The sequence below is a fragment of the Malaclemys terrapin genome, chromosome 21 (genome assembly GCF_027887155.1).
Source record: "Malaclemys terrapin pileata isolate rMalTer1 chromosome 21, rMalTer1.hap1, whole genome shotgun sequence".
In the NCBI taxonomy this organism is placed as follows: domain Eukaryota; kingdom Metazoa; phylum Chordata; order Testudines; family Emydidae; genus Malaclemys; species Malaclemys terrapin.
Window position 1 is genome coordinate 2,438,027 of NC_071525.1, and position 72,089 is coordinate 2,510,115.

At 43.6% G+C, this 72,089-nt stretch overlaps 2 protein-coding genes across 2 annotated transcripts; one reads left to right on the forward strand and one right to left on the reverse strand.

Annotated features, from left to right (window-relative positions):
- Nucleotides 1-25,893: 25,893 nt before the first annotated feature.
- LOC128827431 (scale keratin-like) lies at nt 25,894-26,436 on the reverse strand. Its single transcript, XM_054011293.1, has one exon. It carries the CDS (start codon nt 26,434-26,436, stop codon nt 25,894-25,896), a length of 543 nt encoding a protein of 180 aa, XP_053867268.1.
- An 8,437-nt stretch (nt 26,437-34,873) lies between these two features.
- LOC128827432 (scale keratin-like) lies at nt 34,874-36,059 on the forward strand. Its single transcript, XM_054011295.1, has 2 exons — nt 34,874-34,887; nt 35,533-36,059. The coding sequence occupies exon 2, from the start codon at nt 35,553-35,555 to the stop codon at nt 36,057-36,059; it is 507 nt and encodes a 168-aa protein (XP_053867270.1). The 5' UTR covers nt 34,874-34,887; nt 35,533-35,552.
- Nucleotides 36,060-72,089: the final 36,030 nt, after the last annotated feature.

A 72,089-nucleotide genomic window follows, 5' to 3' on the forward strand; every position in this document is an offset into this window, starting at 1 on the left:
ATAGTGCCTATGGCTGCCTCCATAGCAGGAACATTAAGGTTGGATGGACATGTGGTGGGCGAGAACGCCTTAGCTCCTTAATTCCTAGGTATTCGCTGGATCTGTTTAGCCGCCCTGTGCGTTCTGGGAAGATATGCGGCAGTGCTAAGCAACTGGAACTGTGTTAATGAAGATTTTTGGTACCGAGTCTCCCCTTACTTGTAGTAACTTGGGTCTTGATCTTGTAAAGATTTATACAGGTGTTTAACTTTAATCGAGGGAGCGGCCTCATGGAGTTCAAATGCCCAAACTCCTATGTTTAGGGTAAGTCTTTGCAGGAATATCTAGAGATTACAGAGATCCAGGAGACTAGAGTCAGGATAAATGCAAGACTGTCTTTATTATCACTTCACACAGACTCTTACCTTTTTGCTCTGTCCCCCCTAGTGGCCAGTCCAAATAGTAGCTATAAATGGTCACACCTAATACCATGGAATTCTTTGTTGTGGGGATCAAAGAAGACAAATGTTTATAGTGTATTAATAAGGTATCAGTCAGAGGACAGTCACAATTCAATTTAAAAATAATAGATTTTTTTTCTAAGAGTAGCATTTAAACACCATTAAAGGTTAGCTAAAAGAGATAAAAGATTCTGTAAATACACCTCTCCAGGAAGAAGAACTGCTAATCAATAATGTTAACACTGAAACATGCATTGAAAGGGTGAAGGTACTGCAGAGTACAGGGAAAACCTTTCCAGGATTTCAATAAAGGCTCCAATCACCGTCCACTCTAAGGAGATGCTTTTCACATACAAGGTTCTTCTTCCTCTGTTGCAACTGTAGAAGTTGACAATCAAGTCAGGTTTTTAACCCTTTTAAGTTACTTGTTTTACCGGATAAATGTCAATGAGGACAAAGTTGACTATAAGGACAGGACTAACCTAGGAAGCAACCGAATCTAATTTAAAGAGTATGAGAAAGGCACATATAAGCTTGATTTGTAGAGGTGCTGAGCACATACTCAGTTCAGGTGGAGTTTTGGGCACTCAGCATTTCTAAAGCCCGTGGCCTATAAAGTCCTCCATGAATCTGTATCTTGCTTTTCATTTCCTGGTAGTTCTGAATTCTGTGGGTATTTCTGCTGGTTTTAAGAGGAGAGGGATCTATTGGACCACCCGGAAGTGAAAGAGCACCCTCTGCCTGAGGCTGACAAAGTGTAACTGTCTGAGCTCCCAGAACTGTATGAACCCAAGGAACTGAATGAACCTCCACGGCTACATGAGCTGCTGACTGCAGAGGTAACTAAGGATTCCGCTTTACTTTCCCGAGGGAAAGAGGTTTCGGTTGGTCCCGGGAATGTCATGGCAACCAGGGATGGGAAGAACACTCGCCTCAAATTGGGGCACTGCCTTAAAACCTAAATGAAAATTTAATTTCAGGTCAAACTAAACAGTTCGTTAGACCAGACTCTTTTTTTTTTAATTTGCCAAAAAGTTGAAACAATTTCATTTTTGGTTCGACCGCCAACATTTTTATTTTATCTTTTGGATTTTTCAGAATTTCCGGCAAACTAAAAAAATCCATTCTTTGCCCAGCTCCAATCCAGACATGATCCTGGCTTGGCCCCAACAGTAAATGAAGCACAATGGTTAATCAGCAGCACCAGGACATACATTCAGCAGGAATGGAACGTTTCTGCCACCTAGTGTCAGCAACAGAAAAAGCTCCAGGTTCAATTTTCATGGGGTTCCTTCTGAAAACCTAAATAACACTGGCTCATGCCCCCCAATCAGAAACCTGGGAGACTGTATATACCAGCCTGGGCAGTGGGCAACCTAGATAGGCAGTACTTCCCCACTCTGAGTCCAGGGGATTGAAACAAAAAAAAATATTTGGGGGAGGGGGCGCCAACAGAATAACCTTGGGAAAGCCAGCAATTAATAAATTAACAGCTATTAGGTGAGACACTCTCCCCCAGCAGGGTGTCTTAGCAATAGGCTCAACGTCAGTCCTTCACTTACAGCTGTGAGCGGGTAATGCTTTCTAGCCGCTTCCCTCCTCCCCAATTTTTGTTGTCCAAGGTCAGAGGAGTCCAAGAATTCTGGTCTCCAGCCCCCAAGGGAAGTGATGCCTAAACTGCTCTGGGGGCTCCACCTGACCCAGCTGAATTGATTTCAGCTTTGCTTGCTCCGCATGGCAGCCTGCACTGAAGTCCCTCAGGTATGTTGCTTCTCTCTGCACCTTCAGTCCAAGCCCACCTCAGTGCTGTCATCTGCCTCATGTTAGCTCTGTTCACCCCCTTCTATCCTTCCATTGTCTTGAAGCTGGCTCTGTACAGAATCTTCCGAAAGGAATCGGTTGCATAGAGGACTCTTAACAGAATCCTTACTATGACTGAGGCGTTCTCAGTAGAATATAGGGACATCCTTCCACTGCCTCTTTTACACACTTACATTTTTTCCAGGCACCACTAGTGCTACCCAACCAGGCCAAAGTACGGTTGCAGTCAGGGTGACCCCTCACTTCAGGCACATTCGATGCAGTTTTCTTGCCCAGTCATTTCCCAACAAGAATAAGAACATTTTACTATCCCCAAACTCAAAATGTAACCATATTTTAACCCAAATGCCCCAGACTTGTCACACAACTGAAATGCAAATGAGGCCTGGCCCATTCAGTCATTTCTCCTGGCTCACCATCAGATGGCAGCAGAGAGCTCCCTACATGTATATTCCAACACAATCTCCCAAGCATAAGCTCCAACTGCTAGCTGTAAACCCAGCCCTCCAGAGCATGAAGTAGGTGGGCGGGAAAACTTTGTTGGAACAGGAGGAGAGACTGAATTTGTTCATCCCTCCATGCAGGCTAAGGGGGATGGAGGTGTGCATGGCCCGATGGGCTGTGATTGGTCAGGAGGTTCAAAGAAGTTCTGACAGCCATTCAGGGAAAACCTAAGCAAACCCAGCTCAGTTGGTCACTGCCCTTCTCCCCATGAGTCTGTGTTTTGGTTTAGGGCAGTAGTGGGAAACCTGCGGGCCGCACGCCGCCCATCAGGGTGATCCGCTGGCGGGCTGCGAGACAGTTTGTTTACATTGACCATCTGCAGGCATGGCTGCCCGCTGCTCCCAGGGGCCACAGTTCGCTGTTCCTGGCCAATGGGAGCTGTGGGAAGTGGCAGCCAGCACGTCTTGTCTAAAGGGCGGCGGGAGATGACTGAAGGTCAAGGGAATTTTAAGTAGGCAACAGGCAGCCTGCTAAGTAAATTTGTTCACATTCCATACAAGAGAGAGACCATCCTTTTACAACACAGGAAATCAAGCCAATGATACAGTCGCAATGTCCCAGAGAGATAGAGATGGCTAGATCCTCAACGGATGGAAATCAGCCTACTGTCATTGCAGTCGATGGAGCCGTGCCAATTTCCACCACCTCAGGATATGACCCATCAATTTTAAAAATGAAGCTTTATGAAAGCAAAGGTGAAACCACATTTAATGAACTTCAAATTGTCCCAAATTGCAATTATGACCTGTTTAGGGGAAGAGCATGAGTGTGCTGGACACACCTATTTTAAATTGACACCCTTACTCAATATTGGGATGTCTAACGCCAGTAACATAGTATTACAATTAAACACAACGCTTTGTAGGTGTAACACGTTAATGAGTGTTTCTGAAGTGCTTTGAAAGTCTTCATTCTGGAAAGCCTTAGAACTTCCCAGACGAGTATTATAGCCCGGGGAATCCCTGAAATGTCCCACCGTCATCTAGATGTAATTATTGACACAATGGCAGCAACTCCATTAAATTAACGAACAAGAAAGTAAACATATTAAGGAGGGAACACGTTGCAGGAGAGGGTTCTGAAGCCCATTCAGTCTGAGCATAAGACACCCTTGGTCCTGACTACGATCAAGGTCAAAATGACTTCCTGACCAGAGATACCATCCAGCCTGCATTATCGTGGTTACATGGTTGAAACTCTGAAATTGATCTTCATGAACCTGAAATTACCTGATCGGACTTGACCTCAGCTAGTGTCTGGCTCCCATTTCCATATCCAGGAAGGGAGGGATAGCTCAGTGGTTTGAGCATTGGCCTGCTAAACCCAGGGTTGTGAGTTCAATCCTTGAGGGGGCCACTTAGGGATCTGGGGCAAAATCAGTACTTGGTCCTGCTAGTGAAGGCAGGGGGCTGGACTTGATGACCTTTCAAGGTCCCTTCCAGTTCTAGGAGATGGGATATCTCCATTAATTTATATAAAAAAAAATGTATTTCAACAATTATTAGAGGGCTTGTCCGGCTCAGTGAGTTGGCATGTATTTGCTGAGCAAGGCAGAAAATGTGATATGTCTATGAACTGGGAGACAGGTGTACCTGGTGTCTTGTTCACTGTAATATGGTGACCAAGTGTGCAGAAAAGCACATCTAATATCACAGCCATTTGGTGGCTTAACGTGAAAGGCTCTATAGCTTGAACCAAAATACACTCAAGAACGAGGAATTCATGTCCTGTCCTTGGCAGATTTCCAAGTGTCTCTGGTGTGCACCTTTCTATTGTCTGCCAAATTCCATTTGCACTGATGTGATGCAAACAAGCTCCTTTCTGAGGTTTGCCGGTGAGTGTAGCCAGTAGTGTCTAGCACAGGCCTTTCCCCAGCCAGAGTTATGGTTCAGTTTTAGCCTGTATTAGTCACCTGGGCAGGTGCACACAAATATTCCAGGAGAAAGTGTATTATGGAGCAGTGATGGTGATTTGCAAAGTTTGGTTGAGTAGAACTTTCTCTTCAGGGCCAGATTTTTCAGAGAGCTCTACATTCCACAGGCATACTTAGGTTGTCTTAAAAATCGATACATAGGACAAGAGCTATTGAATCAAATTTGGAGTTGTTTGGTGTAAGGGTTCCCTTCCTTTACCTACCAGTGTGAAACCCTGAGGGTCACTGGAGACATCAAAGGAAGCTTAATCGGGGGACAAGCAGCTTGCTAAATACATTTTTAGACTTGTAAGAGACAGAATGAAGGATAACAGGTCATTGATAGAACTGGTATGGCCTAGAAACATATGATGTGAAATGTAGGGCCAGAGTCTCAGTTGGTGTAAATCACTGTAGCATACAGATCAAGATGAATCCTTGATAATTTGCTCCAGTGAAGGGTCTATCTCAGTGGTGGGCAACCTTCGGCATGCAGGCTGCACGCAGCCCATCAGTGTAATCCGCTGGCAGGCCGCGAGACAGTTTGTTTACATTGACCATCTGCAGCTCCCAGTGGCTGTGGTTTGCCATTCCCAGCCAATGGGAGCTGTGGGAAGTGGCACGGGCCACAGGGATGTGCTGGCCGCCGCTTCCCGCAGCTCCCATTGGCTGGAAACGGCGAACCGTGGCCACTGGGAGCCGCGGGCAGCAAAATGTCTTGCAGTCCGACAGCGGATTACCCTGACGGGCCGTAGGTTGCCCACCTCTGGTCTATCTCCTAAACTTTAAAAATTGTGAAAACAAAAGCAAAGCTACTTTGTAACGAACATCACATAACCCCAAATTCCAACCCCATGATTCATGACCTATTTAGGGGAACAAGATAAGCGGCCTGGACATGCCTATTTTAAAGTGACACCATTACTCAATATTGGGCCATCCAATTCCAGTAACACAGTATTACAATTCTATTAACACAGCACTTTCCACAGGTGACGTGTTAGCGACTGTTCGTGAAGCATTTGGAAATCCCTAGTTTCGAGGAAGAGCTTGCCAGTGGAGTGCCAGCGCCCTGGGGTGCCTCCCAATGACGCCTCATAATCTAGAGATGATTACGGACACAAAGGCAGCAACTTTATTTAATTAACAGACAGCAATAAGGGCAATAAATGAAGCCAGGAAATAAACTTCGCCTTTGCTGTGAAAGGTTCTGCAGCTGCTCACCCTGAGTGTGAGTTGCCTTTTGCCGGTGCTCACAGACGCCAAAGTCAAAACGGCTTCCCGGCCAGAGCCCTCATTCAGACCACCCGTGGGGCCAGATCTACAAAGGATGCCGAACATCCTCGTTAGGTACAGAGGTCTGCACACTGCTATTGACCCTGTTAAGAAGCGAGCCTGATTGTCCTCTGCTTCGGCTCTTGAGAGGGGCTTGTGTCATGTGCTGGGCCCGGGATCCCTGCCCAGGGCTTTATTTCACCCTAAGTGATTTGTACATAAAGTACGCAGGAGAAAGGGAAACCAGAAGGCTAATGCGAGGATGCAGATTGCTGACTTATTGGAGACAAAACAACTAGCACCAGCTGGCAATCTGACCGGGTTATTTCCATCGAACGAGGAGAATCCCCTTTCACCTATACCTACTGAAGTGTCACTTTAAGGCTGTTTTCAACTTTGTGTTTTCCTCAGTTTTCAGAGCTCAGGTAACTTCTACCTGGGGAGTAGTAGGAAGAAACTGTCCATATAGGCATTTTATGCAACATAAAATACAGCAGGGGGTGCCCAACCTGCGGCTCTTCAGAAGTTAATATGCGGCTCCTTGTCTAGGCACCGACTCCGGGGTTGGAGCTACAGGCGCCAACTTTCCAATGTGCTGGGGGGTGCTCACCGCTCAACCCCTGGCTCTGCCACAGGGCCTGCCCCCACTCCATCCCTTCCCGCCCCCTCCCCTGAGCCTGCCGTGCCCTCGCTCCCTCCCCCCCCCAGCTGCATGCCACGAAACAGCTGATCGGGAGGTGCGGGGAGGGAGGGGGAGGCGCTGATAAGCGGGCTGCCGGTGGGCGGGAGACACTGGGAGCGGTGGAGGAGCTGATGGGGGGCTGCTGACGTATTACTGTGGCTCTTTGGCAATGTACATTGGTAAATTCTGGCTCCTTCTCCGGCTCAGGTTGGCCACCCTCGAAAAACACCAATAATGTTCAGGGTGATTTTACTTTCCTCTAAAGTGCTGGTGCTGGACACTCTAAGAGCCAGGATACTGTAATGATCTGATGCAGGATGTTAATTTGTATATTTTTATGCATGCAGTCAGCCATTTTAGAACCAGATCATCAATTTGGGTAAACTGGCATCGCTCCATCGAAGTAAAGGGACCTGTGACGATAGACATCATCCGAGCATCTCACCCTTTTGACGTAAGAAAATAATCTGTTTATTCATTAACGTGTATTACTGCCTCAGAAATTTGAGTAACCAAAGTGCTGCACTTTGATGCTAGATTAGATTTAATTTTTAATGAGATCCTAATTCTTAATAAGATGAAATTTTAATGAGGGGACTGGTGTAATGAAAATGGTCTCCACCCTATTCTGTGCTGCAATTGTCTAAAGTGGTTTGAAAATGCCGCTGTATCAGTCTTGAAGACATTTGTTACCATGTTTACTTGTTACATTCACTGTTTTTAACCCATCCTTCACCATGAACCTTCGTTCTTCTGTTGGCTTTTTCAGTAGGATTGTAGGGAACTGCAGGACAGAGAGTGGAAAAGAGAATAACAGACCGTACAAGGTCGCATAGTGAATTGACTAAGGGAAAGGGCCCCTGGAGAGGATGAATAGATTTGTGGTTGAAGCACTGGATTGAGACTCAGAAATTCTGCATTCAATTTCTGGCTCTGCCTCAGATTTCATGTGTGATCATGGGCAAGTCATCTCAGGCCAGATTTTCAAAAGAGCGCAGCCACGGCCAATATGCTTCGCTGTCTGGAAAAGCTGGCCCGGACTCCTCTACGCCTCCATTCCCAGATGGAAAAGGACAGCAATCCTTCTACCCACTTGTCTGTTCGTTTGTCTGGACAGCGGCCACCACAATGGGGCCCCAATCTCAGCTGCGGCATCTGAAATTCAAATGAGATGATCAACAATTAGGCGTGTCTGAGTTCTAGTCCCAGCGTGTCCGTTGACTCACCCAAGTGTTCCTCCGAAAATAAGTTCACCTCTGTGGCTCAGTTGTCTGTTCTATAAACTAGGGATTATAATTTCCTACTTCGCCTGGTTGTTTCAAGGGTTTATGATTGCACATTTCAGTGGAAAAGGAAGTAACCATGTAAATGCTAGGCAACATTTTGTCCTATATCTGAAGCTGTAAAAAAAGAAGGAGTAATAGTTACAGGAGAGCAGACTCAAAACATTGGGGAAGGAGGACAAGGGAAATGAAGGAATGGGAAATATGAAAAGTGCAAGGCAGTGGAAATCTACAAAAGGACCTCAGTGAAGACTCTACAGATGAGAAACTTTTCATGGGTGGGAAACAAAGCAAAGGTGAAATTCCTCGGTGTCTGAAAGAGGAGGACAAAAAGAATGAGAGGAGTTGAGAAGTTAAGAGGGAGAAGACAAGGAGAAGGAAATGGGAGCAGAGATGTAGTCGGGCATTAGACACTGAACTGAAGCCAGTGGGAGTCACAAGTGCTGAGCCCTCATGAAAATCAGGTGCAAACACATTTTTCTTGTGTTACATGTTACCTTAGATGTGTCGCTAGTTCCTCAAATAGTTTCAGAGCTTAGACCTCTGCTTACATTGTGCTTTGCCCTATTTGACCCTAACCCTAACCCTAACCCTACCCTAACCCTAACCCTCTATAGCTGCATCACGGGGAGGGTGGGGGAGAACTTCTTGTGTGGCACGCATCAGTTAGGAGCAGGTAATTTGGTTGTAGTCAGTGACATTCTGGCAATATGTTCTTTATCATCTGAATTATTTCATTCTGCCATTGCACACTCCAGTTCTCATGTGCATTAAAAATTATCCTGCATCATGATAGCATTCTTCTAGTTCTCTGGGTGAAATTCAGTCTTGTGCAGAGGGCGAGTGCTAGGCCTATACACTACTTAAGTCCCACTGAACACCTGAAATTGACAGAGAATGAGGCCCCTTACATGGTCAATAGCATTGTTCAGGCCCTTTGTACAGCAGTGAATTTCACCCTTGTTGCACCTGTTTGGTGACTCACGGTATTGAGTAGCAATTCTCCTCCCAGAGAGGCGTAGTTACACCATCTTCTAGCTACAAAGTAATAAAAATATAGGAATCAAAGAAGTAAATGTCATTCGACTTGAAAATGTATCTCTTCTCCAAATAATATTTTCTTGGGGCTCAGAAAGAATTAGCCTCCAGTAATCACTGCATATTTATTTTGCCTTTTTTTAAAAAGAAAATAAGCTCTGCGTGTGTGTGAGTGCTTCTTTCCTTTAGAAAAATATTCAATTGTGAATTTTTTTCGGATCTACCCACTTTCCATGAATAGGTTTTAAGCTCTTGGCTTGTTTAATTACTCACATGAAAAGGAATTCTAAGGCTCCGTTTCTACAAAGACTTTTGAGCATGCTTAATATAAGCATGTGAGTTGCCTCTTTGAACTCAGTGAGGCCGTGACTGGAGTTAATCATCGGTGTAACTTCACAAGCTCGAGATGCAGGTTTGACAAAATAAAAGCAAGCTCACTGCAAAAAAAGGAAAAAACTTAATTACTGTAGAGTTAAGGTTGCCTAGTGCTTCGGCATGACCTCCTACAATGTGCAGAGTGACTAAACATAGACTTCTATTAACCCCAAAATGCAGCGTGCCCACACAACCTTAACTCTGCCCCATGGCCATGGCGATATGCACCGTGAATATGGAAGAGCTCTCTTTGCTCAGCATATCTCCATGTCATCAATCCAATCACACTGTCACACTGTACCTTGGTACGTTATATCTGAGAGTATTGATCTGGGGAGAACTTGCAGGTGGTTAGCACAGGTCTCTATCACCTGCAGAGCCTGCCATTCCACTAAGGAGAAAAGGGAATACAAGAATATTTGACAGCATCCTAACCAACCCCTGGCATATTCCCAGTACCCGCCAACACTATACATCTCCACTGGTATCCACACACTGCCATGCACCATCCCTGTCACATATGTTGTTCTAACTTTTCTGGGAAAGTCCTAGCAGTGCTTAGGCACACATTGCGGTGTGTCACCTGGCTCAGTCTGAATGTACCCTGAATGTAACAGAGATTCCTTAGGGCCCAGGTAAAAGGGTGAGAGTCTTTGGAGGGTTATTGTCACTAGGAAACGTGGTTGAGTTTAGGGCAGTCTTAGCTCACTTCCTCTGAATCAAAGCAAGGCCTTCAATTTTGCTCCACACTTCCCATCTTCATTCTGCATGCCGTACTCGACCTGCTCGGGAAGGATGAAGTCCTATGAACTCAAATTGCTCATATGGGGCAGAGTTCTGGTTATATGGGAGGGAGTGTGTGAATTTTAGCAGCTTCTGTGTGTGTGTTCTAGTTTTTCTTGCTCCAAGTTGCTTGCATCCTGTTTTATAGATCCAGACAGAACATTTAATACCCTTTGAATTTTTAGGTTTGGAAGGTGGATCTTGGTGGCATACTGTAGATATGCTGATTTATATCGATACTGCCCATAGATCTTTGCCTAGCTATGGTCCAAAACATGTTAAAAGAACATGCACATTTGAAATGTGATCACTTAGAGGGATGGAGCTGTATCTTGGGAACCCCTAAACCAAATGAATGCAGACTGGATTATTAACTGTACTCTGACCTCCCAACTGGTGTAGTTATTTTCAAGGCCATTTGACGATGTATGTGGAATCTAGAGCGGTGCGCTACATCAGCTGAGGGTCTGGCTTCACAATGCACACAAGTTATTTTTAAATGAAAATCAAAACCCTTCAAACTCTGAGAATATAAATGACCTAGTCTGGGGAATGTCGTGTGTGACAAGCATTTTTTAAAATTGACGCAATTACTGCAGAGTGGGCATCTAACTATGCTGTTAATATAATAATAACGCAGCAATTTCCATGTGTAATGAGTAATCAGGAATGAGTGTTTGTGAAATCCTTTGATCTGTGGAAGCCTCTGGACATCTCTAATGACTGATTCCTACAATGGCACCTCCCCTCCCGGGATAATGGATGTCAGAAAGGCTACAACTTAATTAAACAGACAGCCCACAAGAATATCAACAAATTAAGGAGGGGAATGAATGTCATCTTTGTGGTAAAAGGTTGTCAGAAACAGCGGAACCACCCTTTGTCCTGAATGGCAAAGGCCAAGGACATACTGGCTACCCAGCCAGACACACCCAGATCCGGATAAGTGGCTTGTACCAAACCACGCCCCATTCCCATAGTGAGAGCTAGTGTCATTCCTGGGACAGATTCCAGGCTGTCTCTTCTGATGAGTGTCAGTCCAGCGACGTATGAATCCCTCCCTATTCATCCTCCCACATCAAACCACGAATGAATGTACCTGCCTGCAAAGATTAAGGGTACCTCTGCAATGCACCAGGGCGTGTGAATGGCTGCTCAGATAGACATATGAGTAGCTGTACTCATGATAGCTGTACTCTAGCTAGTTCAACAAAAATAGAAGTCAGGCGGCAATGGTGTCAGCTTCATACCGGCTGCCCCAGCCCGCCCGACCACCCCGGGGACATACTCACTTCTGCACCTGGCACTGAAGCCCATGCCACAGTGTGCTCCCTTCTCTTTTTAGCGAGTCCGAGCACAGCTACCATGGGTTAGGATGACCAGATGTCCCGATATTTGGGGCTTTTTCTTACTTAGGCACCGATTACCCCCCACACCCTGTCCCGATTTTTCACACTTGCTATCTGGTCACCCTACCATGAGTACATCTCCCCGGGCTGCCATTCTGACCCCCAGCTGTCATCCACCCCACTCCCACCCCCATCACTGTCCTAGAGGCACGACAGCTGCAGCATTGCAGCGTTTCGGGTGTAGATCTACCCTGAGTTTAAGCTGATGCATTCACTAATTTGGGGTCGAGTTATAGTACACAGTCAGCTTCGCCCCATCTGACGTCCCTGTGGAAAGCCGTACTTCAGATGCGACTGTTGAAAGACAAACGAATGGTCAGCTCTCGTTTGTCAGTAACAAGACAACTCTGTTCCGCCTGAGGGAGAATCTCGGGAGCAATAGAGTTAAAGCTTTCTTGGTCAAGGAGGGATGACTCTGGACCTTGCTATGCAGATCTTGGAACCTAGGAAGTGCCAGTTTGATTTAGTGTTATATCCTGTCTGCAACAATGGCCAGCACTTGCTGCTTCAGAGCAATTTACCTGGGAAATGCATTGATACTTTGGATAAACAGATGACGGGAAACCTGCCTCCTCTCATATGCAGATGTCAGATCTCAATGTCCAGGTTCCAAAACCAGAGGATCAGCTTTGTATCAAGGTGGTGGAGGCCGTCTCGCAGCTGTCAAATCGGGCACTCATCCATCATGCGAATGATTGTCTGCAGTCCTGTTCCACCGTCACAGCATGGAGCAAAAACCAGGCTGGGATGGGGCATAGTTCTGACAGCTCTGGATGAGCCAGGGAGTATGGGAAACCTAGTATGAATAAATTGATTGATAACCCCCAAGAGTGAGCAAACTAGCAACATTAACATAGGGGGAGACTGAAGAGGGGAGAGGTTATTGCTTTACCTAAGATCACTAACTCCAGGTAGATATTTTTAACAGTGTTTAAGACAGTGTAATAGAGCCTGGTTTTTCTCCAAGGATTGAGCATCTGCCCTCTGAAGTCCAGGCCCCATCAGGCGTCTCAACTGGGGCACCCAAAATTACGAGGCCCTTTTGAAAATGTTGGTTTTCAATTCTTCCAGCTTCATACTAAAATCCTCGGGCTCCTCAAACAGGAGGCAGAGATGAAGGCTGAAAACATGTACAGGCATGCCTAACTAGATGATAACTTTACAACACGCAGAAGGTAAAACAAGACACGGGCAATAGGGAGCGTCTTAGGAAGGGATTGATTGGACCATAGATCCAGATCCTCAACTAGTGTACGGTGTCACTAAATTTGATGGCTCCAAGCAGAACTACAGCCCCTGAGAATTTGGCCCTTAAACTTTCAAACGTAGCTTTCTATTTGTTTTCATTTTAAAAATAACCAATTTAATCCAAAACAAATAATCCTGAATTCCAACGTGATTAATCGTGGCCTGATTGGGAGAATGGCGTGGATGCCCTTGGCAAGCATATTTGAAAGTGACGTTGTTACTCAGTACTGGGTCGTTTAATTCCAGAAACATATTATTACTATTATAATAACACAACCTTTTGCTTATATAAAATCTTAATGGATGTTTGTGAAGTGCTTTGAAGTCATTTGTAGTGAGGAAATCTCACAATATCCCCAATAATAGTTATTGCTCAGGTAATTCCCACAAAGGCATCTGATATCCTAGGGATAATGTACAGCATGCAAGTTGCAACAAAACTATAAACAAATTAAACAGGGAAAGGAACCCAGAAAGTACATGAACATGGGTCATCCTTTGTCCTGACTGGCAGACTGCCTGGTCAAAATGGCAAGGGATGTAGTAATGCTAATGGGAAGAAGAGGCATGTTGCAAAGACTGATCCAGATTGCTGGATAAGCTGGACTCACTTCAAAAATTATGTTTAAAAATTGAACAGGCTCAGAAAAGAGAAATGGATGATATGAGGTCAGGAAAACATGCCTGATAGAGAGACCTAGGAAAGCTCCATTTATTTCATTTATTCAAGAGCAGGTTAAGAGCTGAATTGATCACAGCCTACTGGGGAAGCCATTTCTGATAGTAGACATCTCTATATACTAGCAGACAAACGAATAATGAGATCCAGTGGTTGGAACTAGACACAGTCAGAGTAGAAAAAGGTACAAATATTTAATGTTAAGGTGAATTAATCATTGAAATAACAAGCTTAGGGAGCAGTGAATTCTCCATCACTTGAAGTCTCTAAATCAAGACTGGCCATCTAGGTAGAGCATGGCACCATGATCCAGCTTTGAAACCTAATAATTAAAAAGTTGTTATATCTTCATTATGAAGGCTATAAAATAAGAGGCATGTTAATCCGAGGAAGCAAAACAGGCACCCGTGAAGAATCTCCCTGGAGAAGGGGAGAGGCTGCAGCAATATTCCTGGATATAAACAACAATTCAAAGTGTTCTTTGGAAAAAAACGAGGTGAAATGATTAGTGGAGGGTGATTATTTCTCAGCCGCAAGCATAACAGGTATTGGCAGAAAAGAAATATGTCCAAGTTGAAAGCAACTTATTGATTTCATTTCTTTCTTTTTCATTTTCTTTCTTTTGACTGGAGCTGCACCTCTCCAGGAAGGGAATTGTTCCTCTCAACAGCGGGAGGTCTGAACTGCGTATAACAATGGAGAAATTAATCTCTGTGCATAGGGCCCACACTGCTACTGACTACTTAAGAGGCCTGATTCTTCTCTTACTTTGCATTTTGAATAGGGTCTAAATAGTGCATAGGGCTGGCTCTGGCCCACTCCATAGGTATGAATTTAATTCATAGTGGTGCATTAATAAACAAATGGAGCAGAAAGGAAAACCAGGGGCCAATATTTTGAGTCAGCAAATTTTTAATGTGAATGAGAAGTGGAGTATACCATTGCAGAACAAAATAATGCAAAATATAAAGAATATATTCCCAGGGTTTCAAGAAGGGCTACAACCAATCAGCTGCTCGAATGTGATACATTTCACACAAGATGTTCTTCTTTCTATGTTGCAGTTGCAGAGTTTGACAATCAAGTCCTGTTTTCCACTGTTTCTAGTTACTTGCTTTACCCCAGTCAACATTAAATACAGCAAAGCACCATGTGGAGCATGAGACTAAGTGGGGGAACCATTAGCTAATTCTAAGGGAAAGCCTAACTTGAGAAAGACATAAGTGGGCCTGTTTTTCAAAAGTGTTGAGCGCTCACCGTTCCCATTGACTTCAACTGGAGTTGTGAGAGCCCAGCACTTCTGAAAGATATGCCCGTAATCTCCTCCAGGACTCTGTGTCTTGTTTTCATTTCTTGGTTGTTTCCTGTTCCGTGGGTAGCATATGTATTCTGAATTTAATATGGGCCACAGTTTTTGTAGTGGGACATACTAGTTCTTTGGGAAGAATAAGGGGCATGAGTTTCCAGTGCCTAAAGGAGACAGTCTGGAAGTGTAGGCCCTACTGTGACTGTATGAGCCCCCAGAACCATATAAACCCCCAAAAACAAGAAATCTCCCAGCACCATATGGGCCCCTGGCACCGTATGAGTTGCTGGCACAGTATGAGTTGCTGGAACTGTATGAACCCCCATGGCCATATGATCCTCCAGAACCATGAGTTGTTTGAACCATATGAGCCCCCAGCACCAAGTGAGACCTCATAACCATGTGTTTCCCCAATGCCATAGGGAACCCTGGCACTATATGAGCTCCCAGGACCATATGACCCTCTAGATCCAAATAAGCCCCCATTTCAACTGGCACTTCAGATCCAGTTATGCTTTTCTGAGGGCAAGTGCTAAGGGTGGGTCCTGGGAATGCCACAACAACCGGTGGTGCATAAACCACCACTCTTGAATCTTCACATGATGTGACACAAGGCTGGCTGCAGATGTTAGCACCTGGCTGTGGGCCTGTCACCTCCCAAGGTGTGGCGCATCGGGGACTGACCAGCTGTCTATGAGAAGACATCTTTCTGTGATGGAGGCAAACCTGAAACACACCAGAGGGAGTAAACATAATGTGCAAGTTGCAGTAGAATATTAGGGGCAATTTTCAGATACTGTGGTATTGGGGAACATTAGTGAGAGAAAGCGATGGAGTGAGGTAATATCTTTTATTGGTGAAAGAGACAAGCTATTGAACTTACACAGAGCTCTTCGTCAGGCCCCGCTTGTTAATGCCCTGGGACCAACATGGCTACAACAACACTGCAGATGGATGCAAGAAATGAATTGTTCCCTTAGCTGCTTTGTACATCTCTGCTCCCAATTCCTGTTTCTATTCCTCTGCTCCATTTATTCTTAGCCACCATCCTAAGCAAACCTTTGATCCCTTCTCACTCTCTTTTTCTACCTCCCCAAACACTAAAAGCCTTCTCCATTTCTTCGGGTCCTGCCTATGAAATACTATTCACCTGTAAAGTCTTCATTAATGACCTTTCCTGGAGATCCCCTCGGCTTTGACTTGACCTTCTCTTCTCCTCTCCTCTCCTCCGATCCTCTCTTTCTTGAATCTCCTGCGCTGCAGTTCCTAACCCTCCTCCTAACAGATTGAAACACTAATACAGATACTGCCTAGCTCCTACACAGCAACTTCCTTTTTCACTGCTCCATGCAGTCATTAACAGTGTGAAGTAGGTTGTTATTACCGCTGTGTTATAGAAAGGGAAGTGGAGACATGGAGGCAAAGTGACTTGCCCAAGGTCTTTTGGCACGTCAGTTGAAGAGCTGGGCCTAGACCTCAGGCACTCCTAGCTGTTGTTCATTTGACTAGTTATAATTTTAATTCCAGTATCTCCTAGATGCCACAACTGAAGTCAAGGCCCGTTGTGCCAGGCACCGTACAAGCAGAAACTAGGAGGAACCTCCTGTCTTGTACTGATAAACCAAACAGACAAGATGGATAATATATATATATATAGAGAGAGAGAGAGAGAGACCTATCTCATAGAACTGGAAGGGACCTTGAAAGGTCATTGAGTCTAGCCCCCTGCCTTCACTAGCAGAACCAAGTACTGATTTTTACCCCAGATCCCTAAGTGCCCCCCTCAAGGATTAAACTCACAACTCTGGGTTTAGCAGGCCAATGCTCAAACTACTGAGCTATCCCTCCCCATAAAGTGTGGGAAGAAGAATTATTATACCCTTTTTGTAGCCAGAGATCAGAGGCACATGTTGATTCATGGCTAGGTTTGCAGTACAGTTAAGGGGCTTGTATAGTTACAGAAGATCGTGCAGTTCCCAAAGGTTCGATAGGTACAGCTATGGAAATTGTGGGCCATGTTAAACCCGGAAGGATATCCCCAGAACAAAGGACAATCAGGAGACAGAGCTGCTATCGACTTCAGTTAAGTCCTGGGTGCTCAGCATTTCTGAAGGCCATTGCCCATACGGTAATTCATGAATCTGCATCTTGCTTTGAGTGCTCAGTACTTGAGAGAAACTGACATGTACCTATTTTGCCTACGTTCTGTTTTACATTTGATTAATGACCTAATGACTTTGCAGCCTACTTCCCTGCCTCTGTTGGGCTTCCTTCTATCTAACAGTGAATGGAGGGAAGCAAGTAACTTGAAAAGGTTGCAAATGGGACTTGATTGTCAAACTCTACAGCTGCAACAAAGAAAGGAGAGCCTGTTGTATGAACTGCAGCACCGTGGAGTGGGTGATTTGTAGTAGCTCTGATTGAAACCCTGAAAAGATGCACTTTATACCCTGCAAAGCTTAATTCTACAAGCGTACAGTCCGCTTCTCATTCACATTACAATTCTGCTGCATAGTACTGGCTTTTGGGGGTTTCCTTCCTTCTTCATTTTTTATGTACAAAAGATTCTGGGTGAAATTCACCCGGTGTCGAGGGACATCACCCGACCTATACACTACTAAAGTCCAAGTCAGCCCTGCAAGGAGCAGAGAATCAGGCCCCAGTTCTGCTCAGTAGCATTGGGCAGATGCACTGAACAGGACTGATTTTCATCCTAGTTATTAACATTTCAGCACTGATGCTGCTGAGTAAGAAGTCCCCTTCCTGCGAGATCAGGTTACATCATCTTCTAGCTAGAGAGAAACAGAAGGATAGAAATGAAGTAAGAAATAAGGTTGTTCAACTTAAACATCTTTCCCAGGTCTAAATAATATTTGCTTGAATCTCTGAAATAATAATCCTCCGCTAATCATGTAACGCATCTTTCCGCCTCTTTCCAAATAATTTGAATGCAGCACGAGTGCTATTCTCCTTGGCAAAATCTAAGATATTTATTTAGTTGGGTTGTGAAATTCCTCTGACTGACACTCCCTTTAAATACGATAAACACTTTGCCTCTTTCCACAACCCATCATTAAAAAAAGAGCAACTAGAGCCTTGTTTCCGTAAAAAGTTACATGCATGCTCCATGTTAAGCATGTAACTTCTCCAGTTGAATGCACTGTGACTATTCACGTTAACGCTAAGCACCTGTGTACGTCTTTTCAAGACTGAGCGCCAAGTTTTAACAAATAAAAGCAAATTTTATTTGTTAAAAGAACCTCTGCCACATTATACTTCATGGCCTTTCAAATGTGGAGGGCAGCAAAACTCAAACGTCTTACAGGAAGTAAAAGATTCGCGTAATATCTGCTGCAGCACTCTCCCACCGGACCTTACTTCTGCCCCCCAGGGAGACGGCAATAGAAGCCCTGGAGATGGAAACGTTCTTTTCGTTCAGCAAAGTGCTGTGTCAGCATCCTAGTTGCTTCGTTAATCAGGGCGAATTTACAGCTGGCCTGCACAGCTCCAACTGTCACCTCCAGAGGGCGGTGTTCCACTAGGGATGCTAAGAAGAAAACGCAGCATAAGAGAACTATTCCCTATTTTACCAGTTCCTCAAACATCCCCAGTGCCCAGCAGAACGCCGCATCTACGCTGCACACATACTCCCGGTCCGGTCTGCTGCAGTACAATGCCAATGAGCATTAGAAAGAGCTTTAGAAAGAGGTTGGCAGGGTGGTTTCCCACTGGGATTTATTAGAACAAGGAAGAACGGGCGAAGGGAGTTGTTAAGTCTTTCGGGGGCTGTCTTGATCAGGAAAAGGGGTTGAGATTAGCGCAGGTTTAGCTAGCATCTTCCTCGTCTAGATGAGGCCTACGAATTCGACACACAGGCCGCTTCTGAATTCTGTTGCTGTTCTCCGCTTGCTCACAGAGAATGCAGTCCTGCCATCGGTCAAAGGGACCCACTCGGGTAGTGCTTTCAGAGCTAAAGTGAGGCGGGAGTGTGTCGCTGTTACGCCACTTTGAATTTGGCCTTTAAATGGAAAAATGGCAGGAGTCTCACCCCCCTTCGAAGGGAGTGCCCGCGTGTGCACTAGTTTGTCCGGTTCGGATTAGCCTGCTTGCTGCTTTAGAGATCCAGACCGCAAGTCTAATTACAATTACTTTTCTATCACGTGGTCACGGTGCAGCACACGGGACGGTACTACATGACCTCTCACAAGGTCCCTGGCATTTCTACGGCTGTATATAATATTTAGACCAGGGAAATAGATTCAAGTTGAAAGTCAGTTGTTTATTTTCATTCTAGCTGAAATATGTAAACCAACCGCCTGTGCTGATTGTCTTCTTACTTATGGACTGGAGTGGGACTGGTGCAGTGCATAGGGCTGGTCCTGACCATCGGCAGAGGGGAGAATTTCACCCAGAGTGTTTTGGAGAGAAAGAAGGGAGGAGAAAGGAAAACCAGAAGGCCAACACTATGATGCAGAATATCATGGGCGACGGGTATCAAAGGCCAGGGCAGGCTAAGCCTCCCCTGACCCAGGCTGCGGCCCTACCTATGTTCCCCCCAAGGCCCTGCCCTGCCTCCCCCTCTACTCTGAAGTTGGTGGGGGCTCAGCTCCAGGGCCATACTCGGGCCAGCCGGGGTCAGTTCGGCCCAGCGCTGGAGGCCAGCAGCTTGGCCCGGTGCTGGGGCCAGCCTGGCACTGTGGGGGCTGGCGGCTCGGCCCAGTACTGGGGTTAACCTGGCGCTGGGGGTGGCCAGCAGCTCGACCTGGCGCTGGGGCCAGCCGGTGTGGCTGAGGCAGATGGGCCGGGACTCCTTTGGCCATGGGGGAGTGTGTGTGTTGTGACTTCTCTGGCTGCAGGTGGGAGGTGTGTCGGGGGAGGGGGGGCTCCTCTGGACGTGGGGCAAGGTCTTGGGGCTCCAGCAAGTGGAGGGAGGGAGGGAGGGGGGCTTGGGCAGAAGGGACGGGGCCAGCGGGCTAGCCTCTCCAAAAGGGGGCCTCACCTGCCACCCATGCAGAATATTGAGAACGAGAAGTGGAGCACACACTTGCAGAATGCAATAATGCAGAGTAAAAAGAATATATTTTCAGGGTCACAATAAGAGCTACAGCGAATCACCAGCTCCACGGCGATGCATTTGACACCAGATGTTCTGCTCTCTTGTTTCCTGGCTGTACAGTTTCACAATCACGTCCCAGGTAAAGCGACTTGTTTTAGCCCATTCAGCATCCGGTAGCACAAACCTCAATAAGAGCACAAGGCTACGCTGCAAAAACCATTCGATCCTAAACCTATGGAAACAGGGGACATGAAGAAGACCTAGACAGGCCTGATGTGTAGCAGCGCTGAACATCCACGGGACCCCGCGGAGTTCAAATGGCATTGTGGGCACTCGTCCGTATGCTCAGCCCATGAATCTGTATCTGGTGCAGTTTCCCTGAACTATCACAGGGACCTTAGAGAGAATGGATGATCTTCTAGCTTAGGCCATTAATATAAGATATGTGGAGATATACCTATCTCATAGAGCTGGAAGGGATCCTGAAAGGTCAGCAAGTCCCTCCCCCTGCCTGCCCGCCTGCCCCATAGTCCCTAAGTGGCCCTCTCAAGGATTAAACTCACAACGCTGGGTTTAGCAGGCCAATGTTCAAACCACTGAGCTAACCCACCCCCCCCAGTAAATATTTATTTACCATGAATTGGGACACAGAGAATCTGAGCTCTGTGTCCCAATTCAAGGCCTGTGGGACCTTGGGAAAATCAGTAGGGGCCAGATTTTCAGAAGCGCTCAGCACTCCGTGTGCTTAACTTTATGGAAGATCTTGCCCTTCATCTCCCCATTCATCACCTCCCCATGTGTAAAGTGGGGCAAATAATCCTTTCTTCCTCCCTCTTGCCTGGTTAGTTTGTTAACTCTCCAATATGAGAACAGTCTCAGAACCCGGGCTTCTATAGCAAGCTGCCTCAGGGGCTCAAGATCTCAGTGGAGGCATCGGGGCAATATGAGAGTTGAAGTTGTAGCTAACAATACTATTAGCCATCAGGTGTGCCTGAGTTCTAGCTCCCGCTTTTCCAGTGAAATGGCCTTGAGCATCTCAGTTAGGCTCTGTGCCTCAGTGATCACTTTATTAGATAATGAGATAATAACTACCTACTTCTTGTGGGTATTGTGAGAATTAATGGTTTCATGAAGCAGGGAAACAGTAAATTGCTGTTATTAAGATGATAGCTTTCTTCTTAGCGTCTCAAGCTGTAAAAAGGATTAGGAGCTGCAGGGAAAAGGATCAGGAAGGCGAGGTGGAGGGATGGGGATGGTGCAATCTTAAAGCAGTGAGATCTCCACTAAAAGTCATCAGTGAAGGATTTACAGAAGTGCAGAAAACACTTCAAACATGCAAGTCACGACAGAGAAAGAACTGGAGTACATTGCAGCCTTTGGAGCAGGTGACTGATTGTAGCCCTCCTTGAAAAAACGGCAAACCTTATTCTTTCTCTTCTGTGTTATTTTGCTCTGCGAGCATGGGCACCACTTCTCATTTACGTGGAAATTCTGTTGCACCATAGTACCAGTCTTTTGGTTTTCCTTTCTCCTGCTGTCCTTATTTAAACACCAGCTAATGAAATTCATCCCGACATAGGGAGCATGCACCAGCCCTTCCCACTTCTCAAGCCCCACTCAAGTAAGAGGAGAACCAGGCCTCCAAAGTTGTCAACAGAACTGGTCTTTTTCACCCTTATTACCTGTATTTCCCAAGGAGGGTTCAGACTCAGACTTCTTGGGCGGAAGGGCTAATACCTCTTCTCTAAAGCCACTTACAGAAAACATGAGAGCTGCCTGTAATATAGTTACGAGTCTCATATGTCCAGCTGTTTGTTTGAGCGCTATTATATTGTTTGCTAAGTGACTACCAAAGAGCTCATTTCTAGGAGTGCTGGCTCACTGGGCTGGACAGCAGACAACCGCTTCAGATCACAGACTTAGCTAGCTTCTTCCTCCTTTAGACAAGGCCTAAGACACAAACGTCATTTCTAAACTTTCTGGCAGTTTTGCACAGGCTCAGGAAGAAGACATTGCTAAAATCTCTCGTAGGGACTCCTTGGAGCATTTCTCTAAGTGGGCAGAGTTAAGGTTATGTGGGAGTGTATGAATTTGAGAGCACTTTTCATTTTCTCTTGACACAGAAATATTACTGGAGCTTTTCCCTTCCTGTAAGGGAGCTCCTGGGTACTCAGAGTAGCACGCTTGCTGCTTTAGAGATCCAGAATGAAAATGTAAGAACTTTTCAATTATTAGATTTTACAAGTGGATCTGTTTGCCACAGTCTTGATGCGTTATGGGGCAGGCCTATGATGTAAGTATTATATTGATACTGCCCACAGATTTTTGCCTGGATATAGTTAAATATATATATATATATATATATATATATTAAATTTGGTCCCTTGTGAGGGGAAGGAGGGCAGCTGAATCTCAGGGTGCACTAGACCAAAAGTGGGGAACCTTCTTTGTGTCAGGGGCCCTTGACCCACCAAAAAAAAAACAATGGAGGGCCACACACGTTCAACTCACCTGCCAGAGGGGACGCAGAGGCCTGAGGCTCCCCCACCCCCACCCCGCCGCGGTGGGGCGAGCTGGTGCTTGCGGCTCCAGCCCCACGGGTGTGAATCCCCGAGCCTCGGTGCTCCCCTGCCCCATGGGGCTGGAACTGCAAGCGCCGACTTGACCCGCTGCAGGGGAAAGCCCCGAGCATCTGTGTCCCCCTACCAGAGTGGAAAGTATGTGGCCTGTGGGCTGGATGAAAATGACCACGAAGTTCCCCACCACTGCCCTGGACCAATTAAAATAAACTTAATTCACTGACTCTACCCACCCCACCCCACCCCACCATAAATGCCACAGTCATTTAAAGAGACAAGGTGGGTGAGGTAATATCTTTTATTGGACCAACTTCTGTTGGTCAGAGAGATAAGCTTTCAACCTTACACGGTGCTCTTCTTCTAGTTTGGGAAACCTACTCAGAGTGTCACAGGTAAGCTTCCCAGACCTGAAGAAGAGCTCCCTGTAGCTCGAAAACTTGTCTCTCTCCCCAACAGAAGTTGGTCCAACAAAAGATATTATTTAACCCGTCTTGTCTGTCTAATATCTTGGGACTGAACACCACTACCATGACACTGCACACAGAAATTTAAAGAGAATCCGAGTAAGCATATGGAATTTAGAGGTGATTTACGTCAGCTGAGCATATGACCCATCAACTTTAAAAGGGAAAATTTAGGAAAACAAAAGCAAAGCTACTTTATAATGAAAATTTAAATCTCCCCAAATTCCCAGGCCATAAAGCACAACCTGATTCAGGAAATGACATAACAGACCTTTGCTCTTAAAGTATAAGAGCATATTTTAAAACGACACTCCAAATTGGGGCATCCCACTCAAGTAACATACTGCTGACATCATAGTAATAGAAGCCCATTCATGTATAAAATATCAGAGAGTGTTTGTGACTCAAATTAAAATCTGTTCTTCTGAGAACGCCTCACCATATCCTACCCGAGTGCTATTGCCCAAGGGGATAAGCACAAAGATTTCAATTTCATAAACAAACCACTAGAATGCAAACAACCGGCAGAGGAAAATGAGTGTTGACTTTTCAGTGGAACTATGGTGGAAGCTGTTGAATTTGAATTTGAACCACTCTTTGTCATGACCGGCAGACCCCATGGTCAAAATGGCTAACCAGTCGGAAACACCGTCTTCCCGCCCAGGTCATGGCTGGACATGTGGTTCACTGGAGAGCCACTTGCCACGATATAGACCAGGTTAGAGTCACCACTGGGATATTCCCTGCTAGTGAGTTTTTCAGACCTAAGTCTGCAGAGGTGTGAGATTTATACCCCTCCCTCCTCACCCCTCCCTTCCTCAAACACCGAATCAATTTACACCCCCTTCCAAAATTACATATGCTCTAAAATTGTGACAAAATGTATTGAAACGTGGAAACCTGAACACAATTTGGCTTGACCCAAAAGTTGGTCCTTTTTTTTGAGGAAAAAACCCCACTATAGTTAGTGAACATCTCAACAACAACACACATTCCACAGCTGTATCCCAATGCAGCATCCCGAGTATAAAATCACCTGTTTACCCTAAATCCTATCACTGCATAGGTGCATCAATCCGCATTTCTGATAAATCAACATTGGATCACATCATTTGACTATGGGATGAAATACTAGAAATTGTTGCAATCCAGTTTATGGACACATGAGAACAAACGCTGACAAGAGATTACTTTAACTTATTTCCAGAGGATAGGAGTCCTAGCCACTGGAAATTTCACTGAAGCTGAAATGTGAAAAATTCCCCAGTTTTCTGCACCTCAAGCCATTCATTTACATGTGCACAAAGTAAATTGAAAGTGCATGTAATATACAAGATTTGTAGTATTTGAAACACATTTTGCACTGTGGTCAATGACTGCGCCCTAGCTGGTTTCTAACCTCCGTCTGTCACTATAAACGCCAAAGAAAGAGAAAAGAGGAGAGGAATTTTATTTTATTTTATGCAAACTCAGACCACCAACTTGCAGGAACTTACGCAGCTGCTAACCTTGAACCATTTCAAGAGCCTCTTAAGTTCAAACACACAAATCACATGTTTAAAGTGAAGGATGTGCATTGATTTTCCAGAAACAGAGCCTTAGAAGATTTTGTGAGAGGTGAAACAAGCCATGTTTTAGAACTTATTAATGAACTGGAGGAAATGTATGAGTCTACTAAAAGAATCTTTCAGATTTTTTTCCAAGGAGAGTAGCACTCACACACACTTAAAAGTTATACTCAGTTAGGGAAAAGATATATTAAAGTATAAGAGGAGGGTCATTATTTTTGAGCCCCATGTATAAAATATTTAGAACAGGGAAATATATTAAAGTTGAAAGGCATTTCTTTCTTTCCATCCGATCCTTTTGTTAATATGTAGCTAGACCAGTGGTCCCCAAACTTTTCAGGATCATACACCCCCTGACTCCTGTCCATGGCCGCCGACCTGGAGCCAGGCCCGGGAGTGGGGATGCGGCTCCTGGGGTTTGGGGATGAGGACAGGGTAAGGGGGCTGAGGCTGGGGTGGCACCTGGGGGTGGGGTGGGCCCAGGAATGGAGTGGCGACCGGGGCCAAGGGTGGGGCCAGGGCCAGCAGCGGGGGTGGAGCCGTGGCCGGAGGCAGAGGCTGGGCACAGAACTAAGACTGCAGCTGGGGGCGGGGTAGGAGCAGAACTCAGAGTGGGGCTAAGTGGCACTCCTTCCCTGTCCCCTGTGGGGGCTGGCCCAGGCTCCACTGCACCCCCCCCTCCAGAATGTTCCTCCATATCCCCCTAGTGGGGAGTGCCCCACAGTCTGGGGACCTCTGAGTTAGACGGTGTTGTAACGATATCTCTGCAGGAAGGAAAACTCCCATTCAATAGCACCAGTAGTGAAATGTGTAACGAGGGAAATTCCCTCCGGTTCAGAGGACCTGCCCAGTTCTATTGACCAATTAATGTATCTGATTCACTTCTTACTTATGAGCTTGAGTGGGACTGATGCAGTACATAGGGCTAGTCCTGAACATCTGCACAGGGGAGAGTTTCACCCAGAGTGTTTTGGAGAGAAAGAAGGGAGGGGAAAGGAAAACCAGAAGGCCAATACTATGATGCAGCATAATTTTTAATGGGAATGAACAGTGCAGTTGGCACTTACAGAATGAATTAATGCAGAGTACAAAGAATGTATTTTCAGGGTTACAATAAGAGCTACAACCAGTGACCGGCTCCAAGGTGATGCATTTCACACAAGCTATTCTGCTCTCTTTCTTGAAGCTGTAGAGTTTGACAGTCATGTCCAGTCTTAAACCATTTTTTTTTCTCCTCAGCATCAAATAGGACAAAGCACAATATAAGCATGAGACTAAACTGCAAAACAATATAGACCATCAAGCTAAGATAACATGTAACAAGAGGAAAGCATAGATAGGCCTGATTTATACAGTCGACAAACAGCCAAAACCCCCACTGATTTTGAGTACTGTTGTAGTTGAGTGGTGAATCTCTCTCGTCTCTTTCATTTCCTGGTTGTTTCTTCTTCCGTGGTTCGTTCTTCTGGGTTTAACATGGGCCACAGCTTCCACGGCGGGAAGAATAGCACCTCCCACCATATCTCCTCCCATACCCGCATAAGCCACCATAGCCACCCCCGTATCCACCACCATAACCACATAAGCCCCCATAACCATATGAGCCTCCATAACCGCTTAAGCCCCCATAACCATATGAGCCTCCATAACCGCTTAAGCCCCCATAACCATATGAGCCTCCATAACCGCTTAAGCCCCCATAACCATAACCACCCTCTAAAGCACCCCCATATCCACTACCATAACCAATTGGGCCACCCAAAGCACCACCCCCAAATGAGCCCCTAGCTCCATAGGGTAGAGCTGGTAAGGTGCTTCCCACTAGGCTGTGTTGAGGGGAAGTAGAGAGAATTGGTCCTGGGAATAGCACAGTAACTGGTGGTGGATAGACCACTGCTGTTGAATCTGCACACGAGGTGATACACGGCTCATTGCGGGCAACAACACATGGATCTGGGCATATGTCAGGATAACACGGGCTGGGTCGGTAAGACAGGTCTTTGCAGGAAGACATTTTTTGTGACGTTCGTAAACCTGAAACACACAGAAGGGAGCAGAGGAAACATAACACACTGTTGACAATGGAATAGGAGACTCACCACTGGTGTTATATGGTAATGTGGGCTATGTAGATCCCTTTTTGCAGGCTTCCTATCTGGGTATTCTCATAGATATCCACACCTACCAGCCAAGCCCCCAGTATTGCTGACATAGCTGCCCTCAGCTGTCTTTTCCGTGAGGTCCGAACTGGTAGGTGCACACTGAGAATACCTACCCGATTGGAACCCACAAGTAAAATAGAAAAGTGAATGCCTTCTCTCAGGATCTTCCTGGGACTAAAGAGGAAGTTAGATGTCTTAGTCTCTCTCAGGGTTTGGTTTCAGGAGATTCAAGGATAGGTTTCCAGTACAGCTAGGATTAGTGAGTGCTGAGCCCTTTTGAGATTCTGGTTCCATTGGACTTGCCCAAGATCGCACAGGAAATCTGTGCCAGAGACAAGTCCCAAAGCAGATTTTCTGAGGCCCTATTTGTGCCATGGCCACATGACCTTCCGTTCCCACCAGCCCCTGAAAGAACAGTAAAAAACACTAATTCCTAACCCACAATAGAGAATTTTTCCATCATGGCTGGCTGCCATTTTCAAACCATTTTAGATAATTATGGAGATGCAGTAAATTATTCAAGTGTTGTTGTTAAACCACTTTAACATAGGATCTAGACCCCTCAGATGGTCTAAATCATCATCCTTACCCTTCACTCAAATGTGCTACTTTGACTTGCACCAGCCAAAGATCTGGATCTAAAATCGTGAGTTGTACCAGTAAAAAGTTAAATATTGCCGTATTGCATCAGGTCAGTGGTCCATCTCACCCAGGATATTATCTCTAGTAATGTGCAGCATCACAAGCCTCAGTTTAAGGTATAAGAATCCTGAAGTTGCCCACTATGGAGTAAACTGCCCTTAAAGTGACTTTCTGCCCAACACACCTAAAGCAGAGGCTAGCTTTGTCCTGAAGGAGACTACATATATATATATATATATATATATATATATATATATATACTCTGAGTTGTTTCTATATCTATAACTATATCTGAAAAAGAACCGTAGAACTGCTTTCAGTCATTATATTTGAAATCTAATCTCCATAGTTTTATGGAAACGGTAGAGACGGATCATCACCCGGGTAAACCTTTGTGACTCCAATGAAGTCAGCTGTAGATCTGGCGATGTGTATTCATAGATAAAGAGTCAGAGTAGTGAGGACTATTATCAAAGTAGACGGAGGCTGAGATTGCTCATAATTCTGCAAGGAATTTCCACCTCCAATCTCAAATTATAATTTTTGGGAATTGGGTCCAAATCCCATATGTCGATTTGAAAATCCCAACCAGATATTTTGAAAAGACAGCCTCTACCAATACCTGCAATTGACTAGCTACAGAAAGACTCCTATGCAAAGAAAGATGCCCCCGTCCCAACATTTCTAAAATCACATCATATTAGAGCAGGATTTAGTTCCAAGTTAAAACATTCACTAAAGCAACAATTGGATCAATTGGCGCCAACTAGACTTACCAAGCTCACCAAGGAGAAGGGGTCGAGAGAAGTGGATAGAAGAACCTAGAGTTGCAGGCACTTTTATACACCTTCTTAGCCAATGGGAAGGATAGTAGACACCCTCCATGCACTCGGACCATGTCATTAACCCAATAAACTATTTTCTTGAATGCGCAACTCCTCTAATTATTGTAGTGGCTTTGATCATGGTTAATGATGACTATTCAATTCACAGACCCACATAGGATGACATGCATGATGCTACTGGCAGTTCCCTTTCATCTTGAATCTTTATGGTCCTGATATCTTCATGTTATCATCCCACTGACTTTCTTGGTGTCAACATGGGACTAAATCTAGCTCCGTTTCTTTAATTCTGCTTTGAATAACTTCAGAGTATGAGGGTGACTCAGAGGTGTATCACTAGCACAATCTGCTGTCATGCACAGGATTCCATGTTAGTTCTTTGTATCCAGACTAGTATCTAATTAGCGGCAAGGTGGAGTTTACCCTTGGCACTCCTTGGAGGATAGGAGGTATTTCTTAGCGTGCTTGGAATACCTATCCATAACTATTCACTATGTGTTTGTGCCAACATGCTTTTGAAATCCATGGATGTCTTTCCAATCAATGCAATGGCCTTCAAACCAGGCCTATGGGTTACAATACTCTCCTGGATTCACAACCAATACATGATGTATGAACAATTTCAATACCTGCTAAGCCTTCAAAGTAGAGCTGAAGCAATGTCAAAATGGTCCATATTCTTTTGTGTTCTAGCTGTGCCGAGAGATAACACTCAGTCTAATGCGCTTAGACATTCCAGGCTGAAGACATGATCAGTGCTTTAGAATCAAGGACTCAGGTGATGAACAAAATTGAATACACAAGCCTTGCTTACTGTAGTTATTTCCCTGAGTTGCATGAAAAAGTGGCAGTAGATGAAAGGAAGGAGTGCAGTGTTGTTTAAAGGTTTAGGATTAAAATCTTGGAACTGCACCTGCATTCATAACCTAACAAGTCAGTGTTGTTCTTCAGGGGCGATGTTCCTGACAAAGCCTGGGAAAAATACCATGAGAGATGGAAATAACTTAGTCTACTTAGTCATGGGGAACCCGCGGGGGCATGGTTGAGGAATGAGCTTCCAGGAGAAATAAGACTAATCAAGAATCTGACCTACCTTAGTACAGGATGCAATTTCCTTCTCTTTTAGAAATCAACACCACCATCCTCAGAATGTTTTTTTAACTGCTATGTACCTCCCTAGAATAGTTACCTATTACCAGGGAAGCAGGAAGAACAAAAGACTCTATGAAGCTTACTAGAGAAATCTCTTTGGATATCCAGGCACATAGAAATTGCTCAGTAGTTCCTCTGGTCCTATATCTTTTGTGCAATAATACCCAGAAGCACCTCTGTCAGAGAAGTTCACCTAGGAAAGGTTTAGCTACTGTGTTAGTAGGCACTGTGCAACATTCTCGTATGGATAAGTAGATTGGAATCTCCCCAGAATGAGTAATTTATGATCACCACCCTTTTCCCATATGGGGAGATGAAAGAGGGGGAGGTTATCAATTTACCCAAGTTCACTTGTGGTTAAACACAAGTCCCTAATGATATTGGTGTCCAACATCACCCACCTTGTTATTCCCAGTTTTCCAAAATGCTCAGTTCCTACTCAGTTCCCTGCCTCAAGCAGGCATCAGAAATCACCAGTCACTTTTGAAATTCTTGGCTTTTGGGTCTTAATGTTTTCTCATTTGACACCGGAGCTTTCAAGTAGAGTCAGCAGAGCCTGCTAAAAAAACGTACAGACATGCCTAAAGAATTGAGGATGCTTTTCCTACAAAGAAAAAAAGAATACACAGAACAGTTAGAGCTGGAATGCCTAGCAACATATTACTTGAAAGAGAGAGCCAGATTTCCAGCTCGTGTAAACTGCAGAAATGTGATATGGGTTGATTCCAGACTCCCAGGACTGTAGGTCCCTTCACAGCTAAGTTCCTAAGCATGGTAGAATCAGGGGTGGCTCCAGGCACCAGCACACCAAGTGTGTGCCTGGGGCGGCAAGCCGCGGGGGGTGGCGTGCCGGTCGCCGTGAGGGCGGCAATCAGGGAGCCTTTGGCAGCATGCCTGTGGGAGGTCCACTGGTCCCGCGGCTTCGGCGGCAATTCGGCAGCGGGTACGCTGAAGGCATGGGACTGGCGGACCTCCCGCAGGCATGCCGCCAAATCCGCATTACCAACGGACCTCCCGCAGGCGCGACACTGAAAGCCGCCTGACTGCCGTGTTTGGGGCAGCAAAAAACATGGAGCCGCCCCTGGGTAGAATGAAATTAACCCTAGAGTAGTGGGCCAGCCTAGGGATCTCCGCTCCGCTTCAATTGCCTTTAGCAGTACTTTGAATGTTTAAGAGGAATCTAAATGGGGCATAGTCTTTTTGCTGTCCCTGTCTGTAGGAGATGATTGCAACCTTTAGGGCCTTATTTGAAGGAAACTCAACTTACTGGAAATATGGCCTTGAATTTCAGTGGGCTTGGGATCAGGGCCTATTCTAAATAGCAGCAGGTGGGCATAAAATCATGCAGAATAAAGTCTCCCCACCTATCTAGTGAGATCTCAGAGTAAATTCCAAATTAGATACCATACTGGATTTGAAGAACTAACTGGGACTCTTGCGCATGGCATGAGTTAGAATTATAATCCTAAACAGTGATCATAACATTTTCCAGTAATGGGAGGAATTATTTGTGCAAAATATTTTGTTTTGTAATTGACCAGCACTTCCTGCACTCAGGGTGTCTCATAGCCTGATGGTGGGCTAAAACTGCATACAAATATGCTCCCAACTCAGCGTTCTGCTAATCACTTCTCTTGACTTATTATCACAGGTGAACTGGGTAAATCTGATTTAATTCAATCGCTTTATAAATATGTCAACGTTGCTGTACTGATAGTTTAACTTCTGACTGATTCTTGCAGAGAACTTTGTGATTCTTGGCATGGTTAAGGGTTTTTTTCTCCATAAAAGTTTCTTTTTACTTAGTAAGTTGCAGGCATTGGTGGACTTGGTATTTAAAAATATAAAACAGCTAATTTCAAAGCCACACAGCCTATCGAGAGCACTAATTCTGCTTAATTTTACATGAGAATTGGGCATTCGTATCCTTAGAGAAGAATAAAAAATCTCAGGCTAAAGCTACTTTGATATTTGACAACATTACTCTGTGTACGTGCAAACATACTTGGCTAACTCATGTGAGTCAACATATTTACTCCAGCTTAGGGTCTCACCCTACTATTTCCATTTAACTATGGTGATTGTCTTTCATATTTATTCAAGTATAATTAGAGAGAGCCTGACAAAGAGATTTTCTAACATTGGGGTGTAATGAAGAAAATTTGAAGAAGAAAAAGAAGAAATGGCATTTTCTTCTATATTGGACACCTTTGTCCTTCTTCATAATTTTTCTGAGGTTTCTGTTTCTTTATTCTAGAAGAGACAGAAGACTAAAGGACATGGACAAGTGGTTGAATCAAGTCTGGAAATTTCTTAATTCATATGAGTATAAATTGCAATTTAAGATCCACACTCTCAGCTGATATAAGCTGGTGTAGCCCCATTGAAGGAAAGTCAACTATGAAGGTTTGCATAAGTTGAGTGATCTCTTTTCACAAAAGAACATTTTTTGTTTATTCATTAGCATCAATTGCTGACACAGATGAATTAGAAACTGAGGTACTGGATTCTGACTCTGCACAGGGCTGGTTTGCATTCTGAGATTCAGTCCTAACAAAAGCACTGGCATGAGTAACACTGTCTCCACCCTGCTCCATGTTATAATTGTCCACATTAATTTCAAAGTTCCATATGTCTGCGATAGCAATATTCTAAATCTGCCATGTGCTTACTTTTTACAGCCAGGGATTTAACCTAAATATTGTCATTGGATTTCATTCTGCTGTGGGTTTTACCAGAAAATTTCAAGGGAACTGTAGGACGTCGATCTCAAAAGAGAATAACAAACGCCACAATGAAGCCTAGAGAACTGAACAACAGATGGGGACCTTAGAGAGGATGAATGATCTTGTGGATAAGGCCATGCAGGGACTGAGAGAGAGAAAATCTGAGTTCCATTTTACTAGCTTTGCTGCTCATAGTCGGTGGGACATTGGACAAGTCAGTTGGGGCCAGATGTTCAGAAGAGCTCAACACTCAGTGTGCTTACCGGTATTGAAAGCCTTGCCCTTCATCTCCCTCTTCATCACCTTCCTGTCGGTAAAACGGGAATGATAAACCTTCCTTCCACCCTTTCTGTCATGTCTAGTTGGTTCATCAACTCTTTGAGATGGGGACTGTCTCAGACGCTGGGCTAGCAGCACGATGGAGCCCTGAACTATTAGGAATTAGATGTGCCTGAGTTTGCTAATCTTTCCACCAGAGTGGCCTTGGGCAACTCAGTTAGGCTCTGGGCATCAGTGATCCCTTTCTTAGGTAAGAAGATAATAACTACCTGTTTCATATGGGTGTTGTGAGAACAGCTGGTCTCATAAAACAGCGAAACCATCAATTGCTATGAAAGAGATTGGCACCTTTTTATTAGTGTCTGAAGCTGTACATGCAAGGATTAGGAGCTATCGGGGACGAGGAGCAGGAAACAGGGATATTCTCTCAATTCCACAGAGCTGGGAGATGTATATCCATCCCATCTCCCCAGTTCAAGTCCCGAATAAACATGCACCCCTACATGTGCTCCAAAATTATATCAAAATGTACTGGAACATGTGCCATGCAAGGAAAACATAATCGTGATGTCAACATCACAACCACGTACATTCAGCAGGTATATGCCAGTACAATCTCCTGAGAATTAAACCAATTGCTTGCCCTAAATTTTGCTCATCAGCACATGGGCGCGTCAAGCCAAATGTTCAGGTCATGCCAAATTGTGTTTGGATTTCCACCCATTCCAACTTTTCTGCAACAGGAATACAGACGACATAATCCTTTGCGCCTACTAAAGTTGAAACAAAGGGGATAGGGAAGTGTGGGAGCTCAAAATCAGGCACCCAATAACACTAGTTCCTTTAGAAAATTATGGTTAAATAGATAGCTTGGAGAGACTAAAGGCTTGGTTTTGCCCTGCCTCTGGTACAAGACACAGGTCAGAATTCTGTTCTTCTTTTCGCTTGTAGAAACCCAGCGTAGCTAATTTGACCTCTGCAGAGTAACTCCAGACTTACACCAGTTTAAGATGAAAATTTACCCCTCATGAGCTTGAGGGGTGATCCTGTTTTTGAGAGTGAAATCCCTCGGCAAAGTGGCTGGAAATTGAGGCGGCTTCACTAGGAGCAGAGACCTTTTTATGGAACTCTCCCCCATATTACCCTGCTATAAGACTGCATTGTACACGGCTGTCAACTGAGACCTCTGATGGAAATGCAGGGCAAACGGTTGGTTCAACTGATTTTTTGCATGGACCTCAGGATCCACATGTTCAGGGAATGCATGTTCAAATAGAACTGAAGGGCCTAATTATTCACTGCCTCGAACCTAGCGTTGTCCTTTACATTAGTGCAATGAGGGTGTACAAATGGTACCATATCAGAGCCCGAGAGCTCCACCAGGAGTAAATCCAAAAAGGCAGCAGAGATTCAACATTGCAGATTTTGTAGCTTTTGTTATCTCGAGCCATGGTAGCTCCAATTCACTGTAAAAAATGATGGTCATTTGAGGTACTGTGTGTCGAGCAACATCAAAAGACATTAGACTCCATTCCTGAAGACTCATTTGGTGTGTTTGTGACAGTGGGCTTCGTTTCCATCTCTCATGTGATTCCTTCGGGCTTTGTCAGGCGCATTAACCCAAAAGAACAGCACGGTCTTGTTAGGGCCTGGATGGAGATGCAATTCCAAGATCTTAATCCCAAGCCTTTCTACAACACTGCACTCCTTCCTTTCACTTACTGACACTCTTTGCTGCAACTCCGGGAAATGTCTGCAATAAGTAGACTTTGTGTGTTCTATTTTGATCGTCACTTGAGTCCTTGACTCTAAACCACTGATCACTTAACTGCACTTCTCTTCAGACAGGAATGCCTAAACCCATTAGGCTGAATGTCATCTCTGGGCACAGGTAGAACATAAAAAAATATTCAATATTTTGGTCCTGCTTCAGCTCTACTTTGAAGGCTTATCAGGTATTGAAGTCGTTCATAGGTCTTATATTGGCCACGAATCCAGGAGAGTATTGTAATCCAGAAGGCCTAGTTTGAAGGCCATTGCATTGATTGGAAAGACATCCATTGATTTGAAAAGCATGTTGTCACAAACACATAGTGAATAGTTATGGGTAGGTATTCCAAGCATGCTAAGTAATACCTCCGATCCTCCAAGGAGTTCCAAGGGTAAACTCCACCTTGCCGCTAATTAGATACTAGTCCGGATATAAAGAACTAACATGGAATACTGTGCGTGACAGCAGATTGTACCAGTGATACACCCCTGAGTCACCCACATAGTCTGAGATTATTCAAAGAAGAATTAAAGAAATGGAGCTAGATTTAGTCCCATGTTGACACCAAGAAATCCATTGGAATGATACCATGATGATATCAGGCCCATAAAGATTCAAGATAAAAGAGAACCACAAGTAGTAGCATGCATGTCATCCTATGTGGGTCTGTGAATTGAATAGTCATCATTAACCATGATCAAAGCCGTTACAATAATTAGAGGAGTTGTGCATTCAAGAGAATAGTTTATTGGGTTAATGACAAGGTCTGAGTGCATAAAGGGAGTTTACTATCCTTCCCATTGGCTAAGAAGGTGTATAAAAGTGCCTGCAACTCCAAGTTGTTCTATCCACTTCTCTTGACTTCTTCTTGACTTGTTGCTGAACTTGGTAAGTCTCTCTGGGTCCGACTGCTGCAAATTGTTGCTTTATTGATAGTTTTGAATTTTGAACTAAGTGCTGTGTGGTATGATTTTACAAGTGTTGGGACAGGAGGCATCTTTCTTTGCATAGGAGACTTTCTGTAGCTAGTCAGTCGTAGATGTTTGCACATGCTGACTTTAAAAATATCTGGTTGGGATTTTCAAATCTACATATGGGATTGGGACCCCTGTTCCCAATAATTATAATTTGGAATTGGACATGGAAATGTGTTAGACAATTATGAAAAATCTCAGCCTTAGATAATAGACTGCATTATTCTGACACTTTATGTGTAAATACACATTTCCAGCGCTTTGGGTGATTTCTCTGGAATCACAATGGGTTGCCTGGGCTGATGATCTGACCCTACTGTTTCCATTAAACCATGGAGGGAAGATTTATAAAAATAAATAAATAATAAATAAATGGAGATATCCTATCTCCTAGAACTGGAAGGGACCTTGAAAGGTCATGGAGTCCAGCCCCCTACCTTCACTAGCAGGGCCAAGTACTGATTTTGCCCCAGATCCCTATTATTTGAAATATAACTATTGAACAGCCGCTCTACCTAAAGCATGTTAAGTTTCCTCTGCTCCCTTCTGTGTGTTTCAGGCTTACGACCATCACAAAAAATGTCTTCCTGCAAAGACCTGTCTTGCCGACCCAGCCCGTGTTATCCTGACATATGCCCAGATCCATGTGTTGTTGCCCGCAATGAGCCATGTATCACCTCGTGTGCAGATTCAACAGCAGTGGTCTATCCACCACCAGTTTCCGTGCTGTTCCCAGGACCAATTCTCTCTTCTTGTCCTCAACACAGCCTAGTGGGAAGCACCTTACCAGCTCTACCCTACCGAGCTGGGGGCTCATTTGGGGGTGGTGCTTTGGGTGGCCCAATTGGTTATGGTAGTGGATATGGGGGTGCTTTAGAGGGTGGTTATGGTTATGGGGGCTTAAGCAGTTATGGAGGCTCATATGGTTATGGGGGCTTAAGCGGTTATGGAGGCTCATATGGTTATGGGGGCTTATGTGGTTATGGTGGAGGATACGGGGGTGGCTATGGTGGCTTATGCGGGTATGGGAGGAGATATGGTGGGAGGTGCTATTCTTCCCGCCGTGGAAGCTGTGGCCCATGTTAAACCCAGAAGAAAGAACCACGGAAGAAGAAACAACCAGGACATGGAAGAGAAGAGAGAGATTCACCATTCAACTTATGAAAAATCAGAGCCTACAGCTCCACTCGAAATCAGTGGGGGCTGTGGGTGTTCATTGCCTATATAATCCAGGGCTCTGTATGGCTTCTTCTCGTTATATGTTACCTTTTCTTTATGGTGTAGTGGTTTTGCAGTTTACTCTTACGCTCATATTATGCTTTGTCCTTTTTGATGCTGATCAGTCTACCACAAGTAGCTTAATCTCGTGGAAAATGTGAGATGATTTTCCCACTGCCTGGCTGGCTGCAAGACGGCAGAACAGATTGTGTGACATGCATCACTCTGCAGCTGGTGATGGGTTGTAGCTCTCTTTGTAACCCTGAAAATACAATTTCTGTACTCTGCATTAATTCATTCTGTAAGTGCAAACTCTGATGCCCGTTCCCATTAAAAATGATGCTGCATCATATTATCGGACTTCTGGTTTTCCTTTCCCCTCCATTCTTTCTTTCCAAAGCACTCTGGGTGAAATTCCCCCCCCCCCCCCCTGTGCAGATAATCCACACAAGCTCTATGCACTATATCAATCCCACTCATGCCCATAAGAAAGAAGAGAATCAGTACATGAATTGGCCAATAGAACTGTGTAGGTTCTCTGCACAGGAGGGAATTACTCCCTTGTTACACTTGTCTCTCATAGATTGGGAATAAATAAATGACTCTCAAAAAGACTATATTTCCCTCTTCGCAAATACTCTGATGTTAGTATTGCTGACACAGAAAGCGTCTTTGTTTACACTGGAGACTTTCTGTAGCAAGTCAATTGTGGGTATTGGCACATGCCATCTTTAAAAATATCTGGTTGGGATTTTCAAATCCACATAAGGGTTGGGACCCCAGTTCCTAATAAGTATAATTGTGGTTTGGAAATGCTTTAGACTATTATGAAAAATCTCAGCCTGAGACTACTTGGATAATAGACTGCACAACTCTGACTCTCTATGTGTAACTACACATTGCCAGCTCCTGGGGTGACTTCACTGGAATCACAATGGGTTACCTGGGCTGCTGATCTGACCCTGCTGTTTCCATAAAACGGTGGAGATCAGGTTTGAACAGCATCTCTACTGTCCTAGTCAGGTTAGCAGATCGAGCTTCTAGGTATAGAAGAAACTCAGAGTTTGGAAGGGATATGTATGTGCTGAACTTCAGGGCAAAGCTAACCTCTGCTTTAGGTGGATTAGGAATAAAGTCACCTTAAGGGCAGTTTACTCCATAGTGGACAACTTCAGGATTCTTATACCTTAAACTGAGGCATGTGATGCTGCACATTACTAGCGATAATATCCTGGGTGAGATGGACCACTGACCTGATGCAATATGTAGTTTCTTACTGTTACAACTCGCCATTTTAGGTCTAGGTCTTTGGCTGGTGCAAGTCAAAGTAGCACATTTGAGTGAAAGGTAAGTATGATGGTTTAGACCCTGTGTTAAACTGGTTTAACAAGAACATGTGAATAATCTACTACATCTCCATGCTATTCTGTGCTAGAATTATCTAAATGGTTTGAAAATCGCAGGCATCCATGATGGAAATATTATCTATTGTGGGTTTAGTAATGAGACTTGATGATTTTTACTCATCCTCAAGGGCTTGATGGGAATGGAAGTTCATGTGGACATGGCACAAATAGGGCCTCCAAAAATCTGATTTGGGACCTGTTCTCTGGCACAGATTTCCTGTGTGATCTTGGGTGACTCCAATAGTAACAGAATCTCAAAGAGGCTCAGCATTTGCTAATTTTATCAAGCCTTTAATTTCCTGAAACCAAATCCACGGAGAGACTAAGACATCTAACTTTCCCTTTACTCCCAGGCAGATCCTGAGAGTAGGCATTCACTTTCCTATTTTACCTGTGGGTCCCAATCCAGTAGCTATTCTCAGTGTGCACCTACCAGTTTGGACCTCACAGAAAAGACAGCTAAGAGCAACTATGTCAGCAATACTGGGAGCTGGCTGGTTGGTGTGGATGTGTATAAGAATACCCAGATATGTAGCCTGCAAAAAGGGACCTACATAGCCCACATTACCATATAACACCAACGGTGATTCTCCTATTCCATTGTCAACAGCGTGTTATGTTTCCTCTGTTCCCTATTCTTCCCACTTTGGAAGCTGTGGCCCATGTTAAACCCAGAAGAAAGATCCACGGAACAAGAAACAAGGAAATGACAGACAAGATAGAGATTCACCACTCAGCTAATGGAAAGTAAGACCCTACCACTCCACTTGAAATCAGGGGGGCTGTGGGTGTTCATCATCTGTATAAATCAGGCCTGTCTGTGGCTTCTTCTTTTTATATGTTACCTTTGCTTTATGGTCTAGTGGTTTTGCAGTTTAGTCTTATGCTCATATTGTGCTGTGTCCTGTTTGATGCTGAATGGTCTACCATAAGTGACTTAATTTGGTTGGAAACTTGACATGATTTTCAAACTCTGCACCTGCAAGAAAGAGAACAGAACATCTTGCGTGAAATACTGCATTTTTTATTGCATTGGTGACTGGTTGTAGCTTTTATTGTAATCCGGAAAATACATTCTCTGTACTCTGCATTAATTCATTCTGTGAGTGTAAACTCTGCTGCTCAGTCCCATTAAAAGTTTATGCTGCATCATAGTATCGGCCTTCTGGTTTTCCTTTCCCTAGCAGTCTTTCTTTCCAATGAACTCCGGGTGAAATTCTCCCCTGTGCAGATGGCCTGTACCAACCCTATGCACTAATCAGTCCCACTCATGCCCATAATTAAGAAGAGCATCGGGTACATTAACTGGTTAATATAATTGTGTAGGTCTTCTGTGAACGTAAAGGGGAGGGATTACTCTCTTGTTACACATGACTTTCAACTTGAATGTGTTGCTCTGCCCTTAATAGTATACGGAAACATAGAACCCTCGAAATATAGGGCTGATGGATGTTTGACTAACCTGTTCTTAAACCTCTAGTGACACGGATTCCAGAACCTCCCTTGAAAGCCTAAATCAAGCCTAAAATTATGCTGATATCTAACCTAAATCTGCCTTCTTGTAATTAAGCAAATTATACCTTATCCTACCTTTAGTGGGCATGGAGACCAATTGATCACCATCCTCTGTACAAGAGCCCTGAACATACATAACAGCCGCCCTCAGTTTTTGGTTTCTCAAGACTAAACAAGCCCAGTTTTCTTTAGCCTTTCCTCATAGCGTCAGTCTAACCCTTTCATCATCTCTGTAAATCTCTTCTAGATTATCTCCAGCTGATCCACATTTTTCCCACTAAAGTGTGTCACCCAGAACTGGACACATTACTCCAGAGGTTGGCAACCTTTCAGAAGTGGTGTGCCGAGTCTTCATTTATTCACTCTAATTTAAGGTTCCGCGTGCCAGTAATACATTTTAACGTTTTTAGAAGGTCTCTTTTTATAAGTCTATAATATAAAACTAGACTATTGTTGTATGTAAAGTAAATAAAGTTTTTAAAATAAGAAGCTTCATTTAAAATTAAATTAAAATGCAGAGTCCCCTGGACCGATGGCCAGGACCCGGGCAGTGTGAGTGCCACTGAAAATCAGCTCGTGTGCCTTTGGCATGCATGCCATAGGTTGCCTACCTCTGCATTATTCCATGTGAGGCCTCACTGGTGCCGATGAGAGTAGCACTGTTTTTTTTCTAAGTATAAGACTTTGCACTTGTCTTTATTGAATTTCATCTTGTTGATTTCAGACCAATTCTCCGATTTGTCAAGGTGATTTTGAATTCAAATCCTGCCCTTCAAAATTCTTACACCACCTCCCAGTTGGGTGTCATTCTCAAATTGTAAAAGTATATTTTCTACAACATTACCAAAGTCATTAATGAAATTAATAGTATGGGACCGAGGACAATCTTCTGAGGGACCCTTTAAGACTGGACTTTCAACCAGTTATGCACACACTTTTTAGAAATTTCATCTTGACCATAAGTTGCTAATAAAGAGATAGGCAGCTGTTTGTTAGTGTCTGAAATGTAAACAGAAGGATTAGGAGCTATAGGGGAGAAGGGCCAGGAAACAGGGATATTTTCTGTGGTGAGCCTTTCAGTCCCACACACATCTCAGTTCCACAGAGCTGGGAGATATATGTCCCTCCAATCTTTGCACCTCAAATACAGAATACATGTACATCCCTTCAAAAACTACATATGCAGCAAAATTATGAGAAAATGTACCAGGACATACAAAACAAAATAATGATATAATCATCACAACAATGTAAATTTGGCACATGTATCCAAAGCCCCATCCCTGCCAGTTAGAGCTGGACAATTTGCTTCTTAAGTATGGGACTTTGCACTTGTCTTTACTGAATTTCAGTTTGTTGATTTCAGACCCTTTCTGTGATTTATCAAGGTGACTTGGAATTGAAATCCTGCCCTCCAAAGTGCTTGCAACCCCTCTCAAAGTGGTGTCATTCACTAACTGTCTAAGTCTACTCTCCACACCGTTACCCAAGTCATTAATGAAAATATCGCATGGTACAGGAACAGGACAACCTCCTACATATCCCTGCTACATATGACCTCCCACATAGAAAGAAAAAGCATTGATAACTAGTCTTTAAGTCCGGGCTTTCTACCAGTTAGGCACCCACATTTTAGAAATTTCATCTCAACCTTAAGTTGCTAATAAAGAGATAGGCAGCCTTTCTGTTCATGTCTGAAGCTGTAACCGGAAGGATTAGGAGCAATAGGGGAGAAGGACCAAGAAACAGGGATATTTTCTGTGGTGAATCTTTCAGTCCCACCCACATCTCAATTCCAGACAGCTGGGAGACATATGTCCCTCCCATCATTCCACCTCAAATACTGAATATGTGTGAGCCCCTTCAAAAACTACATATGCAGCAAAATTATGAGAAAATGTACCATGGCATACAAAACAATAGTGATATGATCATCACAACAATGGAAATTCAGCACGTATATCTCCAGCTAAATCTTGCCAACTGCTTGCCCTAAATCAGGTGCACCAGCACACGGGTGCACCAAGCCAACGTTTCATGTCAAAATGTGTTTGGGTTTCCACACATTCCAACTTTTTCTGCAATAGGAAGAAAGACTGAATTGCCCTTTGCTCCTTTCTAAGCTGAACCAAAGGGGCCAAAGAGGTGCGAAGCTACATCCCAGCCAAACAGAGGTCTCCTCAGAGCCAGAGGAGAGACTCGAGCCATAACCCAGGGCCAAGCTGGCTGTAATGGATTGGGAGGGTCAAGAATCCTATACCATCCAGGGTAAAGGAATCCAACCTCGTTGGCCAACACCTGATGCGGGACAGTATTAGAGAGCCACGGGGGGAAATACTGAGTCAGTGTTGCATATGAGGAGACTGAAGAGAGGGAATCGATCTGACCAAGATGAGTCAGAGAATCTATGACTAGAACCAAGCCCAAGATTTTCAGAAATCTCCAGTAAGATGTGATGCCTCACGTCTTGGGTGCTCAACCAGAGTTACCTTGACAGGGCCTTTCTGATATTGTTCAGCACTCACCCTCTGAAAAGGGAATTCCATGAATGTTGCTCTGGCAGCCCAAAACTGAGTGTCCCAATAACACCTGATCCTTCAGAAAATCATGCTTTAACTAGATAGCTTGGCAAGATTAAAGGCTTGGCTTTGACCTGCTGCTGGTACAAGACACAGGGCTGGATTCTGTTCTCCTTTGCACTTGTAAAAACCCAGCATATCTCCTTTGTCCTCGACAGCTGTGGTTCTCAATCTAGGGAAAGGTGGCCAGCACGACCCCCGGCCCGCACTGCTTCCCACAGCCCCCATTGGCCTGGAGCGGCGAACCACGGCCACTGGGAGCCACGATCGGCTGAACCTGCAGATGTGGCAGGTAAACAAACCGGCCTGGCCCGCCAGGGGCTTTCCCTGAACAAGCAGTGGACCTAGTTTTGAGAACCACTGCTCTACAGAGTAACTCCAGAATTACAGCAGTTTAACATGAGAATTTACCCTTTTGTTTGTTCCTCAATAGCTTTGTGTGTTCTTCACTAGCTTGTTGTTCACTAGTTATAAAGAAAGGTTACAAAAAACTGGGCATGTTTAAACTTCAGAAATCAAAAACAGAGGGAGAGATCTGACAATAGTCTTCATGTATGTTCAGGGCTCTTATAGAGAGGATGTGACTAATTGTTCTCTATGTACACTAAAGGTGGGACAAGAAGTAATTGACTTAATCTGCAACAAGGGACATTTAGGTTACATATAAGCATAAGCTTTCTAACTATCATGATAGCTAAGCTGTGATTTTAGGCTTTGAAGGGAAGTAATGGAATCCCCTGATTTTCAGCCTAATGCTATTAGACATTCCAGTCTGAGGAGATGTCCGGTCAAGTGATCACTGGATTTAAGTTAGGCACTCACATGAGGATCACAACTGAACATTGAAGGCCAACCGATAGCAGGATTCCTCTAGATTTCCAGCAAAAAGTGCGGGTAGTTGAACGGAAAGGGTGCAGTGTTCTATAAAGGTTTGGGATTAAAATCTTGGAATGTCATCTCCAGCCGTGACCTGAAAAGACAATTCTGAGACAGTACTCCTCAGGAAGACTCACATGAGAGATGGAAAAAAACCTACTTAGTAATGAGGGAGGGTTACTGAAGTATGAGCTTCCAGAGGAAATGAGAGTAATCCAGATTATGCTCTATTTTAGTACAGGATGCAACGAAGTCCATGTCACTTACAAAATACAATTTTTTTGCACAGAAAACTCCTCCCATTACTGGCAATTGCTGTGATCCCTCTTTAAGGCTATTAGTTAATTCTCACTCCCAGACGGTATGACATGCACATGGAACCATGGACGTTGCTTTCCTGCAAGGATTCCATCCCAGTTCTTTAAAACCAGTCTTGTATCAGTTTAAAATTTATCCTGGAATCTCATTAGGGAGGTGGGGAGATTTTCTTCATATGCTTAGGAGACCCACCTAGAGCTATTTCATATGGGTCCTTATCCCGTGCCCAGTGAAATCCAAGGGCATCTTTCCAATGCATTGAGATGACTTCAAATATGGCCCTGTGGTTGGCAATCCTCTCCTCAAGAACGGGCCAGCTAAAGACTATGCACCATTTACATTTCTTTTAAACATTCAACGTAGGGTTAAAGAGGATTCAAATGGAGCATAGATCTCTGAATTAGCCCGCTGCTCTGGAGATAGTTTCATTCTCCCGTGCTTGGAAAATCAGCTGTGAAACAACCTCCTGTGATGGGACTTTTGAATCCAGGACTATGACGTTCTTCCTCTTTACACCACCTGAAAATCTGGTCCTCGATTTCAAGTAATAAAAGTTCCTAGGCACTCCATCTTAGCCATGATGTATCTTCTCGTCATCAGTTCTTTAGGAATGTCTATACATTTCTTTAACAAGAAGTTCTGACACTAGTTGAAAGGTCTCATGTCTTTCAATTTCAAGAGAGAAGCATTGAAACCGGAGATTTCAAAAGTGACTGGAGAGTCATGGTGCCCGCTTGAGATACCTTATAGGAAATTGGGCTCCATAGAGCAAGAACTGAGCACATTGGAAATGCAGGGATCTTCATGGTGTTTGAAGTATGGCACTGATATCACTGGTTACTTGAATATACTGGCCTTGTGTTTAGCGAGAGAAGTCTTGGTCCTTGTTGCAAAATCATTAACCTCCCTTCTATTTACCTGGTAAGCTTCATAGAGGCTTTTCTTCTTCCTATGGCCCTGGTCCTAGAAAGTGCTGCTGTAGGTGTAGATAGCAGTTGAAAAAAAATACGGGCAATGGTGGGGTAGTTTCTAGAAGAGAAGGACCTTGTATCCTTTGCTAAGGTAGATCATAGCCTGGATTAGTTTAATTTCTGCTGGAAGCTCATTCCTCACCTATCTCGCCATGACCAAGTGGGCTTTATTTCCATCTCTCATGTGAGTTTTCCTGGGCTTTCTTGGTCAGGCGCATTGCCCCAGAAGAAAACCACCCTCCTGTGGTGATCCAGTGTCAAGATTTTAATCCCAAACCTTTAAACAACACTGCAGTAGGGGATCCTTAGGTGGCCTGTTCTTATTCCCAGGTGAGTCCCTAACCTTAAATCACTGATCACTTGACTGGACGTCCCTTCAGACTTGAATGTTTATTAGCATTAGGCTGAAAATCAGGGTTCAACAGAAATAATATGCACCACTTCAAACCTGCTTCAGTTCTACTTTGAAAGCTTAGGAGGGATTTAACTTAAGCGTTGGGCATGATCTGGCTCTGTTTCTAGGAGAGTAGTGTCACCCAGAAGGCCTTGTTTGAAGATCATTGAACTGACTGAAAAGGCAACAATGGATTTCAAAAACATATTGTCTCAAACACATAGTGAAGAGTTATGGGTGGGGATTCTAAGCATGCCGAATAAACTCTCCCATCCACCAAGGAGTTCCAAGGGTAAACTCCACCTTGCTAGTAATTAGGTACTTGTTTGGATATAACAAATTTACATGTAATCCCGTGCATGACAGCAGATTGTGCGAGTGATACACCCCTGAGTCAACCTCATAGTGTGAAGTAATTGAAAGCAGAAGAATAAAAATGGAACTACATTTATATCTGTGTTGACACCAAGCAAGTTAATAGGATGATACCAGGAAGGCATCTTGCCTGTAAAGATTTCAGATGACAGAAACTGCAGGGAGTATTGTGCATGTCATCCTATGTTTGACTGAGAATTAAGTAATTGATTAACCATGATTAAAGCCATTACAACAATTAGAGGAATTAGACAGGCAAGAAAATATTTGGTTTGGTAAATGATCAGGTCTCAGTACAGAAGGGTGTTTTCTATGCTTCCCATTGGCTAACAATGCGTATAAAAGTGCTGGGAACTGCAGGTGGTTCTATCCACTTCTCCTGACTTCATCGCCTTCGTGACCAGGGTAAGTCTATTTAACTCAATTGGCTCCAATTGTTGCTTTAGTGATAGTTTTAACTATGGACTGAATCCTGCACCAACACTACGTGATTTTTGATCTGCTGGTGCAGAGGGCATCTTGCTTTTGATAGGAGACTTTCTGTAGCTTGTCAATTGAAGACGTTGGTGGCTGCAGTCTTATAAATAGTATGTTGCGATTTTCAAATCTTCATATGGGATTGGGACCCTTTCATTCGTAGTAAAAAAAAAGGGTCCAATTAAGGCTTAGTAAATGAAGAAAAGTTTGTGGATGGGACCCAAAGGTATAGGAAAGTTGCTTGGCATGGGAAGGAGGAAGACAGACTGTCCGAAGGCGTCACAGGGGTTAGTTAGGCAGAAGACTTAGGGTGAATGGTGAACAGGGTTAAAGGGAAGAAATGGGATCAGATATGGATCTTTTTATAAATAGACCTTCTAATCATGTTTTACCATATTAAACCAGCTGTGAATCTGCTATGCCACTGTGAATTGCGTGTTTTCTTTACCCTGTCTCTACGGTGTGTTTCAGGTCTATCACAATCAGAAAAGATGTCTTCCAGCAAAGATTTGTGTTACCCACGCCCACCATGTTATCCCAACATCTGCCCAAACCCATATGTTAATGCCTGCAATGAGCCTTGTGTCACATCATGCGGTGACTCGAGCGCTGTGGTCTATGCCCCACCGGTTGTCGTGAGATTCCCCGGACCTATTCTCGCTACCTGCCCTCAAGACAGCGTTGTGGGAAGCACCTTACCAAATTTACCCTATGGATATGGGGGCCCATATGGAGGTGGTAGTTTTGGTGGCTCAGTCGGTTCTGGGGGTGCTTATGGAGTTGGACACGGTTCTAGGTATGGTGGTGGATACGGGGGCTTCTTTGGGTATGGGAAGGGATATGGTCGGAAGTGCTATTCTTCCCGCTTTGGAAGCTGTGGCCCATGCTAAACCCAGAAGAAAGATCCACGGAACAAGAAACAACCAGGAAGTGAAAGAGACGATGGAGATTCCCCTCTTAGCTAATGGAAAATGAGAACCTAGAACTCCACATGAAACCAGTGGGGGCTGTGTGTAAACCAGGCCTATCAATGTCTTCCCTTGTTACATGATACCATAACTGTATGGTGTAATAATTGTGCAGGTTACTCTTATGCTCATATTGTGCTTTGTCCTCTTTGAGGCTGAAAGTTCTACAACAAGTAACTTCATTTCATGAAAAATGGGATACGGTTTTCAAATCTACAGCTGTGAGAAAGAGAACAGAACATCGTGTGTCAAATGCGTCACTTTGGAGATAGTGATTGCGGTAGCTCCTATTGTAACCCTGAATATTCAGTCTTTCTGCTTTCCATTAATTCATTCTGTAACTGTAAACTGCACTGCTCATTTCCATTAAAAGTTATACTGCCTCATAGTATCGGCCTTCTGGTTTTCCTTTCCCCTCCATTCTTTCTTTCCAAAGCACTCTGGGTGAAATTCTCCCCTGTCCCGATGGTCAATACCAACCCTATGTACTAATCAATCCCACTCAAATCCATAAGTAAGAGGGAAATCAGGTACATTAATTGGTTAATAGGATTATGCAGGCACTCTACGGGGGGAATTACCCTGTTGTTACACATGTCTCTGATAGACTCTAACTAACTAAATACATTTCAATTACAATATATTTCTCTGTTCTAATTATTATACAGAACTGTAGAATCTTTGAAACAGAGGGCTAGAAGTGACCGTTAGAGGCCATCAAGTCCAGCTCCATGAGCTGAGGCAGGACCAAGTAAACATAGAGCATAGACCAACCCTTACTGGTGTTTGGCTATCCTGTTCTTAAAATCCTCCAGGGATGACGATTCTGCAAATTCCCTTGAAAACCTAAAATCAGTGCTTAACTATCATTAGAATTAGAAATTTTATGCTTATATATAACCTAAGACTCCGTTGTCTCAGGTTAAGATAGTTACTCCTTGTGTATCCTTTAGTGGTCACTGAGAAGAATTGATCACAATCCTCCCTATAATAGCCCTGAACATACATGAAGACTGTTATCAGATGCCCAGTTTTCATTTTTCAATTCCAAACATGCCTGGTTTTCTTTAAAGTTTCCTCATAGTTCTGGTTTTCTAAACCTTTCTTCTTTTTTATAGCTCTCCTCTGTACTCTCTCCAATTGATCCACATCTTTCCTGCTAATGTCTGTTGCCCCAAACCAGACACAATACACCATCTGAAACACTATCACACAACTAGTTAGAGCAGAACAATTTGCTTCCTAAATTATACGACTTTGCACTTGTATTTATTCAATTTCAGCTTGTTGATTTCAGATTCATTCTGCGATTTGTCAAGCAGATTTGGAATTCAAATCCTGCCCTCCACCTGTCAATTCCAGACAGCTGGGAGACATATGTCCCTCCCATCATTCCACCTCAAATACTGAATATATGTGAGCCCCTTCAAAAACTAAATATGCAGCAAAATTATGAGAAAACATACCATGACATGCAAAATATAATAGTAATATAAAAATCACAACAATGGAAATTCAGCACGTGTATCCCAATCTCCGGCTAAATCTTGCCAACTTCTAGCCCTAAATCTGTCCACCACGGGTGCACCAAGCCAACGTTTCATGTCATGTCAAATTATGTTTGGGTTTCCACACATTCCAACTTTTTCTGCAGCAGGAAGAAAGACTAAATTGCCCTTTGCTCCTTTCCATGCTGAACCAAAGGGGCCAGAGGGGTGTGCACCTATGTCCCAGCCAAACAGAGGTTTCTTCAGAGCCAGACTAGAGACTTGAACCATAACAAAATGCCAAGCTGGCTGTAATGGATAGGAAGGAGCACAAAGTCCATGCCATACAGGGTAAAGGAATCCAATCTCGTTGGTCAACACCCCAATGCTGGACAGTATTGGAGAGCCACGGGGGGAAATACTGAGTGAGAGTTGCATATGAAGAGACCAAAGAGAGGGCATTGATCTGACCAAGATGACTCAGGGAATCTATGAATATAGCTAAGCCCAAGATTTTCAGAAGTGATTGTGATTTGTGATGCCTCACGTCTCGGGTACTCAACTAGAGTTGGACTTGAATATTGGTATAGAAGGGTACAACTTGCTGAGGAAGGATAGGCAGGGAAAAAAGGGCAGAGGTGTTGCCTTATATATATAAAAAGGTATACTCTTGGACTGAGGTTGAGATGGAAAAAGGAAACAGACTTGTTGTAAGTCTCTGGGTAAGGATAAAAGGGGTAAAAAACAAGGCTGATATCATGGTAGGGGTCTACTACAGACCACCTGACCAGAAAGAAGAGGTGGATGAGTCCTTTTTTAAACAACTAACAAAATTATCCAAAGCACAGGACTTGGTGGTGATGGGGGACTTCAACTACCCAGACTTCTGTTAGGAAAATAACTGAGCAGGGCACAGATTATCCAACAATTTCTTGGAATGTATTGGAAACAATTTTTTATTTCAAAAGGTGGAGAAAGCTACGAGGGGAGAGGCTGTTCGAGATTTGATTTTGACAAATAGGGAAGAATGGGTTGAGAATTTGAAAGTGGAAGGCAGTTGGGTTGAAAGTGATCATGAAATGATAGAGTTCATGAGTCTAAGGAATGGCAGCAGGGAGAGCAGCACAATAAAGACAATGGATTTCAAGAAGGCAGACTTTAGCAAAGTCAGGGAGTTGGTAGGAGGTAAAAACCCATTGGAAGCAAGTCTAAAGAGAAAAACAATTGAAAATGGTATTTTTTCAAAGAGATATTATTAAGGGCACAAGAGCAAACTATTCCGCTGCACAGGAAAGATAGGAAACGTGGCAAGAGACCACCCTGGTTTAACCAGGAGATCTTCAAAGATCTAAAAATCAAAAAAGAGTCCTACAAAAAGTGGAAACTAGGACAAATTAAAAGGGTAATAACACCAGTACATAGGGACAAAATTAGAAAGGCCAAGGCACAGAACGAGATCAAACTAGCGAGAGACATAAAAGGTAACAAGAAAATATTCTACAAATACATTAGAAGCAAGAGGAAGACCAAGGACATTACTTAATGTGTTGGGGGTGTGGACTAATAACAGAAAATGTTGAATGCTTAATGCCTTCTTTGGTTTGGTTTGGTGGTGATTAGACATCCAAAATAGTGAATGCCAGTGAAAATGAGGCAGGATCAGAGGCTAAAATACAAAGTGGGAAATGACTGCGTAGGAAGGAGTACTGCAGGAAGGGATTTGGGGGTCATAGTGGACCACAAGCTAAATATGAGTCTACAGTGTAACACTGTTGCAAAAAACCAAAAACAAACAAACAAACAAAAAACCCAATCATCATTCTGGAATGTATTATCAGGAGTGTTATAAGCAAGACACGAGAAGTAATTCTTCCAATCTACTCCATGCTGATTAGCCCTCAAATAGAATATTGTGTCCAGTTCTGGGAGCCGCATTTCAGGAAAGATTTGGAGAAAGTCCAGAGAAGAGCAACAGAAATTATTATTATTATTATATTATTGCAGAAATTGGGTTTGTATACTCTGGAGAAGAGAAGACTGAGAAGAGACATGATAACAGTTTTCAAGTATACAAAAGGTTGTTAGAAGGAAGAGGGAGAAAAATTGCTCTTGTTAACTTCTGAAGATAGGACAAGAAGCAATGGGCTTCAATTGCAGCAAGGGAGGTCCCAACTGTCAGGATGGTTAAGCACTGGAATAAATTGCCTTGGGAGGCTGCAGAATCTCCATCATTGGATATTTCTAAGATCAGGTTGGACAAACACCTGTCAGAGATGGTCCAGATAATACTTAGTCCTGCCATGAGTGCAGGGGACTGGACTAGATGACCTCTCGAGGTCCCTTCAAGCCTTAAGATACTATGATTTGATGATTCTTTATAAGTGTAAACTTTCTCACTATCATGATAATTAAGCTGTGATTTTAGGCTTTCAAGGGAAGTTATAGAATCCCCGTCACTGGAGGTTTTTAAGAACAGGTTATACAAACACCTGTGAGGGATGATCTAGTTGTACTTGACCCTGCCTCAGCACAGACAGATGGACTACACGACCTCTTGAGGTCTCCTCCAGCCTTATATTTAAAGATTTATACGATTTTGTAGAGTATGTAGAGCAGGGAAATGTATTCATGTTGAAAGTCATTTATTTATTCCCATTCTATTAGAGACAATGTTACAAGGGGGTAACACCCTCCTGTGCAGAGGACCTACACAGTGCTATTGGGCAATTAATACACCTGATTCTCTTCTCACTTGTCGGCTTGCATGTCATTGATTAGTGCATGTGGCTGGTACTGACCATCGGCACAGGGGAGAATTTCACCCAGAGTGCTTTGGAAAGCAAGAATGGAGGAGAAAGAAAAACCAGAACGTCAATAATATAATGCAGCATAATTTTTAATGGGAATGAGCAGTGGAGTTTACATTGCAGAATGAATTAACGCAGCGCACAGAGAGTGTATTTTCTGGCATACAATTGGAGCTACAAGCAATCGCTATCTCCAAAGTGATGCATTTGACACACGATGTTCTGCTGTCTTTCTAGCAGCTGCGGATTTGAAAATCATGTCCCATTTTTCATCACAGTAAGTTACTTGTTGGGGACGTTTCAGCATCAAATAGGACAAAGCACATTATGAACATAAGTGTATGCTGCAAAACCATTAGACCATACAGTTAAGGTAACATGTACCAAGGGAAGACATTGATAGGCCTGATTTATACATCGCCCCCACTGGTTTCATGTGGAGTTGTAGGTTCTCATTTTCCATTAGCTAAGAGGGGAATCTCCATCGTCTCTTTCATTTCCCGGTTGTTTCTTGTTCCGTAGATCTTTCTTCTGGGTTTAGCATGGGCCACAGCTTCCAAAGCGGGAAGAATAGCACTTCCTACCATATCCCTTCCCATACCCATATAAGCCGCCATATCCACCACCATACCTAGCACCGTATCCACCTGCATAAGCACCCCCAGAACCGACTGAGCCACCGAAACTACCACCTCCATATGGGCCCCCATATCCATAGGGTAAATTTGGTAAGGTGCTTCCCACAATGCTGTCTTGAGGGCAGGTAGCGAGAATTGGTCCTGGGAATCTCACGACAACCGGTGGGGCATAGACCACTGCGCTCGAGTCACCGCATGATGTGAAACAAGGCTCATTGCAGGCATCAACGTATGGGTCTGGGCAGATGTCGGGATAACATGGTGGGCGTGGGTAACACAGAGCTTTGCTGGAAGACATCTTTTGTGATTGTGGTAGACCTGAAACACACAGTGGGGAGCAGAGCAAACATTATACACAATTCACAACATTAAAGGAGATTCATAGCTCTGTTTGTTGAAGCCTCTTCAATACAACCCTATATCTTCTTTGTAAAGCTTTCCTGACACATTCAGTATAAATCACCTTTTCACTGCTTAAGGCAGCCATTAACCAGTGCAAAACCCATATGTAATGAATGGTTATTATCTCTGTGACAGGTTACCAGAGTCTTGGTAAGTCACTGGGTGACCTGGGAGAAGATTAATGATAGAATTGAGCATGTGGACTCCAGGACTTCCTAAATTCTACAACTGAGAATGGTCCCCCATTGTCCTTGTTCTGTAGAGGCAGAGAGGACAATCCCTGAATGTAATTATTGGAAATGGGGGGTCCCAATCCGATATGTAGATTTGAAATTCCCAACCTGATATTTTTAATGACAGGTTTCAGAGTAACAGCCGTGTTAGTCTGTATCCGCAAAAAGAAGAACAGGAGTACTTGTGGCACCTTAGAGACTAACAAATTTATTAGAGCATAAGCTTTCGTGGACTACAGCCCAAGTGGCTTATGCTCTAATAAATTTGTTATTAGAAAGCTTATGCTCTAATAAATTTGTTAGTCTCTAAGGTGCCACAAGTACTCCTGTTCTTCTTTTTGCTGATATTTTTAAGACTGCATCCATCAGGCTCACCAATTGATGAACTACAGAAAGTCTCTTATGGAAAGCAAGATGCCCCCGTCTCCAACAGCTCTACAATCATAGAGTATTAGTGAAGGATTCTGTTCATATTTAAAACTATCATTAAAACAACAATTGATACAAATGAAGTTAAATAGACTTACCCGGTGCACCAAGGAGATGAAGTCAAGAGAAGTGGATAGAACGACCTGCAGTTCCAAGTACTTTTATGTGCTTTATTAGCCAATGGGAAGCAGAGGAAACACCCTTTTGGCGTTGATACCTGATCATTAATGAAACAAAATGTTTTCTTGCCTGGTTAATTCCTTGAATTGTTGTAATGGCTTTGATCATGGTTAATCACTTACTCAATTCTCAGTCCCACATAGGATGACATGCATGAGACACCCTGCAGTTCCTGTCATCTGCAATCTTTACGGGCAAGATACCTTCCTGGTATCATCCTACTAACTTCCTCAGTGTCGACACAGGAATAAATCTAGCTCCATTTCTTTCATTTTGCTTTGAATGACTTCACAGTATGAGGGTGACTCAGGGGTGTATCACCGGTACAGTCTGCTGTCATGGACAGGATTCCATGTTAGTTCTTTACTCCCAATTTTGGATTAAAATATATAAAGTATCTAATTTCAAAACCACATAGAGAGTTGAGTTCCCTCATTCTGGTTAATATGACAGGAGAAAGGGGCATTCATATTTCTTAGACAAGATTAAAAAATCTCAGGCTGAAGAGGACCTGCGGAATTCTATTGCTCAATTAATAGATCTGATTCTCTACTTCCTTATGTACTTCATTACATAGGGGTTGATTAGTGGATCTGGCTGGCACTGATCATCTGCACAGGGCAAAATTTCATTCACAGTGAATTGGAAAGAAGGAATGGAGGGGAAAGGAAAACCAAAAGTCCAATACTATTATGCAGCATAATCTTTCAAGGAACGAGCTACAGAGTTTACACTTCCAAGTTGTATTAATGCAGAGTACGTAAAATGTATTTTCATGGTTAGAATAAGAGCTACAACCAATCACCAGCTCCAACGTGATGCATTTCTTGCCACTGTAGAGTTTGAAAGCAATGTCCCGTTTTCCAGCAAATTAAATCACTTGTGATAGACCATTCAGCATCAAATAAGACAAAGCACAATATGAGCATTAGTGTAAACTGCAAAATCATATAGACTATAAAGCAAAGGCAATATGTAATAAGGGGAAATTCTCTACTAAGTTTCATAGAGTGTTTTGTTCTTCTTAATACTTAGATATAGAAAGTGCTGCTTAGGGTGTAGACAGCAGTTTGAACACCATTCTGGCAACGATGAAGTAGTTTTCTAAGGGTACGTCTGTACTTACCTCCAGGTCCGGCGGTAAGCAATCGAACTTCCGGGATTAATTTATTGCGTCTTGTCTAGACGTGATAAATAGATCCCGGATTGATCCCGGAAGTGCTCGCCGTTGATGCCGGTACTCCTACTCGGCGAGAGGAGTATACGGAGTTGACGGGGGAGCCTGTCTGCTGCGTGTGAACCCGCAGTAAGTTCGAACTAAGATAGTTCGACTTCAGCTACGTGGATAACGTAGCTGAAGTTGCGTATCTTAGTTCAAAGTGGGGGGTTAGTGTGAACCAGCCCTAAGAGAAGGACCTCGCATCCTGTGCTAAAATAGATCATATTCTGGAGAACAAGCACAGAATCATGGGCATGACAGCAGACTGTACCGGTGATACACCCCTGAGTCTCCCTCATCCTGTGAAGTCATTCAAAGCAAAATGAAAGAAATGGAGCTAGATTTATTCCTGTGTCGACACTGAGGAAATTAGTAGGATGATACCAGGAAGGTATCTTGCCCGTAAAGATTTCAGATGACAGGAACTGCAGGGTGTCTTCTGCATGTCATCCTATGTGGGACTGAGAATTGAGTAAGTGATTAACCATGATCAAAGCCATTACAACAATTCAAGGAATTAACCAGGCAAGAAAACATTTTGTTTCATTAATGATCAGGTATCAACGCCAAAAGGGTGTTTCCTCTGCTTCCCATTGGCTAATAAGGCACATAAAAGTACTTGGAACTGCAGGTCGTTCTATCCACTTCTCTTGACTTCATCTCCTTGGTGCACCGGGTAAGTCTATTCAACGTCATTTATATCTATTGTTGTTTTAATGATAGTTTTAAATATGAACGGAATCCTTCACTAATATTCTATGATTATAGAGCTGTTGGAGACGGTGGCATCTTGCTTTCCATAAGAGACTTTCTGTAGTTCATCAATTGGTGAGCATGATGGATGCAGTCTTAAAAATATCAGGTTGGGAATTTCAAATCTACATATTGGATTGGGACCCCCCCATTTCCAATAATTACATTCAGGGATTGTCCTTTCTGTGTATACAGGACAAGGACAATGGGGGACCATTCTCAGTTGTAGAATTTAGGAAGTCCTAGAGTCCACATGCTCAATTCTATCATTAATCTTCTCCCAGGTCACCCAGTGACTTACCAAGACTCTGGTAACCTGTCACAGAGATAATAACTATTCATTACATATGGGTTTTGCACTGGTTAGTGGCTGCCTTAAGCAGTGAAAAGGTGATTTATACTGAATGTGGCAGGAAAGCTTTTTGAAGCTTTACAAAGAAGATATAGGGTTGCACTGAAGAGGCCTCAACAAACAGAGCTATGAATCTCCTTTAATGTTGTGAATTGTGTATAATGTTTGCTCTGCTCCCCACTGTGTGTTTCAGGTCTACCACAATCACAAAAGATGTCTTCCAGCAAAGCTCTGTGTTACCCACGCCCACCATGTTATCCCGACATCTGCCCAGACCCATACGTTGATGCCTGCAATGAGCCTTGTGTCACATCATGCGGTGACTCGAGTGCAGTGGTCTATGCCCCACCGGTTGTCGTGAGATTCCCGGGACCTATTCTCGCTACCTGCCCTCAAGACAGCATTGTGGGAAGCACCTTACCAAATTTACCCTATGGATATGGGGGCCCATATGGAGGTGGTAGTTTCAGTGGCTCAGTCGGTTCTGGGGGTGCTTATGGAGGTGGATACGGTGCTAGGTATGGTGGTGGATACGGGGGCTTATATGGGTATGGGAAGGGATATGGTAGGAAGTGCTATTCTTCCCGCTTTGGAAGCTGTGGCCCATGCTAAACCCAGCAGAAAGATCCACGGAACATGAAACAACCGGGAAATGAAAGAGACGATGGAGATTCCCCTCTTAGCTAACGGAAAATGAGAACCTACAACTCCACATGAAACCAGTGGGGGCTGTGTATAAATCAGGCCTATCAATGTCTTCCCTTGGTACATGTTACCTTTTCTGTATGGTCTAATGGTTTTGCAGCATACACTTATGTTCATAATGTGCTTTGTCCTATTTGATGCTGAAAGGTCCCCAACAAGTAACTTACTGTGATGAAAAATGGGACATGATTTTCAAATCCGCAGCTGCTAGAAAGACAGCAGAACATTGTGTGTCAAATGCATCACTTTGGAGATAGCGATTGCTTGTAGCTCCTATTGTATGCCAGAAAATACACTCTCTGTGCGCTGCGTTAATTCATTCTGCAATGTAAACTCCACTGCTCATTCCCATTAAAAATTATGCCGCATTATATTATTGACGTTCTGGTTTTTCTTTCTCCTCCATTCTTGCTTTCCAAAGCACTCTGGGTGAAATTCTCCCCTGTGCCGATGGTCAGTACCAGCCACATGCACTAATCAATGACATGCAAGCCGACAAGTGAGAAGAGAATCAGGTGTATTAATTGCCCAATAGCACTGTGTAGGAATTCTGCACAGGAGGGTGTTACCCCCTTGTAACATTGTCTCTAATAGAATGGGAATAAATAAATGACTTTCAACATGAATACATTTCCCTGCTCTAAATACTCCACAGAATCATATAAATCTTTAAATATAAGGCTGGAGGAGGCCTCAAGAGGTCGTGTAGTCCATCTGTCTGTGCTGAGGCAGGGTCAAGTACAACTAGATCATCCCTCACAGGTGTTTGTATATCCTGTTCTTAAAAACCTCCAGTGACGGGGATTCTATAACTTCCCTTGAAAACCTAAAATCACAGCTTAATTATCATGATAGTGAGAAAGTTTACACTTATAAAGAATCATCAAATCATAGAATCATATGGCTTGAAGGGACCTCGAGAGGTCATCTAGTCCAGTCCCCTGCACTCATGGCAGGACTAAGTATTATCTAGACCATCTCTGACAGGTGTTTGTCCAACCTGGTCTTAGAAATATCCAATGATGGAGATTCTGCAACCTCCCAAGGCAATTTATTCCAGTGCTTAACCATCCTGACAGTTGGGAATTTTTTCCTAATGTCCAACCTAAACCTCCCTTGCTGCAATTGAAGCCTATTGCTTCTTGTCCTATCTTCAGAAGTTAACGAGAGCAATTTTTCTCCCTCTTCCTTCTAACAATCTTTTGTATACTTGAAAACTGTTATCATATCTCTTCTCAGTCTTCTCTTCTCCAAAGTATACAAACCCAATTTCTGCAATGTTCTCTTGTAGCTCATGTTTCTAGACCTTTAATAATTTCTGTTGCTCTTCTCTGGACTTTCTCCAAATCTTTCCTGAAATCCGGCTCCCAGAACTGGACACAGTATTCTATTTGAGGGCTAATCAGCATGGAGTAGATTGGAAGAATTACTTCTCGTGTCTTGCTTATAACACTCCTGATAATACATTCCAGAATGATGATTGGTTTTTTTTTGTCTTTTGTTTTTTTGCAACAATATTACACTGTTGACTCATATTTAGCTTGTGGTCCACTATGACCCCCAAATCCCTTCCTGCAGTACTCCTTCCTACGCAGCCATTTCCCATTTAGTATTTTAGCCTCTGATCCTGCTTCATTTTCACTGGCATTCACTATTTTGGACGTCCAATCACCACCAAACCGAAACAAAGAAGTCATTAAGCATTCCACATTTTCTGTTATTATTCCCTACCTCCCAACACATTAAGTAATGTCCTTGGTTTTCCTCTTGCTTCTAATGTATTTGTAGAATGTTTTCTTGTTACCCGTTATGTCTCTCACTAGTTTGATCTCATTCTGTGCCTTGGCCTTTCTAATTTTGTCCCTATGTACTTGTGTTATTACCCTTTTAATTTGTCCTAGTTTCCACTTTTTGTAGGACTCTTTTTTGATTTTTAGATCTTTGAAGATATCCTGGTTAAGCCAGGGTGGTCTCTTGCCACATTTCCTATCTTTCCTATGCAGCGGGATAGTTTGCTCTGGTGCCCCCTAATAATATCTCTTTGAAAAAATACCGTCTTCAATTGTTTTTCCCTTTAGACTTGCTTCCAATGGGTTCCTACCTCCTACCAACTCCCTGATTTTGCTAAAGTCTGCCTTCTTGAAATCCATTGTCTTTATTGTGCTGCTCTCCCTTCTGCCATTCCTTAGACTCATGAACTCTATCATTTCATGATCACTTTCAACCAAACTGCCTTCCACTTTTAAATTCTCAACCCGTTCTTCCCTATTTGTCAAAATCAAATCTCGAACAGCCTCTCCCCTAGTAGCTTTCTCCACCTTTTGAAATAAAATATTGTTTCCAATACATTCCAAGAAATTGTTGGATAATCTGTGCCCTGCTCAGTTATTTTCCTAACAGAAGTCTGGGTAGTTGAAGTCCCCCATCACCACCAAGTCCTGTGCTTTGGATAATTTTGTTAGTTGTTTAAAAAAGCCTCATCCACCTCTTCTTCCTGGTCAGGTGGTCTGTAGTAGACCCCTACCAGGATATCAGCCTTGTTTTTTACCCCTTTTATCCTTACCCAGAGACTTACAACAAGTCTGTTTCCTTTTTCCATCTCAACCTCAGTCCAAGAATATACATTTTTTATATATATAAGGCAACACTTCTTCCCTTTTTTCCCTTCCCATCCTTCCTCAGCAAGTGGTACCCTTCTATACCAATATTCAAGTCCAACTCCAGTTGAGCACCCGAGACGCAAGGCATCACAAATCACACTCACTTCTGAAAATCTTGGGCTTGGCTATATTCATAGATTCCCTGAGTCATCTTGGTCTCTTCATATGCACTCTCACTCAGTATTTCCCCCTGTGGCTCTCCAATACTGTCCAGCATTGGGGTGTTGACCAACGAGATTGGATTCCTTTACCCTGTATGGCATGGACTTTGTGCTCCTTCCTATCCATTACAGCCAGCTTGGCATTTTGTTATGGTTCAAGTCTCTCGTCTGGCTCTGAAGAGACCTCTGTTTGGCTGGGACATAGGTGCACACCCCTTTGGCCCCTTTGGTCCAGCTTGGAAAGGAGCAAAGGGCAATTCAGTATTTCTTGCTGCTGCAGGAAAAGTTACATGTGTGGAAACCCAAACATAATTTGACATGACATGAAACGTTGGCTTGGTGCACCCGTGGTGGACAGATTTAGGGCTAGATGTTGGCAAGATTTAGCCGGAGATTGGGAGACACGTGCTGAATTTCCATTGTTGTGATTTTTATATTACTATTTTATTTTGCATGTCATGGTACATTTTCTCATAATTTTGCTGCATAGGTAGTTTTTGAAGGGGCTCACATATATTCAGTATTTGAGGTGGAATGATGGGAGGGACATATGTCTCCCAGCTGTCTGGAATTGAGAGGTGGGTGGGATTAAAAGACTCACCACAGTGAATATCCCAGTTTCCTGGTCCTTCTCCCCTATAAGTCCTAATCCTTTTGTTTACAACTTCAGGCACCAACAAAAAAGCTGTCTATCTCATTCTTCTCAACTTATGGTTGAGATGAAATTTCTAACAAGTGGGTGCCAAACCGGCTGAAAGTCTGGACTCAAAGACTAGTTATCAATGGTCTATTTTCTAGGTGGGAGGCCATATGTAGCAGGGACACTTAGGAGGTTGTCCTGGTTCCTGTACTATGCAATATTTTCATTAATGAGATGCATAATGGCGTGGAGACGAGGCTTAGACAATTAGTGGATGACACTAAATTGAGAGGGGTTGCAAGCACTTTGGAGGGCAGGATTTGAATTCCAAATCTGCTTGAAAAATCGCAGAATGAATCTGAAATCAACAAGCTGAAATTGAATAAATACAAGTGCAAAGTTGAAAACTGGGCATCTGATAACAGTCTTCATGTATGTTCAGGGCTATTATAAGGAGGATTGTGATCAATTCTTCTCAGTGACCACTAAAGGATACACAAGGAGTAACTATCTTAATCTGAAACAACGGAGTCTTAGGTTATATAAAAGTATAAAATTTCTAATTCTAATGATAGTTAAGCACTGATTTTAGGCTTTCAAGGGAAGTTGCAGAATCGTCATCCCTGGAGGAATTTAAGAACAGGATAGCCAAACACCGGTAAGGGTTGGTCTATGCTCTATGTTTACTTGGTCCTGCTCAGCTCAGGGAGCTGGACTTGACAGCCTCTAACGGTCACTTCTAGCCCTCTGTTTCAAAGATTCTACAGTTCTGTATAATAATTAGAACAGAGAAATATTTTGTAATTGAAATGTATTTAGTTAGTTAGAGTCTATCAGAGACATGTGTAACAACAGGGTAATTCCCCCCGTAGAGTACCTGCATAATTCTATTAACCAATTAATGTACCTGATTTCCCTCTTACTTATGGATTTGAGTGGGATTAATTAGTACATAGGGTTGGTATTGACCATCGGGACAGGGGAGAATTTCACCCAGAGTGCTTTGGAAAGAAAGAATGGAGGGGAAAGGAAAACCAGAAGGCCGATACTATGAGGCAGTATAACTTTTAATGGAAATGAGCAGTGCTGTTTACACTTACAGAATGAATTAATGGAAAGCACAGAGACTGTATATTCAGGGTTACAATAGGAGCTACCGCAATCACTATCTCCAAAGTGATGCATTTGACACACGATGTTCTGTTCTCTTTCTCACAGCTGTAGATTTGAAAACCGTGTCCCATTTTTCATCAGATTAAGTTACTTGTTGTGGACCTTTCAGCCTCAAAGAGGACAAAGCACAATATGAACATAAGAGTAAGCTGCACAATTATTACACCATACAGTTATGGTATCATGTAACAAGGAAAGACATTGATAGGCCTGATTTACACACAGCCCCCACTGGTTTCATGTGGAGTTGTAGGTTCTCATTTTCCATTAGCTAAGAGGGGAATCTCCATCGTCTCTTTCACTTCCTGGTTGTTTCTTGTTCCGTGGATCTTTCTTCTGGGTTTAGCATGGGCCACAGCTTCCAAAGCGGGAAGAATAGCACTTCCGACCATATCCCTTCCCATACCCATATAAGCCCCCGTATCCACCACCATACCCAGCACCGTATCCACCTCCATAAGCACCCCCAGAACTGACTGAGCCACCGAAACTACCACCTCCATATGAGCCCCCATATCCATAGGGTAAATTTGGTAAGGTGCTTCCCACAACGCTGTCTTGAGGGCAGGTAGCGAGAATAGGTCCGGGGAATCGCACGACAACCGGTGGGGCATAGACCACTGCGCTCGAGTCACCACATGATGTGACACAAGGCTCGTTCCAGGCATCAACATATGGGTTTGGGCAGATGTCAGGATAACATGATGGACGTGGGTAACACAAATCTTTGCTGGAAGACATCTTTTGTGATTGTGATAGACCTGAAACACACAGTAGAGACAGGGTAAAGAAAACACGCAATTCACAGTGGCATAGCAGATTCACTGCTGGTTTAATATGGCAAAACATGATTAGAAGGTCTATTTATAAAAAGATCCATATCTGATCCCATTTCTTCCCTTTAACCCTGTTCACCATTCACCCTAAGTCTTCTGCCTAACTAACCCCTGTGACACCTTCGGATAGTCTCTCTTCCTCCTTCCCATGCCAAGCAACTTTCCTATATCTTTGGGTCACATCCACAAACTTTTCTTCATTTACTAAGCTTTTATTGGACACTTTTCCTTGAGGATTTCCCTGTCCAATCCCCATTTACTACGAATAAAAGGGTCCCAATCCCATATGAAGATTTGAAAATCACAACATACTATTTATAAGACTGCAGCCACCAAGATCTTCAAATGACAAGCTACAGAAAGTCTCTTATCGAAAGCAAGATGCCCTCTGCACCAGCAGATCAAAAATCACGTAGTGTTGGTGCAGGATTCAGTCCATAGTTAAAACTATCACTAAAGCAACAATTGGAGCCAATTGAGTTAAATAGACTTACCCTGGTCACGAAGGCGATGAAGTCAGGAGAAGTGGATAGAACCACCTGCAGTTCCCAGCACTTTTATACACATTCTTAGCCAATGGGAAGCAGAGGAAACACCCCTTATGCACTGAGACCTGATCATTTACCAAACCAAATGTTTTCTTGCCTGTCTAATTCCTCTAATTGTTGTAATGGATTTAATCATGTTTAATCAATTTCACAATTTTCAGTCAAACATAGGATGACATGCACAATACTCCCTGCAGTTTCTGTCATCTGAAATCTTTACGGGCAAAGAGCCTTCCTGGTATCATCCTATTAACTTGCTTGGTGTCAACACACGTATAAATGTAGTTTCATTTTCATTTTTCTGCTTTCAATTACTTCACAGTATGAGGCTGACTCAGAGGTGTATCACTGGCAGAATCTCCTGTCATGCACAGGATTCCATGTTAGTTTGTTATATCCAAACAAGTACCTAATTAGCATCAAGGTGGAGTTTACCTTTGGAAATCCTTGGCGGATGGGAGAGTTTATTTGGCATGCTTAGAATCCCCACCCATAACTCTTCACTGTTTGTTTGAGACAATATGTTTTTGAAATCCATTGATGCCTTTTCAGTCAGTTCAATGGTCTTCAAACCAGGCCTTCTGGGTGACACTACTCTCCTAGAAACAGGGCCAGATCATGCCCAATGCTTAAGTTAAATCCCTCCTAAGCTTTCAAAGTAGAACTGAAGCAGGTTTGAAGTGGTGCATATTATTTCTGTTGAACCCTGATTTTCAGCCTAATGCTAATAAACATTCAAGTCTGAAGGGACGTCCAGTCAAGTGATCAGTGATTTAAGGTTAGGGACTCATCTGGGAATCAGAACAGGACACCTAAGGACCCCTTACTGCAGTGATGTGTAAAGGTTTGGGTTTAAAATCTTGACACTGGATCACCACAAGAGGGTGGTTTTCTTCTGGGGCAATGCGCCTGACCAAGAAAGCCCAGGAAAACTCACATGAGAGATGGAAATAAAGGTATCTCAAGCGGGCACCATGACTCTCCAGTCACTTTTGAAATCTCCGGTTTCAATGCTTCTCTCTTGAAATTGAAAGACATGAGACCTTTCAACTAGTGTCAGAACTTCTTGTTAAAGAAATGTATAGACATTCCTAAAGAACTGATGACGAGAAGATACATCATGGCTAAGATGGAGTGCCTAGGAACTTTTATTACTTGAAATCGAGGACCAGATTTTCAGGTGGTGTAAAGAGGAAGAACGTCATAGTCCTGGATTCAAAAGTCCCATCACAGGAGGTTGTTTCACAGCTGATTTTCCAAGCACGGGAGAATGAAACTATCTCCAGAGCAGCGGGCTAATTCAGAGATCTATGCTCCATTTGAATCCTCTTTAACCCTACGTTGAATGTTTAAAAGAAATGTAAATGGTGCATAGTCTTTAGTCTTTAGCTGGCCCGTTCTTGAGGAGAGGATTGCCAACCACAGGGCCATATTTGAAGTCATCTCAATGCATTGGAAAGATGCCCTTGGATTTCACTGGGCACGGGATAAGGGCCCACATGAAATAGCTCTAGGTGGGTCTCCTAAGCATATGAAGAAAATCTCCCCACCTCCCTAATGAGATTCCAGGATAAATTTTAAACTGATACAAGACTGGTTTTAAAGAACTGGCATGCAATCCTTGCAGGAAAGCAGCGTCCATGGTTCCATGTGCATGTCATACCGTCTGGGAGTGAGAATTAACTAAAAGAGGGATCACAACAATTGCCAGTAATGGGAGGAGTTTTCTGTGCAAAAAAAAATTATTTTTTAAGTGACATGGACTTCCTTGCATCCTGTACTAAAACAGAGCATACTCTGGATTTCTCCCTATCCTCTAGAAGCTCATACTTCAGTAACCCTCCCTCATTACTAAGTAGGTTTTTTTCCCATCTCTCATGTGAGTCTTCCTGAGGAGTATTGTCTCAGAATTGTCTTTTCTGGTCACGGCTGGAGATGACGTTCCAAGATTTTAATCCCAAGCCTTTATAGAACACTGCACCCTTTCCGTTCAACTACCCGCACTTTTCGCTGCAAATCTAGAGGAATCCTGCTATAGGTTGGCCTTGGATGTTCAGTTGTGATCCTCAAGTGAGTGCCTAACCTAAATCCACTGATCACTTGACTGGACATCTCCTCAGACTGGAATGTCTAATAGCATTAGCCTGAAAATTAGGGGTGAACATAAATAATATGAACCACTTTGATCCTGCTTCACTTCTATTTTGAAAACTTAGGAGGCATTTAACTTAAGCCTAGGGCATTGTTTTTGTAGATACAGACTAACACGGCTACCCCCTGATAGGAGAGTATTGTAACTCAGAAGGGCTGGCTTCAAGACTATTGAACAGATTAAAAATGCATCCAAGGATTTCAAAAATATATTGGCCCAAACACATAGTGAAGAATTACAGATGGGGATTTTAAGCATGCCGAATAAACTCTCCCATCCACCAAGGAGTTCCAGGGTAAACACCTTGCCACTAATTATTTTCTAGTCTGGATATTACGGACTATGGAATCCTGTGCATGACAGCAGAGTGTGCTGCTGATACATCCCTGAGTCACCGTCATACTGTGAAATAATTCAAAGCAGAATAAAGAAATGGAACTACATTTATTCCTGTGTTGACACCAAGGAAGTTAGTAGGATGACACCAGGAAACTATTGTGCTAAAAAAGATTCAAGATGACGGGAACTATAGGGTGTAATATGCATGTCATCCTATTTGGGACTGAGAATTGAGTAATTGATTAACCATGATCAAAGCCATTACAACAATTAGAGGACTTAGCCAGGCAAAAAAACATTTGGGTTGCTTAATGATCAGGTCTCAGTGCATAAGGGTGTTTTCTCTGCTTCCCATTGGCTAAGAAAGCATATAAAAGTCCTTGGAACTGCAGGTGGTTCTATTCACTTCTCTTGACTTCATCCTCTTGGTGCACTGGGTAAGTCTATTTAACTCCATTTGTTTTAGTGATAGTTTTAAATATGAAAGGAATCCTTCACCAATACTCTGTGACTTTAGAGACGTTGGAGAAAGGAGCATCTTGCTTTCCGTAGGAGACTTTCTGTAGCTCGTCAATTGCTGAGCGTGGTGGATGCAGTCTTAGAAATAGCAGTTTGGGGATTGGGATTGGGACTCCCCCATTCCAAATAATTACTGTTGGGGGTTCTCCTCTCTGCCTATAGAGGGTGCAGTACCATGGGGCAGCATTCTCAATAGTAGCATTTCGGAGATCCTGGAGTTCACGTGCTCAATTCTATGATTGATCTCAATCAGGAGGGCCTCTTTCCTTCTCCCAGGGCACCCAGTGACTCTCTAAGCAATGGTGGTCAAGTCACTTCAACTGAGCCTCTAATCTGCCACAGGGATAATAACCACTCATTTCATAGGCGTTCTCCAAAGCTTAATGGTTGCCTCGAGCAGTGAAATGCTGGTTTACTCTGAATGGAGCAGGAAAGCTTTTTGCAGATTTAAGACGAAGATTTAGGGTTGTATTAGAGTGGCCTCAAAAAACAGAGATCTCTGAATGTCTTGTAACACTCGGAATTATGTGTAATATTTACTCTGCTCCCTGCTGTGTGTTTCAGGTATACCACAATCACAAAAGATGTCTTCCAGCAAAGCTCTGTGTTACCCACGCCCACCATGTTATCCCGACATCTGCCCAGACCCATACATTGATGCCTGCAATGAGCCTTGTGTCACATCATGCGGTGACTCGAGTGCTGTGGTCTATGCCCCACCGGTTGTCGTGAGATTCCCGGGACCAATTCTCGCTACCTGCCCTCAAGACAGCGTTGTGGGAAGCACCTTACCAAATGTACCCTATGGATATGAGGGCCCATACGGAGGTGGTAGTTTCAGTGGCTCAGTCGGTTCTGGGGGTGCTTATGGAGGTGGATACGGTGCTGGGTATGGTGGTGGATACGGTGGCTTATATGGGTATGGGAAGAGATATGGTCGGAAGTGCTATTCTTCCCGCTTTGGAAGCTGTGGCCCATGCTAAACCCAGAAGAAAGATCCACGGAACGAGAAACAACCAGCAAATCAGATAGAAGATAAAGATTCCCCACTCACCTAATGGACGATGAGCGTGTATATCTCCATATGACATCCTTGGGGGCTGTGTACTAATCAGGCCTATCTCTATTGTCCCCTTGTTATATGCTACCTTAACTTTATGGTCTAATGGTTTTGCAACTCCTCTTGTGCTTTATCCTATTTGATGCTGAAAGGTCTACAACAAGAAATGAATTGGATGAAAAATGGGACATAATTTCCAAATGTACAGCTGAAAGAAAAACAGCAGAACATCTTGTGTGAAATGCATCACTTTTTAGATAGTGATTGCTTGTAGCTCCTATTGTAGCCCTGAAAATACATTCTCTGTGCTCTGCATTAATTCATTCTGCAATGTAAAGTGCACTGCTCATTCCCATTAAAAATTATGTGGCATTACATTATTGACTTTCTGGTTTTCCTTTCTCCTCCATTCTTTCTTTCCAAAGCACTCTGGGTGAAATTCTCCCCTGTGCCCATGGTCAGTACCAGCCTTACGCACTAATCAATGACACGCAAGCTGACAAGTGAGAAGAGAATCAGGTGTATTAATTGCCCAATAGCACTGTGTAGGTCCTCTGCACAGGAGGGTGTTACCCCCTTGTTACAATTGTCTCTGATAGACTGGGAATAAATAAATGACTTTCAAAAAGAATATATTTCCCTGCTCTAAATATTCTATAGAATCACAGAATTCTGTCAGTATAAGGGTGGAGGACACCTTCAGAGGTCATGTAAAGGGCAACAAAAATGATTAGCGGTATGGAAAAGCTTCCATTTGAGGAGAGATGAATAAGACTGGGATTTTTCAGCTTGCAAAAGAGATGGCTAAGGGGAGATGCAATTGAGGTCTATAAAATCGTGACTGGTACAGAGAAAGTAGATAAGGAAGTGTTGTTTACTACTTCTCATAACACAAGAACTCGAGGTCACCTAATGAAATTAATAGGCAGCAGGTTTAAAAGAAATAAAAGGAAGTATTTCATTACACAACGCACAGTCAACCCGTGGAACTCGTTGCCAGAGGCTGTTCTGAAGGCCAAGACCATAACAGGGTTTTAAAAAGAACTAGATAAATTCAGGGAGGATAGGTCCATCAGTGGCTATTAGCCAGGATGGGCAGGAATGGTGTCCCTAGCCTCTGTTTGCCAGAAGCTGGGAATGGGTGACAGGGGATGGATCACATTATGATTCCCAGTTCTGTTCATTCCCTCTGGGGCACCTGCCATTGGCCACTGTCGGAAGACAGGATACTGGGCTAGATGGACCTTTGGTCTGACCAGTAGGGCCGTTCTTATGTTCTTATGTTGTCCATCTCTCTACACTGAGACAGGACCAACCACACCTAAATGATCCCTGATGTGTTTGTATAACTTGTTCTTAAAACCTCCAGTGATGGGGATTCCATTACTTCCCTTCAAAGCCTAAAATCACAGCTTAGCTATCATGATAGTTAGAAAGCTTATGCTTATATGTAACCTAAATGTCCCTTGTTGCAGATTAAGTCAATTACTTCTTGTCCCACCTTTAGTGTACATAGAGAACAATTGGTCACCATCCTCTCTATAAGAGCCCTGAACATACATGAAGACTATTGTCAGATCTCTCCCTCTGTTTTTGATTTCTGAAGTTTAAACATGCCCAGTTTTTTGTAACCTTAGTTTATAGCTAGTGAACAACAAGCTAGTGAAGAACACACAAAGCTATTGAGGAACAAACAAAAGGGTAAATTCTCATGTTAAACTTCTGTAATTCTGGAGTTACTCTGTAGAGCAGTGGTTCTCAAAACTAGGCCCGCTGCTTGTTCAGGGAAAAACCCCTGGCGGGCCAGGCCGGTGTGTTTACCTGCCGCATCTGCAGTTTCGGCCGATCGCAGCCCCCACTGGCCGTGGTTCGCCCCTCCAGGCCAATGGGAGCTGCATGAAGTGGTGCGGACCGAGGGACGTGCTGACCGCCCTTCCTGCAGCCCCCATTGGCCTGGAGCTGCTAACGATGCCCAGTGGGAGCCGTGATCGGCTGAACCTGCAGAGGCTGCAGGAAAGCAAAGCGGCCCGGCCCACCAGGGGCTTTCCCTGAACAGGCGGCAGCCCTAGTTTGAGAACCACGGCTGTAGACGACAAAGGAGATATGCTGGGTTTTTACAAGTGCAAAGGAGAATAGAATCCAGCCCTGTGTCTTGTACCAGCAGCAAGTCAAAGCCAAGCCTTTAATCTCGCCAAGCTATGTAGTTAACGCATGATTTTCTGAAAGATCAGCTGTTATTGGGACACTCAGTTTTGGGCTGCCAGAGAAACATTCATGGAGTTCCCTTTTCAGAGGGTGAGTGCTGAACAATATCAGAAAGGCCCTGTCAAGGTAACTCTAGTTGAGCACCCAAGACGTGAGGCATCACATCTTACTGGAGATTTCTGAAAATCTTGGCCTTGGTTCTAGTCATAGATTCTCTGACTCATCTTGGTCAGATCGATTTCCTCTCTTCAGTCTCCTCATATGCAACACTGACTCAGTATTTCCCCCCGTGGCTCTCCAATACTGTCCCACATCAGGGTGTTGGCCAACGGGGTTGGATTCCTTTACCCTGGATGGTATAGGATTCTTGACCCTCCCAATCCATTACAGCCAGCTTGGCCCTGGGTTATGGCTCGAGTCTCTCCTCTGGCTCTGAGGAGACCTCTGTTTGGCTGGGATGTACCTTAACACCTCTTTGGCCCCTTTGGTTCAGCTTAGAAAGGAGCAAAGGGCAATTCAGTCTTTCCTCCTGCTGCAGAAAAAGTTGGAATGTGTGGAAACCCAAACACATTTTGACATGAAACTTTGGCTTGGTGCACCCGTGCACGGGTGCGCCTGATTTAGGGCATGCAGTTGGCAAGATTTAGCCGGAGATTGGGATACACGTGCTGAATTTCCATTGTTGTGATCATTGTATCACTATTTTGTTTTGTACATTTTCTCAAATTTTGCTGCATATCTACTTTTTGAAGGGGCTCACACATATTGGGTATTTGAGGTGGAATGATGGGAGGGACATATGTCTCCCAGCTGTCTGGAATTCAGATGTGGGTGGGACTGAAAGATTCACCACAGAAAATATCCCTGTTTCTTAGTCCTTCTCCCCTATAGCTCCTAATCCTTCCAGAACCAACTTCAGACATGAACAGAAAGGCTGCCTATCTCTTTATTAGCAACTTACGGTTGAGATGAAATTTCTAAAATGTGGGTGTCTAACTGGTAGAAAGTCCGGACTCAAAGACTAGTTATCAATGCTTTTTCTTTCTATGTGGGAGGCCATATGTAGCAGGGATATGTAGGAGGTTGTCCTGTTCCTGTACTATGCGATATTTTCATTCATGACTTGGGTAACGGTGTGGAGAGTAGACTTAGACAGTTAGTGAATGACACCACTTTGAGAGGGGTTGCAAGCACTTTGGAGGGCAGGATTTGAATTCCAAGTCACCTTGATAAATCGCAGAAAGGGTCTGAAATCAACAAACTGAAATTCAGTAAAGACAAGTGCAAAGTCCCATACTTAGGAAGCAAATTCTCCAGCTCTAACTGGCGGGGATGGGGCTTCGGATGCAGCATTTTGTCTTGTTTTGGGCAACAGACATTAGCAGGAAAGATCTGGACCGATTGGGGCGAGTCCAGAGGAGAGCTACAAAAATGGTGAAAGCTTTAGATTACCTGAACTAAGAGGAAAGGTTAAGGAAACATGGGTATATTATTTAGAAATGAGAAATGAAAATTGTGGCGGGGGGTATCTGATAGCAGTCTTCATGTATGTTCCGGCCTCTTAGAGACAGGATGGTGTTCAACTGTTGCCCGTGTTCACTAAAGGAAGCAGAAGGAGGAACTATTTTAATCTTCAGCAAGGGAGCTTTAGGTTATATATAAGCATCACGTTTCTAACTTTGATGATAGTTAAGCATTGCTTTTAGACTTTCAAGGGAGCTTGCGGAATCCCTATCCCTGGAGGATATAAAGTACAGGATAGCCAAACACCTATCAGGGATGATCTAGGTGTACTTGGTTCTGCCTCAGCTCACTGGACTGGACTAGATGTGGACTCTTGAGGTTCCTTCCACTGCTACATTACAAAGACTGTACAATTCTGTATAACATTTAGAGCAGGAAACACGGTATTTCCTCCATGTAGAGTGCCTGCATAATTCTATTAACCAATTAATGTATCTGATTCTCTTCTTACTTACAGATTTGAGTGGGATTGATTAGTTCATAAGGTTGGTATTGACCATCTACACAGGGGAGAATTTCACCCAGAGTGCTTTGGAAAGAAAGCATGGAGGGGAAGAGAAAACCAGAAGGCCAATATTAAGATGCAGCATATTTTTTAATGGGAATGAGTGTCGGAGATTACACTTACAGAATGAATTAATGCAAAGCAGAGACACTGTATTCTCAGGGTTACAATAGGAGCTACAAGCAATCACTATCTCCAAAGTGACGCATTTGACACACAATGTTCTGTTCTCTTTCTCACAGCTGTAGATTTGAAAACCGTGTCCCATTTTTCATGAAATGAAGTTACTTGTTGTAGAACTTTCAGCCTCAAAGAGGACAAAGCACAATATGAACATAAAAGTAAGCTGCACAATGATTACACCATACAGTTAACGTAACACGTAACAAGGGAAGACATTGATAGGCCTGATTTACACACAGACCCCACTGGTTTCATGTGGAGTTGTAGGTTCTCATTTTCCATTAGCTAAGAGGGGAATCTCCATCGTCTCTTTCACTTCCTGGTTGTTTCTTGTTCCGTGGATCTTTCTGCTGGGTTTAGCATGGGCCACAGCTTCCAAAGCGGGAAGAATAGCACCTCCTACCATATCCCTTCCCATACCCATATAAGCCCCCGTATCCACCACCATACCTAGCACCGTATCCACCTCCATAAGCAACCCCAGAAATGACTGAGCCACCGAAACTACCACCCCCATATGAGCCCCCATATCCATAGGGTAAATTTGGTAAGGTGCTTCCCACAACGCTGTCTTGAGGGCAGGTAGCGAGAATAGGTCCGGGGAATCGCACGACAATCGGTGGTGCATAGACCACTGCGCTCGAGTCACCACATGATGTGACACAAGGCTCATTGCAGGCATCAACATATGGGTCTGGGCAGATGTCGGGATAACATGGTGGGCGTGGGTAACACAGAGCTTTGCTGGAAGACATCTTTTGTGATTGTGATAGACCTGAAACACGCAGTAGAGACAGGGTAAAGAAAACACGCAATTCACAGTGGCATAGCACATTCACAGCTGGTTTAATATGGTAATAGATGATTAGAAGGTCTATTTAAAAAAAGATCCATATCTGATCCCATTTCTTCCCTTTAACCCTGTTCACCATACACCCGAAGTCTTCTGCCTAACCAACCCCTGTGACGCCTTCGGACAGTCTCTCTTCCTCCTTCCCATGTCAAGCAACTTTCCTATTTCTTTGGGTCCCATCCACAACCTTTTCTTCATCTGCTAAGCCTTTATTGGCCACTTTTCCTTGAGGATTTCCCTGTCCAATCCCCATTTACTGCGAATGAAAGGGTCCTAATCCCATATGAATGAAGATTTGAAAATTGCAACATACTATTTATAAGACTGCAGCCACCAAGGTCTTCAATTGACAAGCTACAGAAAGTCTCTTATCGAAAGCAAGGTGCCCTCTGCACCAGCAGATCAAAAATCACGTAGTGTTAGTGCAGGATTCACTCCATAGTTAAAACTATCACTAAAGCAACAATTGGAGCCAATTGAGTTAAATAGACTTACCCTGATCACGAAGGCGATGAAGTCAGGAGAAGTGGATAGAACAACCTGCAGTTCCCAGCACTTTTATACACATTCTTAGCCAATGGGAAGCAGAGGAAACACCCCTTATGCACTGAGACCTGATCAGTAACCAAACCAAATGTTTTCTTGCCTGGCTAATTTCTCTAATTGTTGTAATGGCTTTAATCATGGTTAATCAATTACTCAATTCTCAGTCAAATATAGGATGACATGGACAATACACCCCGCAGTTTCTGTCATCTGAAATCTTTATGGGCAAGGAGCCTTCCTGGTATCATCCTATTAACTTGCTTGGTGTCAACACAGGTATAAATGTAGTTCCATTTTTATTCTTCTGCTTTCAATTACTTCACAGTATGAGGCTGACTCAGGGGTGTATCACTGGCACAATCTCCTGTCATGCACAGGATTCCATGTTAGTTTGTTATATCCAAACAAGTACCTAATTAGCAGCAAGGTGGAGTTTACCCTTGGAACTCCTTGGCGGATGGGAGAGTTTATTCGCGATGCTTAGAATCCCCACCCATAACTCTTCACTTAGTGTTTGAGACAATATGTTTTTGAAATCCATTGATGCCTTTTCAGTCAGTTCAATGGTCTTCAAACCAGGCTTTCTGGGTGACACTACTCTCCTAGAAACAGGGCCAGATCATGCCCGATGCTTAAGTTAAATCCCTCCTAAGCTTTCAAAGTAGAACTGAAGCAGGATCGAAGTGGTGCATATTATTTCTGTTGAACCCTGATTTTCAGCCTAATGCTAATAAACATTCAATTCTGAAGGGATCAGTGATTTAAGGTTAGGGACTCACCTGGGAATCAGAACAGGACACCTAAGGACCCCCTACTGCAGTGTTGTGTAAAAGTTTGGGATTAAAATCTTGACAGTGGATCACCACAAGAGGGTGGTTTTCTTCTGGGGCAATGCGCCTGACCAAGAAAG

Coding starts and splice junctions, on each gene's coding strand:
- LOC128827431 (XM_054011293.1), bottom strand. CDS start 26,436: ATGTCTTCCTGCAAAGACCTGTCTTACCGACCCAGCCCGTGTTATCCT.
- LOC128827432 (XM_054011295.1), top strand. CDS start 35,553: ATGTCTTCCTGCAAAGACCTGTCTTGCCGACCCAGCCCGTGTTATCCT.